General features: G+C 41.7%; 1 protein-coding gene across 1 annotated transcript; it reads left to right on the plus strand.

The window, feature by feature from the left end:
• Positions 1-30,704: 30,704 nt before the first annotated feature.
• CDYL (chromodomain Y like) lies at positions 30,705-50,065 on the plus strand. Its single transcript, XM_039256860.1, has 5 exons — positions 30,705-30,958; positions 32,198-32,370; positions 40,031-40,241; positions 48,375-48,518; positions 49,711-50,065. The coding sequence occupies exons 1-5, from the start codon at positions 30,716-30,718 to the stop codon at positions 49,867-49,869; spliced, it is 930 nt and encodes a 309-aa protein (XP_039112791.1). The 5' UTR covers positions 30,705-30,715; the 3' UTR covers positions 49,870-50,065.
• The last annotated feature ends 22,024 nt before the right edge of the window (positions 50,066-72,089 follow it).

The raw sequence follows: 72,089 nt of genomic DNA on the forward strand, positions 1-72,089 counted from the left end.
GAGTTAACAATTGGGGCCATCGCTAATTAAAGAACTTCCTCTTTTTCTCATTGTTTTTCTCATTTGTTCCATTAAGCAGGTGCATTTACACTGGGTTCTCTTCCTTCCCCCACCCAAAACACTAGGTCCACCTTGCATTCCTGGAATGAACCAATTTAGTCATCATATTTTATACTTTTTATATATGGCTGGATTTGCTTTACTAAAATTGTGTTGCAGATACAGGATCTTGTTTTATTATTGACATTGACCTATAATGTTTCCAATCTTAGTGAGATGTAAACATTTGTATGAATTATATCAATAGGTACTTATTGAGGTTCTGCTATTTGATAGATGCGTTGTGTTGCATTTGCAAAAAATGAGAAACTTACATAGCCGTTGACTGTATAAGTTAAATTCTGTTAAATTCCAGAACATTTTTATCACTCCAAAAAAGAAACCCCAGACTCTGTTAACAGTCACTTCCTTTCCACCTTCCTCCCAGATGCTGGGAACTACTGATTTACATTCTGCCTCCATCAGTTTGCCTATTCTAGACAATTCATAGAAATAAAAGCAGGTATGTGGATTTAGTGTCTGTATTTTTGCCAGCATAATGTTATCAGAGTTCATCCATGTAGCATGAATAAACACATCATCTCTTTTTATGACTGAATAATATTCCATTGTATGGACATACTATATTTTATTTATATCCTTCAGTTGATGGACATCTAGGTTACTTCCACATTTTAACTATTGTGAATAATGCTACTATGAACATTTAGATACATACTTTTGTGTGGACCTAGGTTTTCAGTTCTCCTGTGTATATACTGAGGAGTGGCATAACTGGGTGATATAGTAACTCTATGTTTAATACCAAGGAGGTGCGAAACTTTTCCAAAGCATCTGTAACATTTTACACCTCCAGTAGCAGTATAGAAGGGTCCCAATTTCTCCACTTTCGTACCAACGCTTGTTATTATAGGTGTTCTTTTTAGTATAGCCATCCCAGAAGGTATGAAGTAGTATCTCACTGTGGATTTGGTATGTGTTTCCTGAATGACTAATGATATTGAGCATCTTTTCATGTGCTTATTTATAATTTGCATATCTTTGGAGATATGTCTATTGAGATCCTTTGCCCACTTTAAAATTGGGTTTTGGTTTTTTTTTTGTCTTTTAATTGTTGAGTTGTATGAGCTCATTTTATATTCTGGATATATATTTTCTGTAATATATATATTACAAGACATTATGAGATGTGATTTACAAACATTTCCAACATTCTGTTGGTTATCTTTTCACTTTCTTGATAGCGTCCTTTTAAGTAAAAACATTGTTAATTTTGATGATGTCTAATGTATTTATTTTTTCTTAGGCTTCTTGTGCTTTTAGGGTCATAGCTAAGAAAAATCGACCTTGCCCTTTCATTTAGGCTGTTGATCCACTTTGTGTTAATTTTTATATATGGTATAGAGTACAGATCCAGCTTCATTCTTTTGCATATACCTATCCTGTTGTTCCAACACCAGTAAATGAAAAGTATTCTCTCCTACATTGAATGGTCTTGGCACCCTTGTCAGATATCAGTTAACACAGATATATGAGTTTATTTCTGGACTCTTAATTCTGTTCCAGTGATCTATATGTCTTTTCACATACTAATACCACATTGCCTTGATTTCTGTAGCTTTGTAGTAAATTTTGAAATCAGGAAGCATAATTCCCGTTATGTTCTTTTTGAAGATCATTTTGCTATTCTGGGTTTTTTGTAATTCTGTATGAATTTTAGAACCAGCTCCTCTATTCCTATTAAAAGTCAGTTGAGATTTGCATTGATCAATTTTGGGAGAACTGGCACTTTAACAATGTTAAATCTTGTAATACATGAACATGAAATGTCTTTCCATTTATTTAAATCTCTAAGTTCTTCAGTGAGCTTTTATTATTTGGTTATACTTATTTGGTTAAATTGGTTCCTACTTGTTTTATTCTCTTTGATGCTATTATAGATGTAAATTGTTTCTTTAATTTCATTTTGTTATTGCTACTTTATAAGAAATAGTTGATTTCTATACATTGATCTTATATCTTGCCACCTTGCTCAACTTATTCATAAGTTCTAATAAGTATGTGTATGTATGTGAATTCCTTAGGGTTTTCTTTATTTACAGTTTTTGTCTCTTCTGCAGATAAGTAGTTTACTTTTTCCTTTCTGATCTTTTATTTTATTTTCTTACCTAATTGTCCTGACTAGGACCTCCACTTCAGTGTTGAATAGAAGTGACTAGAGTGGACATCTTTGTCTTGTTCCTGATCTTACAGGGAAAGTTTTCACTCTTTCATTATTAAGTATGATGTTTGCTGTGGATATTTTACAGATGCCCATTATCGGAGTAGAGGAAATTCCCTTCTATTCCTAGTTGTTGTTGTTGTTTAGTGCTTTTATCTGAAAGGATATCATATTTTTTCTGTATTTTTGAAATGATCATATGGTTTTTGCCCTCTGTTTTCATGGGGGTTATTACATTGATTGGATTTTTATGTATTGACCCAACCTTGCCTTCCTGAGATAAATCCCACTTGGTCATGGTGTATAAATCAATTGTGTATGCTGCAGGATTCAGCTTGTTAATATTGTGCTGGGGATTTGTAGATCTGTATTCATAAGGACTATTGGCCTATAGTTTTCTTGTATTACCCTTGTGTGGTTTTGGTGTCAGGGTAGTGTGCCTTCATAGAATAAGTATATAGAAGTGTTTTCTCCTCTTCCATTTTTTGGAAAAATTTGTGAAGGATTGGTTTTAATTCTTCTTTATTTGTTTGGTAGACTTCACCAGTGAACCTTTTTTTTGTAGGAAGCTTTTTAATTATTCATTTAATCTCTTGTTACAGGGCTATTCAAATTTTCGGTTTCTTCTTGAGTCAGTTTCAGTAATTTATATTGTTCTAGGATTTGTCCATTTCATCTAGGTTATCTTAATTTTTTGACATACAGTTGTTCATAGTATTCCTTTATGATCCTTTTTATTTCTGTAAGGCCATTGGTGCTATTTCCCTTTTCATTCCTAATTATAGTAATTTGAATATTCTTTTTTTGCCTGGTCAGTCTAAAAGGTTTGTGGAATGTGTTGCCTTTTTCAAAGACCTAACTTCTGGTTTCTTTGATGTTTGTTCTTGTTTTTCTAGTGTATATGTCATTAATTTTTACTCTTAATTTTATTGTTTCTTACTTTCTGCTTGCTTTGGGTGTAGTACTTTTTAACTCTTAGTTTCTTAGAGTGGATCTTTGAGATCTTTTTTGATGTAAAGAGTTACCAAATTTTCTTCTGTTACTGATTTCTGATTTAATTCTGTGTGTTCATAGGTCATACCGTTTATTGAGTAGGTTGTTCAGTAGATGTCTATTAGGTCTAGCTGATTTATAGTGATACTCAGTCTCCTTGCTGATCTTCTGCCTAGTTCTGCCAGTATCCATTTTCAAAGTGGGATACTAAAGTCTTCCATGATTATTGTTGAATTGTCTATTTCTCCCTTCAGTTCTGTCAGATTTGCTTAGTTTTTGGGCTCTCCTGTTAGGTATACATAAGTTTATGATTATTATATCGTCTTGATGGTATAACACTTTTGTTATTACAAAATAGCCTTCGGGGCGGCTGGGTGGCTTAGTCGGTTAAGCGTCCGGCTTTCGCTTAGGTCATGATCTCGCGGTTTGTGGGTTCGAGCCCCGCATCGGGCTCTGTGCTGACTGCCAGCTCAGAGCCTGGAGCCTGTTTTGGTCGGTGACTCCCTCTGTCTCTGACCCTCCCCTGCTCTCACTGTCTCTCTCTCTCTCCTAGAAATAAATAAAACATTTAAAAAAAAAATAGCCTTCCCTTTCTCTAGTAACTATTTGTTTTAAGTTCTGTTTGCCTCATATGGGGTAGGTATTCCAAGTTTTTCTTGGTTATTATTCTTGTGCAATGTATCATTCCCAGTTATTAATTTGTGTCTTTTTTTTATAGCTTATTGTCAAGTTGGTTTCCGTATAACACCCAGTGCTCATCCCAGCAAGTGCCCTCCTCTATGCCCATCACCTCCCTTCCCCTCTCCCCCACCCCTATCAGCCCTCAGTTTGCTCTCAGTATTCAAGAGTCTCTCATGGTTTGCTTCCCTCCCTCTCCCCAACTAGTTTTTCCCCTTGTTCTCCCCAATGGTCCTCTGTTAAGTTTCTCCTGTTCCACCTAGAAGTGAAAACATATGGTATCTGTCCTTCTCTGCCTGACTTATTTCACTCAGCATAACACCCTCAAGTACCATCCACGTTGCTACAAATCACCAGATTTCATTCTTTCTCATTACCATGTAGTATTCCATTGTATAGATATACCACATCTTCCTGATCCATTCGTCAGTTGATGGACACTTAGGCTCTTTGCATGTTTTGGCTATTGTTGAAAGTGCTGCTATGAACATTGGGTACATGTGCCCCTATGCATCAGCACTTCTGTATCCCTTGGGTAAATTCCTAGCAGCATCATTGCTGGGTCCTAGAGGAGTTCTATTGTTAATTTGTTAAGGAACCTCCACACTGTTTTCCAGAGGGGCTGTACCAGTTTACGTTCCCACCAACAGTGTAGGAGGATGCCCGTTTCTCCACATCCTTGCTGGCATCTATAGTCTCCTTATTTGTTCATTTTAACCACTCTGACCAGCATGAGGTGGTATCTCAGTGTGGTTTTGATTTGTATTTCCCTGATGAGGAGGGATGCTGAGTATCATTTCATGTGTCTGTTGGCCATCTGGATGTCCTCTTTGGAGAAGTGTCTGCTCATGTCTTCTGCCTATTTCTTCACCAGATTATTTTTCAGGTGTGGAATTTGGTGAATTCCTTATAGATTTTGGATACTAGTCCTTTGTCTGTTATGTCATTTGCAACTATCTTTTCCCATTGCATTGGTTGCCTATTAGTTTTATTGATTGTTTCCTTTGCTGCGCAGAGGCTTTTTATCTTGAGGAGGTCCCAGTAGTTCATTTTTGCTCTTGATTCCCTTGCCTTTGGGGATGTGTCAAGTAAGGAATTGCTGTGGTTGAGGTCAAGGAGGTTGTTTCCTGCTTTCTCCTCTAGGGTTTTGATAGTTTCCTGTCTCACATTCAGGTCCTTCATCCATTTTGAGTTTATTTTTGTGCATGGTGTGAGAAAGTGATCTAGTTTCATTCTTTTGCATGTTGCTGTCCAGTTCTCCCGGCACCATCTGTTATAGAGGCTGTCATTTTTCCATTGCATACTCTTTCCTGCTTTGTGAAAGATTAATTAGCCATACATTTGTGGGTCCATTTCTGAGTTCTCTGTTCTCTTCCATTGGTCTGTGTGTGTGTGTTTTTGTGCCAATACCATACTGTCTTGATGATTACAACTTTGTAGTAGAGGCTAAAGTCTTGGAATTGTGATGCCTCCTGTTTTGGTTTTCTTCTTCAACATTACTTGGCTATTTGAGGTCTTTTGTGGTTCTGTACAAATTTTAGGATAGTTTGTTCTAGCTTTGAGAAGAATGCTGGTGCAGTTTTGATTGGGATTGCATTGAATGTGTACATTGCTTTGGGTAGTAATGATATTTTAACAATATTTATTCTTCCAATCCATAAGCATTGAATGTTTTTCCATTTATTTGTGTCTTCTTCAATTTCCCTCATAAGTTTTCTGTAGTTTTCATCATACAAATCTTTTATATCTTTGGTTAGGTTTATTCCTAGGCATTTTATGGGTTTTTGTACAGTTGTGAATGGGATCAGTTTCTTGATTCCTCTTTCTGTTGCTTCATTATTGGTTTATAAAAATGCAACTAATTTCTGTACGTTGATTTTGTACCCTTCAACTTTGCTGAATTCATGAATCAGTTCTAGTAGGCATCTGGTGGAGTCTATCAGGTTTTCCATGTAGAGTATCATGTCATATGTGAAAAGTGAAAGTTTGACTTCTTCTTTGCCAGTTCTGATGCCTTTGATTTCATTTTGTTGTCTAATGGCTGATGCTAGGACTTCCAGCACTATGTTAAACAACAGTGGTGAGAGTGGGCATCCCTGTCGTGTTCCTGATCTCAGGGGGAAAGCTCTCAGTTTTTCCCCATTGAGGATGATGTGTCACATTGATTTGTGAATACTGAACCAGCCCTGTAACCCAGGAATGAAATCCCACTTGATCATGATGGATAATTCTTTTTTATGTGCTGTTGGATTTGATTTGCAAGTATCTTGTTGAGGATTTCTGCATCTGTATTCATCAAGGATATTAGCCTGTAGTTCTCTTTTTTGGCTGGGTCTCTGTCTGGCTTGGGAATCCAAGTGATGCTGGCCTCATGGAATGAGACTGGAAGTTTTCCTTTGATTTCTATTTTTTGGAATAGCTTGAGAAAAATGGGTATTAACTCTGATTTACATGTATGATAGGATTCCCCAGAGACGCCTCTGGCCCAGGGCTCTTATTTATTGGGAGATTTTTGATAACCAATTCAGTATCTTCACTAGTTATGAGTCTGTTCAGATTTTCCATCTCTTCCTGTTTGAATTTTGTTAGGGAGTGTGTGTTTAGGAATTTGTCCATTTCTTCTAAGTTGTCTAGTTTGTTGGCATATAATTTTTCATAGTATTCCATGATAATTGCTTGTATTTCTGAGGGATTGGTTGTAATAAGTCCATTTTCATTCATGATTTTGTCTATTTGGGTGCTCTCTCTTTTCTTTTTGAGAAGCCTGGCTAGAGGTTTGTCAATTTTGTTTATTTTTTCAAAAAACTAACTCTTGGTTTCATTGATCTGTTCAGCTGTTTTTTTAAATTCTATATTATTTCTGCCCTGATTTTTATTATTTCTCTTCTCCTATGGGTTTGAGGTGCTCTTGTTGCTCTCCTTCTAGTTCCTTTTGGTGCACTGGTAGATTTTGTACTTGCGCCTTTTCTAATTTCTTGAAATAGGCCTGGAGTACAGTGTACTTTCCTCTTAGGACTGCCTTTGCCGCATCCCATAGAGTTTGGATTGTTGTATTTTCATTTTCATTTGTTTCCATGTATTTTCAAATTTCTTCTATATTTGCCTGATTGGCCCATTCATTCTTTAGTGTAGGGTATTCTTTAACCTCCATGTTTTTGGAGGTTTTCCAGAATTCTTCCTGTGGTTGATTTCAAGTTTCATAGCATTGTGATCTGAAAGTATGCATGGTATGATCTCAATTCTTTTATATTTATTGAGGGCTGCTTTATGACCCAGTATCTGATCTATCTTGGAGAATGTGCCATGCACACTTGAGAAGAAAGTGAATTCCATAGCCTCAGGATGTAGAATTCTAAATATATATGTCAAATCCATCTGGTCCAATGTGTTGTTCAGGTCCATTGTTTCTTTAGTGATTTTCTGTCTAGTTGATCTATCCATATTTGTAAGTGGAGTATTAAAGTCCCCTGCTATTAGCATATTCTCAGCAATAAGATTGTTTCTGTTTGTGATTGTTTTATGTATTTAGGTGCTTCCGAATTCAGTGCATAGACATTTATAATTGTTAGCTCTTCCTGATGGATAGACCCTATAATTATTATATAATGCCCTTTTTCATTCCTTGTTACTGCATTTACTTTAAAGTCCAGTTTGTCCAGTATAAGTATGGGTACTGCAGCTTTCTTTTGACTTCCAATAGCATGATAGGTATTTCTCCATCCCTTTACTTTCAATCTGAAGGTGTTGTCAGGTCTAAAATGAGTTTTTTGTAGATAGCAAATAGATGGATTTTGTTTTTTATCCATTCTGATACCCTGTGTCTTTTGATTGGAGCATCTAGTCCATTTACATTCAGTGTTATTATTGAAAAATATGGGTTTAGAGTCACTGTGTTCTCTGTATGATTCATGTTTGTGTGATGTCTCTGGGACCTTGTGTTCCATGCAACATTTCCCTCATAACCTCCCTTAGGATTTCTTGTAGGGCTGGTTTAGTGGTGATGAATTCTTTCAATTTTTCTCTATTTGGAAAGACTTTTATCTCTCCTTCTATTCTGAATGACAGGCTTGCTGGATAGAAGATTCATGGCTGCATATTTTTTGTCTTCATCACATTGAAGATTTCCTGCCATTCCTTTCTGGCCTGCCAAGTTTCAGTAGATAGGTCTGTAACTACTCTGATAGGTCTTCCTTTGTATTTTAGGGCCCTTTTATCCCTAGCTGCTTTCAGAATTCTCTTTATCCTTATATTTTGCCAGTTTCACTATGGTATTTCATGCAGAAGATCAATTCAAGTTAACATCTGAGGGGAGTTCTCTGTGCCTCTTGGATTTCAATGTCTGTTTCCATCCCCAGATTGGGGAAGTTCTCAGCTATAATTTGTTCAAGTACCCCTTCAGGTCCTTTTTCTGTCTCTTCTTTTTCTGGAATTCATAGGGATTATAATACGGATATTATTCCATTTGATTGCTTCACTCAGTTCTTGATTTGGCTCCTGGGTCAATTTATCTCTCTTTTTCTTGGCTTCTTCTTTTTCTATAATTATGTCTTCTAAATCACCTATTCCCTTCTCTGCCTCTTCAATTCGTGCAGTGGCCACCTCCATTTTATTATGCACCTCATTTATAGCATTTTTTTTAAGGTCCATATCTTTGTAGAAATAGCTTCTCTGATATCTTCCATGCCTTTTTCAAGCCCAGCGATTAATTTTATGACTTTTGTTCTAAATTCTTGTTCAGTTATGTTGCTTATGTCTGTTTTAAGCAATTCTTTAGCTATCATTTCTTCCTGGAATTTCTTTAGAGGAGAGTTCTTCTGTTTCATCATTTTGGCTAGCTTTCTGTCTCTTGTCAGTTTTAAAAGCTTGTTATGCGCTCTGCACCTGCGAGTACTGCTATATTAAAAGAAGCTCATTGCCCACAGCCTGTCCATTCAGGAAGTGTTCTTTTAATGGTGTCCCTTGGTCTCTTTTATTGTGCCTTTAGTTATTTTTTTTCCCTACTGGTAGTGATATTTGGGACTCCACCATGTATACGTTGGCTTGTTTCTTGAAGTAGCCCTGAAAAGGAAAATAGACAGACAGACACACAAAACAAAAGCATGCAAACTCACAGACAAATCAAACAAGCAAACCGAAAGGGGAAAAAAAGACAAAGAACAGTCTAAAAGCATAAAACCAGAAATTCCAGCTACAAATAACAAGCAGGGTGGAGGCAATACTGATGGAAGAGCATATACAAAGAGAGAAATGACAGGGGGTGGGGAGAAAGCAAAATTAAACATTGACCAGGCAGAGAGACTAAACGGCTTAATTCAGAGAGAGAAAGAGGAGAATATGGTAGGAGGCCAAGAGAAAGAAACGAAGATAATGTTATCCAAAAAACTGTATAGTCTGATTATTCCAGACGACAGAGGTGTAAGAATATGCATCAAGAGAATGGATTATATGTGACTGTTTAAGCAAATCAATGACCAGAGTGCCCAGTCCGGTGGAGGAGAGAGATAAGAATCAGACCAGGGAAAATGTATCTAAATAGCAAGAATTGATCTACAGTTAATCACGGCAATACATCAATCTTGGTCTTGCCCCAGGCTCTGATTAAAAGAAAAAAAAAAAGAGAAAGAAAGAAAGAAAGAAAGGAAGGAAGGAGGGAGGGAGGGAGGGAGGGAGGGAGGGAGGGAGGAAGGAAGGAAGGAAGGAAGGAAGGAAGGAAGGAAGGAANAGGGAGGGAGGGAGGGAGGGAGGGAGGAAGGAAGGAAGGAAGGAAGGAAGGAAGGAAGGAAGGAAGGAAGGAAGGAAGGAAGGAAGGAAGGAAAGAGCGAGCAGCTCTCCAGCGCAAATGGGCACGGTTTGATGTAGGCAGGTGTCACCTCCACTGCGGTCCATGGGTCACTCGCTGAGGCCCCACTTTGGTGGTTGTGGGGAGAAAAATGGCAGCACCCTAGCTTCTCAAACCAAGCATTGCAAATCACTCTTTTGGGTCCGATCTCCGCATGCTGCAGGCGTAGCCAAGGTGGGCCATGTTCTATGTCCCAAGCCCCACCTCGTTTCCAGATCTTAGTCCGTACTCTTTAATGATACCACCCAAAATGTAGTCCCTCAGTCCAGGACACTTCCTAGCCAGAGACAGAGTAGGGGGAGTAAGGGAGCAGTTCCTCCTGGGGCTGCCTGGGACCGGGGCACCCAACCCAAAGAAAGTGCCACAGATAGTGATAGGATCTCTCTCCGAATGTCCTGCAGTTAGAGATGGGATGATAGGATCCCTCTCCGTCCCAGGCCGAGGTTTTTCTCTTCTCCAGGGACAGTTCTGTGAGCAGTTTCAACCACTCTTTCTCTTTCCCTCGTCTCTCCATGGCCCTCCGCAGAAGGGCCTCCCTCCCCTCTGTGCCTCCAGGTCCTGGCCCACTTTTATCTTCCCCAGTTCGCAATTACGTATCTATGAGGCTGTCTTCTTAGTGGACTCTGTCACTTTTCCTCCCAGACTCTTGTTGTTCAGCATTCTATGGCTTCAGCCCTTCTTTGTTTGAGAGATGCAGGCGGGCAAAAAATACGGAGCTCCCTACCTCTCTGCCATCCTGCCTCCAAAGAGAAAAAGCTGTCCTTGTGTCTTCATATATAAAGTGTTTCTTAATAGACAGCAGTGAGTTGAACCAGGTCTTTTTATTTCTTCTGCCAACCTCCGCCTTTTAAATTGAGTGTTTGTAATTACTGATAGCACACACCTTTTTTTCTCCTTGTTACTCCATTGCTGCCTTTCAGTTTTCCTATTAAATGGGTATTGTCTAATGTACTGTTTTAATTCCCTTATTGCTTTTTACTATATTTTTTAACCTTTTTTCTTAGTTGTTGCCCAGAAGATTACAGTTTACAGTTTAATCTTTGAAAATGTTAAGTTCAATAGTATATAAAACTTTACTCTTAACATTATTTTCTCTTCTCTCCTTTGTGCTATTATTGTCATACAAAATCCATCGTTTTATTCTGTATGCCCATCAACAGACATAATTATTGCTTTATATACTTGTCTTTTAAGTTAGATAAGAGAAAGAGAATTGTGAACTAAAATACATTTACCCTGTCTTTTATAATTACCTTTCTAGTTACCATTGCCATTGTCTTTTATTTCTTTGTGTGGTTTTTAGTTATTCTCTGGTGTTTTTAGCCTGAAAGACTCCCTTTATTTAATACTTATTGTAAAATAGGTCAGCTAGCCACTGAATTTCTGTTTTTGTGTATCTGGGAATGTCTTAGTTTCTCCTTCATTAGCAAGCATTAGTTATGCTACATATAGAATTCTTGGTTGACAGTGTTTTTCAGTGCTTTAAATATTTCATCCCACTACCTTCTGACCTCCATAATTTCCACTGAGAAATAAGGTGTTGATCTTATCAAGAGATAAGATCTTATCTTTGATTTTTAATTTTTTTACATATTATTTTAGAGCAATAGCATGAGTGGGGAAGAGGGGTGGGGGAGGAGAGATGGGGGGAATGAGGGAGGGAGAAAGAGAATGGGAGGGAGGCAGAGAATGAATATGAATCTTAAGCAGGGACTACAGGGCTTGATCCCACAACCCTGGGATCATGACCTGAGCCAAAATCAAGATTCAGACATTTAAACAACTGAGCCACCCAGGTGCCCCTATCTTATCAAAAGTCTTTGAATACAACATGTTTGTTCTTTCTTCCTACTTTCAGGATTCTCTTTCTCTTTCAACATTTGATTATGATTTGTCTAGATGAGGATCTCTTTACATTTATTTTATTTGGAATTTTTTGAGCCTCTTCAGTATACAGATTAATGTTTTCTATCAAATTTTGGAAGTTTTTGGACATTATTTCCTCAAATAATTTTTTCAGCCTCTGTCCTTTCCTTTTGAGACTCCCATAATGTGTGTGTTAGTACACTTAATGATGTCCCAGAGGCCTCTGAGGTTCTGTTCTTTTTCTTCATTGTTTCTTTCCCCTCAGACTAGATAATTTCGCTGACATATCTTCAGGTTTGATAATTATTTCTTCTGTCAATCCAAGTCTGCTATTGAGCTGCTCTGGTGATTTTTATTTTCTTCATTTCAGTTATTGTACTTTTCAACTCAAGGATTTCTGTTTTTTTAAAATAGTCTGTCTTTATTGATACTGTTTGGTGAGGTTTTCCTCATACTTCTCCTTTCGATCCTTTGACACTATTTCCTTTAGTTCTTGAACATATTTCAAATAGCTGATTAATGTCGTTGTTAAGTCCAGTATCTGGGCTTTCTCAATGACAGTTTCTGTTGATTGTTTTTTTCCCCTGTGGTATATGTCATGCTTTCTTGTATCTTAGCATGTCTTGTGATTTGTTTGAAAACAAGACTTTAAAAATAATATGGCAACTCTGAAAATCAGATTCTTCCTTTCTCCAGGCTTTATTATTATTTCTAGTTTTAACATTTGACTCTTTTTTATAATTTTTGTGTCTTTGCTGGAATGCCCCATTTGTTCATGCAAATTGTCTACCTTTTGCAGTGGATTCTTTTACGTGTATCTTAGTTATTTTAATGTCCCCATATGATAGTACCATAATCTGGGTAATTTCTGAGTCTGTTTCTGTTGACTGCTTTGTTTCTTAACTATAAGTTGTATTTTTTCTTGATCTTTGTATATTTTATAATTTTTTATTGAATGCTGGACATCTTGTAAGAACAGGAGAAACTGAGATAAATAATATGTATGCCTAGAAATGAGCATGGCTTTTCTCAGGCAGCTTAGTGTGGTGGATTGAGTCATTCTGGTCAAGAGTTGACCTGGGTTTGGGTTTTGCTTTGCTGTGGTTGCTGGAAGGTTTTTCTCAGTGTGCTTCTATAAACTTTCAGCTCTCTCTGTTTGCCTGATTCATAGAGGACTTCTCTTTCCATGCTTTTGCTTTTAGAGGAAGACACCTGTTGATTTTTTTTTTAATATTTTTATTTATTTCTAGGAGAGAGAGAGAGAGACAGCATGATCAGGGGAGGATCAGAGAGAGAGGGAGACACAGACTCTGAAACAGCCTCCAGGCTCTGAGCTGGCAGTCAGTACAGAGCCCGACGCAGGGCTCGAACCCACGAACCACGAGATCATGACCTAAGCAAAAGTCAGATGCTTAACCGACTAAGCCACCCAGGTGCCCCGACACCTGTTGATTTTTTCTCAGTTCTTTCTAGGCTATTGTAGGAAGGTGGAGTGGGGGCAGGACAGTTCGTTTATTTGGAGTAGAAGTTTCGTTCTGCTCTACATGTATCTAACCAAGATTGTATCTTCCTTTATTATCTAGATTTATAATTAATGGCCATGCACTGTTAAAGTGAAATAGAGAAATTAGATTGTAATTAATTCATTATCTTACTAAAGCATTAGTTGCAGAAACTAATTGGTCCTAAAAGTAAAGGTAAATGTTATGAAGAAAAGTGTTAAAAGAATTCCGTCCTCTGTCAAATAAGAATCATTTTTGCAGGAAATAAAATTGTTGTAGATGTGATAAATAATAAGATTCCAATGCTGGAGAATTAAACCTTGTAGATAGTTATTCTTCTTCTATTTTGTTGTTGTTATCATCAGTCCTTCTTTATTTTTGGTACTAAAGAGGAAGGTGAGTCTCATTATTTCTGTTCCTTTTTTGGTACTTTAAGGTGACATTATGGTGTACAAATTTCAAGTAGTTATTTTCTTTCCAATATTGGTCTTATTTTCAAAGCTGTTAATGAGGAAATAAAATATACTGAATTTGAAGTATCACCTGTCTTATTGGATTTCTTTTAGAACTTACCCTGACATGCTTAGTTAGAATAATAGGATTTATATTGCTAGTAATTTTTCATTTTTTGTTTTGGTTTGTTATAGTAAAACTAAACCTAATAGTTTGAATTTGCATTTGTAATTAAAGATTGATCATGCTTGAATAAAGTTTTCCATTAACTTCTTCAAATAATACACTTCAATTTTAAGGATTTCAGTTTCCTCAGTGTTCTTTGATTCTAAAATGTTGGTTGCTGATAGCTTTGTAACCTTGTTATTGCCATATATGTTAAGACCTGGGTAAAGATGGATGCTTATATTTCCATTGGTCTATTAAGGACTTCATTGCTTTTCTAGATTTAGGAATCCAAATCACCTTAGAGATTAATGCTCTCTGAGGAGCTCAGCACAACTCAAAATGAAGATTAAAACTGACAGAGAGTTCTACATATAATGCTGTAGAATACTGACCTTTATACCACAAAACTTTAAACGTGGACAAGGATGCTCAATTTTCTCTAGTTATAACTCTGAACTGACTGTAGATGCTTTCATAGCTTACAGTGACATTGCTTATTGCAGTGTTTCTGTTCTAAAAAGCAAAAATTCCTAAATTCTTTTTATTTTTCTGTCAAAATTGTTATTCAGCAAATCCTAAATGACTTAATAGAAAGGCTAGTGCTCAGAATCAGAGATGCAAGCTTGATGACACCTTGATCCTACCCTAGGGAAGCATGTGACCTGTATATGTACATTAAAACCACAAGATTGGCTAGTAGAAAACAGTTTCTGGCCATTAAAGGAGAAATGAATGATATATTTTATGAGGGTTTTGTCTCTAAACTAAGCCTCAGAATTAGCTATGAATCCTTGCACAATTTATCATTGAATATATTAACCCCTCTTCAGCATTGTCTTCTGTGGTTTCTGATCTCAGGGGGAAAAAATTAGCACTGAAGTGGAAGTAATCCCCAATCAGTTCATGATTTGGATCTTCTCCAAGAGTTTGATTTTAATTACTAATTAAACACATTCTAGCTAATTTAAGAAAAAAATATAATTTCAAAAAAGCAAACATGAAATTATCAAATAATCCACTTTCTTTATCAGCAGATGCAGATATTTCTATATAATCCACAGAATTACTAATTCCACCTCTAAGTGGACTGTCCAAAAATTAAAAGTAGGATCTCATATATTTGTGCATTGTTCATAGCAGCATTATTCACAGTAGCCGAAAGTTTGGAAACAACTAAAAAATACCCTTTGATGGGTGAATGGATAAGCAAAATGTAGCTTTGGGGCACCTGGCTGGCTCAGTCGGTGGAGCATATGACTCTTGATCTCAGGGCTATGAGTTTGAGTCCCATGTTGGGTGTAGAGATTACTTTAAAAAATGAAAATCTTTTTTAAAATGTGGCTTATGCATACAATAGAGTGTTATTCAGCCTTATAAATGATGTTCTAACACATGTTACAGTATGGATGAACCTTGAAGACATGATGCTCAGTGAAATAAGCCAGGCACAAAGGACAGATTCATAGGATTCCACTTATGAGGTATCTGGAATAGTCACATTCATTGACACAAAAACTAGAATGATGGTTGTTGGGGAATGAAGAGTTTTTGTTTAATGAGTTCAGAGTTTTGGTTTGGGAAAGTGGAAAGAGTTCTGGAGATGGATAGTAGTGATGGTTGCACAGTGTCAATATACTTAATGCCCTTAAAAATGGTTAAAATGATAAATTTTGAATATATCCACAGTAAAAAATTACATTCTAAATTTGATTAGCTACTATTTTATTTAAGATTTTTACAAAAGACGAAGAGTGATAAAGCAAAATGAAGATCAGGCTATTTCTGAGGTATTAGAACGCTCCTTCCCCATGCCTGGCTAGGTACTAATGTATAGTTCAGAGGTTTGTTTTTATTGGGAGTTCCTCCTCTCTTCTTATGACAGGCAGGTGGTAGGAGTGGAAGGGAGTTGAGGGTAAGCCTCTGGCCTGCTACATCGGGGGCTCCACGTGGGGCTCCGTTGTGTCTGTCTGCACGAGCCCCAGAGAGACGGTGTGGCATGCACACAGACCAAACCAACTCGGGGACCAGGCTGACCTGATGCCGCTGGACTGTAGTTTTCTGAAGCACAAAACCCACAGGTGCCCCGCGGAGGCAGAGCTGCTTCTAGCTGTCACTGGTGAGCCCTGTGAGCAGTTGGCAACACTGCAGCAGAGCCTTCCATGGCAGCACCGGTGGCCCCAACAGCCCCGGGCAGCACTCAGGGTAAAAGCAGGAGAAGTTAACATGAACAGGCAAAGCCAGTGTTTTCACCAAATGATAGGTCAGTTCTTAGATCATGTCCGTGGTTGTTGGGGTTTTTTCTTTTTCTTTCCATGATCATACTAGCATCCATCCCACCACTGTTCCTCTGAAAAGTGAGGGCCGTCAGTCCTGTTTTAGACAGAGTCAGTAGATAATGGAAGTTCCAGCTTTGAGGTAGACAGAAGTATACATTTCAAGATGGGTGTATGGTAAGCACAGTGAGGAAGCGGTGACCCACGCACATGGGGTACCTCTTCCCAAGCGTTCTCTCTGCAGGATGAAGAATTTACTAGTGGTGACAGTACTAGCTCATCTTTTGACCCACATAACTGGACTCACAGTGTGCTTACTGGCTTAGAATACGTTTTCTGGCCCTTGGAAGGTCTATCACATTCCTGTTCCCCTAGGCTGAATGTGTAAGTGTTCCAGGCAGGTGGCTGAGCTGTTGACCCCCTCTAGTTCTTCTGCATTGCCTCCAACATTAAATCCATTTCCTTTTTAACTCCTCATTTTTAACTTGATAAAACTCTTAAAAGACCGATTTCCTCCTCTTCTTTTCCATCTTGGTTTTATGATGGCAAACCTTCTTCAGAGTCGTTTAAATTTATATCCGGCCATCTCCATTTGTTAGCTAATGGCTTGATAACCTGATATGTCATATACTTTTGTTTTTTTTTTTTTTTTTACCAGTTATCTTCAACACTAATTTATTGAGCACTAGTAACATGTAGTAATATGCAAAAGTATTTGAGCCAGTTAAAATCTAGCTCTGTAAAGTGATAAACAACATTACTGGAAATGTTTCTTGTCTTCTTGAAGACATTAAGACATTCATTGTCACTAACCACTCGTTTCCATCATTTACCTTCTGCCCTGTAGCTTTCCACGTGTGTCTTTCTGCATGGTGCATCAAGCGGGCCTGAGCGTGAACTGAGCTTTGCGCTTCCTCACTGCTCAGTGACCTAAGCAAGACAGTTAAGCTCTCTGGATCTTGGGTTTTCATCTTGTAACGGGGGGATTTAGTGCGATGCCCGATACTGCACTCCACGAGTATGAATGAGCCTGTGGGCGTTAGTTGTGGTCCCTCTGCCTCCATTTATTTCTCTGACCTCTGCTTACCTCATCTGAGAGACTATTGTGATTGATCGCCGGATCTCCCCTCTTAATTTTGGTGAAGACGAAGAAAAAGTTAGAAAACAGTTGTCAATGAACGGAAAATCCATTCTGAGGGAAGGTGATTAATCAGAATGTGGATGTTTTCGCTTTTCATAAATGGTATTAACTGGAAAATTATATATACAAGTAATACAAGAATCAACCATTAGACTGTTTGAGGCTCCTGAACGGTAAAATTGTGAACGTGTTTCCTGAAATGCAATCTTTAAAGAGGAAAGCAATGTGATCTTGTCAATACTGACCAGCACTGAAAACTCCCTGTTGGCTTCCAGATACTGAGTTTTTACTGTCTCCTTTGACTTGTTCACTGAACTCATTACTGAAGAAAAACCAGTCGTGCTGAATATCTTCGAGTACTTCAAGTCTCTCTACATTCCTAATGCCTTTCTTAACCTGTTTTAGCATCTCCCTATATTCTTTCCCGTGTGCTTCCCTTCTTGTAAGTATTGCATATTCTTTTCCTTTTTTTTTTCATTTCCTTATTTGTTTCAGTTATTTGAACTTTAATGACCCTTCCACCAAGTTGGAGGAAGTATTACTGCTAGTCTAGTCCCCATCTTCTGACCTAGGCTTTTCCCTTTGGGTTACCCTGAATTTTCTGTTTCAGGCCACAAGAATGCTACATCAGTAGAGGACACCAAGCCCATTTTCCCTACAGCTGTGGTCTTCCGCCCTCAGCGTGCACCAGCATCGCATGGGAAAGGTGCCACTGCTCCACTCCTGGACCCCTCCCCCCACCAGGGAGCTGGGAATGTGGGCCCAAGGAGCATTTTTTTAAAGACCTCCTATGATGCTACTGAACAGTCAGGTTGAGAACCCCTGCAAAATATTGTAATTCCCACATCACCTACTATATTGTCCTATATCTCCTGGTTCATAATTCTTTGGTTTAATTGGGCTGATCTTCCATAGGTTTTAGGAAATTATCATTGACTCAAGTTTATTTAAAGTTACATAGTCTTATCAATTACTACTTTTTATCTCAAAATAGTCATTTTTCTTTTTAAGTCTCCTCATTGCTTCTTCATACCTAGTATTTTTAGGTTGGTTCTTTCTGAAAGTTAATTATTTCACAGGATGATTTTAATTGAAGAAACCACCACTCATGTCTTTTTTCTGTTGACTTTCAAAATGCTTCCTAATTTTGTGTAGTCTGTTTTTTAACTAATTCATTTAACAGTTTTTCATCATCTTCCTCGAGTATATTTCTAGCATTCACGAGTTATTTAGTGGTTTCAGGGAAGTAATTTGTATGCTTCATGGACTAAAATGGCTTTAACTTTTTTATTTTTTATTTTTCTTTGAGAGACAGACCATGAGCAGGGGAGGGGTAGAGAAAGAGGGAGACACAGAATCTGAAGCAGGTTCCAGGCTCTGAGCTGTCAGCACAGTGCCTGATGCAGGGCTTGAACTCGCACACCAGGAAATCAGGACCTGGCTGAAGTCAGACACTCAGCTGAGCCACCCAGGCGCCCCTAAAATGGCTTTTATACAGCCTCCATTCTTAAGTATTTTTCTGCCCTTTAAAGAATGAGTAGTTTGGAGTATGTTTTTCTGAGTGCTAATACTGTACCAGTAGCCAGTAGTTACAAAGTTTTGGAGCCCGCTCAGCCAGCGAGCAGGGCTCCAGCCCACGGTAAATAACCGGGATGCAACTGGTCACGCCTGGAACTGGGAAGAGAGCACCTGATTCATTCTTCGGAGAGAATGTCAGAGATGGAAGAGAGACCCTACTTATGGCAAACCTTAATTATTCACCTGTTAAGATTTTTAGTTAAGTTGGGTTTGTTTGGGCTTCTTTTGGTTCCTGTTTTATAGGGAAAATACTTGAATGAAGAGATTTGAGGAAAGCTATTGTGGCCATAGAGTTGGCCATGGCCAGCATGCAGTAGCAAAACTAGAAGCCAGAGGGGCAGTAAGGCAGATGGAGTAGTCAAGATCTAGAATAATCACTGTGAAAATCAGGTGAATCAAGAGAACAATGCAGAGGCCAGGCCAAGGAGGGTTAATAAACTAGATATGAGTGTACAGGGTGATGGTGCATCTGTCCCTTCCCACTGTCAACTGATAGAGGACATGATCCCCAAGGGCCTGTGACCTGGGGGTCTCTAGCCATAGTCACAACAGTGATCAGTGTCCTGCCATGCACGTTGGCAGTGGGCCAGGGAGGAGAGACCTTGAAGACGCTGTTGAGAAAACAGAAGACATGCAGACCAGATTTATCCATTTATCAGATGCTGCCCAAGGGTCACATGTCATGCTGGGGCCCAGGTACAGAGGCGGCCTCCTCCTCAGGGGAGTCAGCTCCTTACAACCCAATGTGACAAGTGCCAGAGGGCACCACAAGAGATACCAACTCCAGCTTGGGGCCATCAGGGAGACCCCTTGTGAGGGCAGTGCCCAGAAACACTGCTCAGGCCCTTGGACAGGATGGGTGCTACCCAAGCAGCGCTCAGACTTCCCCAGTGCAGCCTACAGTAAGAAGGTAACATAGACCCAGCATGGACAGCATTTGCTACAGCAGCTGGAATAGGAAAGAGCTTGTCTCAGACTTTAGGATTTGGGAGTGACTGGCAGTTTTGCCCAGCCTGGGCAAGTGGCTAATCTGGTAGCACATTGCTGTGGTTTCCAGCACATTTATGGAAAGTGTGGTGCTGGTCACCAGGGATAGTCTGGCCTTCTCTCCCATTTGCTGTGCTACTTGTATCACCTTGGGGCTCCAGAGGCCAAGCCAGCAGAACATAATGACTAGAATTTGTGGTCGGGCCCGGGGTCAGGGGGTGTCCAGTGAATCCACAACATAACTGAGCACTGGGAATGGACAGGACAGGGAAGATGTGCCTGTGCAACAGACATTATTCTTAATGATAGCAGTTCTAATATTTCAATTTGATTACATCCAATGTGTATGATGAAGAGGCCCGGTGTCTTCAGTGACTCTTTACTGGGTTTGTCTTAATACAGTGTACAAAAATAAAGCCCCCCCCCCAAGCACAGCATTTGGGGGTCTCTGTGGTGATGTAAAAATGAGCTTGCATGTCATGTCTGAATCCCAAAGCCAGAGGAGCAGGTGGTGCCCGAGCACATCTTACTGCAGTGGGGGACCTGACGCATGCACTAATACTCAGAGACCTTCCTGGAAGAATCTAGGTGGTCTGGGAGTCATGGGGCAACAAGTGTTGACAGATTCTAAAGACCATGTGTGCCCTCCTGCAGGGTGCCAGGCAGGGACTAGAGTCCCCCTGCCTGATGTGCAGCAAGAAAGATGTGGCTGTGGCCAGTGATGTGGTCCGCAGGGGAGGGGCAGAGCTCTTCTGGTACTTGGAGGTTGGCTGGAATTGGAGTTGAGGCACCATTGCCCTTAAACACAGGTCTGCTGGGGAGGATTCTGTGGTGGGTGTTGCTGTTTGAAACAATGGGGTGTAATTAGCCTGAAAGTGAGCATGAAGCTCTAAAGACAGATTTGTGGGGAGAGAGAGAGATTTGGGAGCAACCTGCCGTGGAGAACAGAAGAAGGACCAGGCAGGGAAAGCAGAGCCCGCTTCAGCGCCTTAAAAACACAGACGTGCAGCACTTGGCTGTCTTCAGTTAGAGAATGTTCCTTTAGCTTGGGAAGCCGCAGGGGCCTTTGCCGTGGAAGTCCTTTCTGTTGGGGTGGGGATGGCAGTGTCCAGGCACTTTGCAGTGGCATTTGGGTGGAGCCCCTGCCTGGCAAGTTCCTCCTGGAGGGGCTGGGCTGATGAATACCAAAGCTCTATCTGAATGTGGCGATTGATTGTAATCATTTCCATCCTAATTCCCCCCTGAGCAGTTTCTGGTTGCTTTATGCATGGCCTCTTGAAGCTAATCATTTTTAGTTAGATGGTTTTATTTTTAGGGCCAGGTCTAAAACGTGGCTGTGAATAAATTCTTTCTTGATCTTGGACAAAAAGAATGACTTTGATACTGAGCAACGGAAAGAAAACCTGCAGCCAGTTCTGCTATAATGCGACATATGCATCCCTAAAAATTACCACACTGTGCAAAATCATGCACTAAACACCACCAGGCTTATGTGGGAAATGGAATAGGAAACTTTGTCATTGTCATATTTAAAAATAAGGTAAGACTCAATAAAGGTGGCATTACAATTTGACATATTAAATGGTTAAGAAAACCATAAATACTGCAATAAACATGGCACTTTATCATGAAAAAGGCATGCAGTTTGCTGGTAGAAGTGGGTGCGGGAAGGGTTACAGCACGTTGGTTGTTGTAAAGCAGTGAAGAGGGATCTGAAATCACACAGAAAGCAGGGGTGGCTATTGGAGGTGTGTGTGTTGTGTATTCCTGCCCAGCCAGAGTCCTGAATGCAGTTGTGCATTCACCAGCTTTCTCCAGACAAAATTGGGCATGAACATTACACAGAATCTGCAGTGTGCTCAAAACTGTTCCTAATCTACCCATTCTGTTGAAGCAAAACATTATAGCACCACTGACCATATTTTATTGTCTTCCATGAAGACAACTAAGAATAAGCATACATAGTCTTAAATCCAGAGATCCCTACAGACAGGGGCCTGTATTTGAAGGAGTTGGAGCAGAGACTTTTATAATTATTTATAAAGAATTGATTCATTTAACACGTTATGGGGAAAAAAGGGATATAATGTTTCAAACCTCCCTTTCACATTCTTTTGAAATGTTTTCTATTAATAAATTCAGTTTGCAGATTATATAATCTGAATAAAGTGGTAGGCTTCTGTATGGTTAAATAGGGTTAGGTTCAGTAGGTGTGGGGGACAGTGTTTTGAAGTGTTAAACTCTGTAAAGGAGTTCTGTAGACACTGGGGCACCTGGGTAGCTCAGTCAGTTGACCCTTTATTTCCGCTCAGGTCATGTTCATGGTTCATGGATTGAGCCCCACATCAGGCTCCGCACTGACAGCACAGAGTCCCAGTGTGGGATATTGGGGCCTGAAGCCTGCTTCAGATTCTGTCTTCCTCTCTTTCTGCCTCCCCCCAACTCAGTCCGAGCTGTCAGCACAGAGCCCGATGTGGGACTTAAACTCACAAACCACGAGATCATGACCTGAGCCAAAGTTGGACGCCCAACCAACTGAGCCCAGGTGCCCAAATTTATCAACTTTTGATTAAATAACCATAAACTAAAGTATACTTAAAGAAATACCAATAAATCTTTTAGCTATTTAAAAACATCCCAGAAATTTTTGTCTGGATTTTGGTTGCTGTAGTCTGTTTTCAAGTAGTTTTTATGCTGATATCAATATGTTGTAAAAATTTACAAAATACCAAGAATATAAAAATTACCCATATTTCTGTCACTGAGAAAGAGCCATTATTGACATTTTTATGTATTTATGTTCTTAGTAAACTCACATGTAAGCATTGTTGATTATACTCTTAATACCTTTTGATATCTTTCATTTTCATTCTGTGCTGTATAATTTTGGTCATAACAAAGTAATATAACACAAGCTTGAGAACAGATCTGCAGACACAACGCAACTTTCACATGTCCCCTGTGGTTTTAATTAGACTTACGTTAACAGCTTGGCATATGTAACATATAATGTAAATAGTAGCTGCTGTGATGCACTTACTGACCTGTCTGTTAACAGTCTATGCATCCTGATAATGGCTGCTTTCTGTGTGTCAGGTGCATGTATTCCATTGGTCATTTAACCATTTCCTTACTATTACATTTAGGGCTCTTTACAGTTTCTCCATTTTAAAAATAAATTATGTGAATACCTTTTATATGTGAAAAGATGCCCTCATCTAATTTCTTTTCTTTTTGTTAGAGTGGAATTCTAAAAGCGGAATTACAGGGACAGAGGTTTATGGACACATTAGAAGGGCATCTGTATATGAATGTGTGTTCTTCACCAGCCCTGATTTAACTGCCGTATTTTAAAAAGGTTTCCTAATTTATAGGTAGAAAAATTTGTTTCCTTTTTTATTTGGGAGATCAGTTTTTCATGTTTTGGTGTTTTTATTCCATTGTATGCATTTTTCTGTGCTCATGGTGTGTGTATGTGTCTGTGTTTCAGTTTGAGTTAAGACATAAAGTGTTCTAAGAAAATTAACCACTAGGTTTTTGATTACCACTTACTGAATGATCTTTACCAACTTCTGTTTATTTGTAATACACATATTGTCATCCTAAGAGCTAGTCTTAGGTTAATTCTAGTTGGTCATTTTCCCCTACACTAGAACCGTGTCCTTAATAATTATGAATATACAACTAGCAAAGCACATCTCACTCATTATTCTCTTCCAAGATTTCTTAGCTTGTCTTCCAGCCAAATCTTAGTCACCAGGGTTGTGATTAGAAGTCTATTAGAATTGAAATTGAGAAAGATATGTAGCTTTGCAGTATTTAATGTTAATAAAATGAGACCATGGTGTCACAAGAAATAAGTAAAATTGGTGTGTGGTTTTGTTGCGTGCTGTCAGTGTCAGGTTGTGGCATCAAAGTTAAATTATCTTCATCACAAAGTGAATTTGGTAGATTTCCTTCTTTTCTCAGAACTTTGAAACAGTTTTCTTCTGTACCCATAAGCTTCTACCTTGCCTAGCCCCAAATAACTTTACTTTTATCTTTTCTTGGTTATTTTTTCTCTTTGCTCCTGTTGTATCTGATCTCAGTCTTGAGAATTCATATTTTTCCAGTAAGGTGTCAATTTCTTGAAGACACTCTAATGTATTTATGTAGTGTATACAAAGTGGTTTTTATTACCTTCTGGTTAGGTTGATGTGAAAGCAAGGGAGAGTGTGAATGAGTGAGTGAGTGAGTGAGTGAGAGAGTGATTAGGCCAATTACTATCTCCTATTTTTAGTTAATTAAACTTAATATATAGCCTGTGCAGGTTCACTTTTACCCACATATTTATCAGTTCTGGTGCTCTTCATTCTTTTGTATATATCCAAGCTTCTTTCTGCTAGCATTTTGCCTAAAGAACTTCCTTTAGTATTTCTTATACTGCAGGTCGCCTGGCTACAAATTTTCGCAGCTTTTGTCTGGAAAAGTTTTTATTTCTCCAGTGTTTCTGAAAGACAAATACGGTCCGTGTGTGCTATAAGCTTTTTATTTCTTACTTCATGCACTTTAAAGATGCCATCCCTTTTCTGCTGTCTTCTCTACTTTCAAAGATAAATACACAGTTGTTACATTGTTCTGTCTGTTAGGTCTTTTTTCTCTCTGTCTGCTTTGAAGATTTTCTATTTATCACTAGCATTTGCAGATTAATTATGATGTGCCTTACTGTGGTTTTCTTTCTGTTTATCTTGATTGGTATTTGTTAAGCTTCTTGGGACTGTAAGCTTCTGGTTTTCATCAAATATGGAAAACTTTGAGCCATTATTTCTGCAAATGTTTTTACACACATGCACACACCCTTTCTTGGACTCAAATTACACATATGCTAGATGGTCTGATATACCATAGGAGACTCGGGCTCTACTGTTCTTTTCTTTTTCTCTTTTTGCTTCATTTCTGATAGAATCTATTGGTCCTCAAGTTCTCTGATCTTTTTTTCCCTCTGATCTTATCTTATGCAGGGTCTAATAAACATATCCAATGAAATTCATATGTTTGTGTTCCTTCAAAAAATTTTTATGCTTATTTTTGAGAGAGACAGAGTGTGAGCTGGAGAGAGGCAGAGAGACACACACACACATACAGAATCCGAAGCAGGCTCCAGGCTCTGAGCTGTCAGCACAGAGTCTGATGCGGGACTCGAACATGACCTGAGCCAAAGTCAGACACCTAACTGACTGAGCCATCCAGGCACCCATATTTTTTTTAATTCTTGAGCACACTGAGGTTATTTATAAGTTTTGGAAATGTCCTTCTCTCTTATTTCATCATCTCTTATTTTTCGATCTCTTTCTATTAACTGATTTAGTCTTGATCATGGGTCCAATTTTTCTACTTCTTAGCATGTCTACTAATTTTTTTGGCTGTTAAACACTAGGACTTCTACATTTTGGGGCGCTGGATTTTATTGTCCACTTTTCAAAGTGTTAGGTTTGTTCTGACAGCCGGTTGTCACTTGCAAATCTGTTTGATCTTTTCAGGGCTTATCTTTAAGTGTTGTTAGTGCAGTTCTAGAGTATCCTTTATCCTGGAGCTAGAATACTTCCACCATTAATATGCACCTGCTCCAGGGTCTCGACCCAGTGTCCTCCACACTCTGGCTGGTGATTACACCCAGCCCTATGTATTCTCTGGCAGTTACAGGTTTTATACGTAGCTTTTTCCTCAAAAGTTGTTGGTCTGCCAAGGCTTGTGGAGTTTCACTTCAAGCACACTCAGATTGGTGTTCAGCAAGGACTCCAGAGAATCCCTCAGCAGTTTTGGAACTTTCTGTGTAGCTCCCTTCTTTTCAGTACCCTGCCCCAGACATCAAAGCCTTCTGGGCTCCTCCGGATTTTAGCACTTCTGCTGAGTCACACGCAGTATCCCGGCACCTACCGTGTGGAAATAGCCTCCAGACAGAAAGCCTGGGATGTCGGGAACGCGGTCCTGCGCTGCCTGTTGTCCAGCTTCTGAAATAGTTGTTTGGTAGATTTTGTTCAGTTTTCTTCTCGCTGGCAAGTAATGAAGCGCAGCTACTGTTTCTCACTTGTGTAAAGAGACATGCTTTTTGAAGCAGTGCGTTCCAACAGGTTAACAAATACATGTTTGAGGGTGTGCTTTTTACTCTCAAGCATGTTAAAAGAAAACCGTTTATTAGAAGAGGCACTAAATGGGTTTTTCCCTGGCTGGCTTTTATGCCAATAAATCCTAGGAAGGCATTTAGTAGTCTCTGAATCCAAATCCTTGAGGAACTGTCCACTCACTGAGAATGTTTGCTCTACTATTCCATCAGAGCTGTTGGTCTAGGGAGTCAACGGTGAATTTTCACACAGTTTACGTTTGGAGGATATTTTTTCCTGAATCTTAATGTTTACCTTTTAGATTGGTCATTAATAGTTGATTTTTCCTCCAAACCATTGCACCTGCTGTTCCCAGATTGGCTGTGTGACACTGGGCAGGCCACTTACCTTCTCATCCCTGAGTGGAGGGCACTGGACTGGTGGCACTTGAAGGTCCTTTACCTTCATTTATTCAGTAAATATGGAGTGTTCCAAGCTCTGGGGCTACATTAGTGAATGAGACACACAGGGGCCCTGCTCTCACAGAGCTTAGTGGAGTACTATGACAATATATACACTAACTAAAAAATCAAATGAGGAAGAAATACCTATGGTGAGGAGAGGAAAACAAGCCTGGGTGATGTGAATGGCGGTGGGAGGGCCCCCATTAGAGGGGTGCTCCACAAAGGCCTGTCTGGAGAGGTGACATTTGAGCTGCCGTTCAGATGAGCAGAAGGAACCAGCCATTTAAAGCTCTAGGGCAAGGACATTGTAGGCTTAGAGAAAAGCAAGTACAAAGGACCTGGCCAGTGAAAGAACACCATGGCTGGGTTGTCATGAGTGAGGGACTAATGGTCATAAATGACAGGTGGGTGTGAGGTGGGGGTCAGGATCTAGCTCAGTGCTGGCAGCCTGTGATTCTGAGATGCTGTCCCGCTGTGAACACTTCTCTACCCAAATAGGGCACAGTTAGATGTCACATGGTCCTGTAGGTAGATAACAAGGGGTCCCAGGAGTCCTACTGAGGTGGGTGTGGTAGTTGAGGCCCTAGCAAGATCACAGGGTCTGAAATCAGCAGGGACTGTAATGATACCAGTGAGCCAATGCAGTTTTAACAGGATGATGAAGGCCAAGTTCAACAATCCTGGTCAGCATGAGCCAACATGAATCCATTTCCTCATTTGCAGAACAACGGATAGCTCCATAGTACCTATTGCCTCAAAGAAAAGAAAATGGGCTTTTTGTGAAGCTCACATATAAAGGCTGCATAGACCCCATAGCCTAGAAATCCTGCTTCTGTGGAAAGAAGCCACCAGGAAATCTACCTGTAGAGGTAAGGAATGTGTGCCTTTTAAATAGGGAAAGAAAAGAGACAGAGAACAGTTCAGGGGTGGAGGGGACTGATCCAAAGTCAGCAGGCTTTGTCCTGGTGGAAGGCAGCTACCCACCCTTCAACAGGCCTTCCCCAGTGTTGCTGGGTCTTTCTTGCTGGGTTCTGATACAGCACCAATTAATTCAGCTCAGAGTTAGTAACTCACAAAGATCCAGACAGCTCTCACCTGTTGTTACTAGCACACTGGCATGTGTAGTCTACAAGAACGCCCTCCTCCTGGGCAGGCTGGAGCCTCCACTCATTTCAATTTTGTCAGATCACCCTTCACCCCTGAGGCAGGTGGTCTCCAGCTTGCCCCTGTGCACAGCACTGCTTCTCATGTGCTCCCTCTTTAGGCAAGGAAAGCACTGTCAGACATCAAGAGCCCTCTCACCTGCAGCTGTAGCTCTGTGTTCTTGAAAACAGCATTTTAACAAATGGATGTTTTTTACTTAACAACTTTGATCTGTCTTTCATTGTATCCTGCAGTCTGGCTTACTTGCCCTTTTTGCTCTAAGGACACAACTTGCCAGAGTTTATTAATGGCTTCCCATCTCCCCTCCATTGCCTCTTCTCCCTTCTCCTCACCTCTCTGAGGCATATGCCACTGTTGACACATCCTCATGGCCACAGCATCCTCTCCTTCCTCAGAGGGAAGCCTCGTACAGCCTCTGGCTTCCCCGCTGCCTCCTGGTTCCACATGTGGCTGCCCACCAGGTTCACTCCTCACTCTTCCCTTTGGAGCTCCTGCTTTCTGATCCAACCATCATCTCTGGGCACCAGTTCCCTAGTACTCATCTCCACTCTGACTTTTCCTGCCTCTGCTTCTGGACTCCGGAACATCTGCACCCAAATATTAACTGTGGATAAAACCAAATTTCTCACCTGTCCTCATCTCCCAGCTACGTCAGACTCCCCTGTGGGTGCCCCATCTACACACCCAGGCTTAATGGTTCAGTCATCTGTGGTCCATTTCCCTGTTACTCAGAAGTTATCTGGTCATGTGGCCTCTAGCTGCAGTGGAGTGTCTAGAGGATGGAGGAGACATGGAGGCAGCAAGTGTAGACCCAGTGAGGCCGTGATGGGTGTGAGGAGGGAGGGCAGTGCTGAGAAGAGCAGATTAGAGGGGTATCTGAGAGCACAAGAGATTGAAGAAGGTGTTTAAACACAGATTGAGGGGGGTGCACCTTGGTGGCTCAGTCGGTTAAGCGTCCGACTTTGGCTCAGGTCATGATCTCATGGTTTGTGGGTTTGAGCCCCGCGTCGGCCTCTGTGCTGACAGCTAGCTCAGAGCCTGGAGCCTGTTTCAGGTTCTGTATCTCCCTCTCTCTCTGACCCTCCCCTGTTCATGCTGTGTCTGTCTGTCTGTCTGTCTGACTGTCTCTCTCTCAGAAATAAAACATAAAAAAAAAAAAGAAGAAAAAAACCACAGATGGGGAAGATTCTGATAGAAGAGAGATTGAAAGTTAAAGAGAAAGGATCCTTACTAGCTTCCTCAGAAGGATTCAGCAACACCTGGTGCTGCTGCTAACAATAGCTAATCAAATGATCTTTCAGTTGGAGATCCTCACCAGCATTGGAGTGACAGAGGCCAAGGTTATGTGTTGCAGCATTGTTTGTAATAACAAACAACCACTGAATTATTTGTGTTTATTGCAGTGTAGATAGGTAAAAATGGATTATAGAACATCTATTCAGTGGACTGCTATGGAGCCTTAGAAAAGAACAAAACTATGACCTGATAAGACAAGTTCTAAGATACTGTCAAGTGAATAAGCAAGATATTTGTCTACTAAACTACCAGTTGTGACTTATAAAGCAGAGTGGAAATATTTATGTTCTTATTTTCCTGTGTATATATCAAGACACAGTGGAAGGACACTGGGAAGCCAAACTCGGTAGCTAACCAGAGTGAGGGGGAGGGGTTCCTGGGCAAATGGAGAGCATGAGTGGCAGGAGACCTTTTACCATATATGTTTTTACAGCTGTAGATTCTTTTTTTTTTTTTAACAAATAGTTTATTGTCAAATTATTTTCCACATAACACTCAGTGCTCATCCCCAAAGTGCCCTCCACCATGCCCATCCCCCCTCCCTCCCACATCCATCAGTCCTCAGTTTTTGTCAGCATTCAAGAGTCTCTCATGGTTTGCCTCTCTCCTTTTCCCCCACCATTTCCGCCCTTCTTCTCCCCCTTGTTCCTCCGTCAAGTTCCTCCTAAGCTTCCTATACATGCAAACATATGATATTTGTCCTTCTCTGCCTGACTTATTTCGCTCTACAGCTGTAGATTCTTGAACTATGTGCATGTATTATAACCTCTTCCAAATTTTCAAAAAAATTATTTTTTTAAAAAAACCTCCAAAGTATTTCAACCAATTGAATGAAACGAAAGCCCTGTTGTTTTTACAAAGGGAGATTATTTGACTTCTCTAAATGTCCATTCATGAGTCTTTTCTGATAGTCCTGGCTTATTTTCTTTCATTGTGGAGGAAGGATTTCTGACCTATAATTCATGTTCTTCTCCTCAGAGAACTTCTTCCAATGCTAATTTTATTAGTAAACCTTGATGATCCAGTTTTCCTACATTTCTTCCCCTTTCTCCATGCCCCACCCGCCCAAAAAAAAAAGCTCTACACATTCCTTACCAGGTGAGATAATATTCAGGAAATTCATATGGGTCATTATTTACCTTTAATACTTGAATTCTTACCCTGACATAACATGATAATTCTATGAAAGCATTAACTGGAACTCTTTTCCTTTGTTATAAGAAATATTAGGTTCAGGAGACCATATCTTTAAGACACAGAAACCAGGTTAATGTTGAGGAACTGACACAGGAGGAAAAAATAGCAAAACAGTTTATGTGGCAGGAAAGAGAATTGTCTTGGAATTCTGCTTAGAAGTCTATTTGAAAATGTAGAACTGGGACCAGTGGGCAGATAGTCACCTCCCAGGGCATCAGAAGAAAGAACTGAGAGTTTCAAGTGCCCCACAAGGGGGCGGTGGTCTGCAGTGGTGGCCACAGCAATGCTTGGTAGACCAGTAGAAGTGGGTGGTTGCCTCCAGTATGTGTACAATTCCATCTTCCATTCAGAAAAAAGAAATTTCTACAGAATGGCAGGTGGCATTGGCTGGAATAATAAGATACTTTCTTTTTTCGTGCCAACTCCTTAAGCCTGGAAGACATACTCTTCATGAGACCCCATTCTCTTTTAATCCCATTCTTCAGTAGTCTCAAATTCTGTAGCTTCTTTTCAGCAAGTACCTTTCCATCTTTATTTTTTAGGCAAGATAAGAGGGTGATTTCCTTATCAGACTTGGAAGGAGAAAAAATGCCTTTCAAAGTAGATTTTTTTTAACAGCCTTGCTTTGTGCATTAAATCGTGGGTTCATAATGAGCACTTTTGCCCAATTTAGAGACAACACTGGGGGAGAGAGTCAGTAGCTGGACATCACAGACCACTGTGATTTCAAACTCTTGGCAGGTACATCTCCGTTTATGGACGCACTAACAGCCAATGGAACAACCAACATACAGACATCTGTTACAGGAGTGACAGCCGGGAAAAGGAAATTTATTGACGACAGAAGAGACCAGCCTTTTGACAAGCGGTTGCGTTTCAGTGTGAGGCAAACAGAAAGTGCCTACAGATACAGAGATATTGTCGTCAGGAAGCAGGATGGCTTCACCCACATCTTGTTGTCAACAAAATCATCAGAGAATAACTCACTAAACCCAGAGGTGAGAGACGTTCCTTGGGCTGCTTTGTGCTTCTTGTTTTTCCACGCCCTTGTTTCCCGGGCCGGGCTTGGTGGCATCGGTGCTCTTTGTGCCCTTCCTAACTCTCCTTCTGGGCCATCATGCAGCCCCTCCAGAAGGTAGGAAGCAGAGGTGAGGTGGAGTGGTCTTCCCCGGGGCTACACTGTGCCTTTGGCGCAACAAGTCGAGTGCATCTGTGCCTGTGCGTGTCCGCCTCCTTCTCCAGGGGGCACAGGCCTCCCAGGCCACCCCCTCCCCCCAGCCTCGCATACAAAACTCTGTGTGCGCATGCTCATCTTTAGCTTGTCTTCAGACTCTTCGAAGGGCTCTTAGTTCAGACAAGATTAAAATGGCCCTGGGCCCCCAGTGCCATCATTCCTGTGAGTCTTTAGCATTGTGGTGGAACTTCGTTCCCATCGTCTGTTGTCTGTAGTACCTGGTAAAGTTGTCTTTCAAGGATCCAGGGGAGAAACTGCTGCTTGCATGCAGAGAGGTTCAAAACCGAACTCGAAAGTATCTAAAATGCAGTATTTTGGAAATTTATGTCCTCTTAGTTGTTTGTTTTCCACTTGTGAGCCAGCTAGATGAGGCTTTTTCCAGGCAAGAAAACCAAACTCCACAAAGCTTATAAGTCTGGCCAGGGTCACATGACAAACCGGTTCAGGGCTGGTCCCCAATATATTTTTAGACCGCAGAGTCCCTTCATTGGTTATTTGCGCGTGTTTCATAGAGATCATTTTCAATGGTTTTGTGCCCATCTCAAACGACTTATGCTTAATATATGTGAGCACCAAACTACTGGAGTTTCTGCCCCAAGTGTGGTAGGCTGGTGTTTAAAAAAAAAAAAAGGGCAAGGAACCCTAATTTCTTTCAACTGGTTGAATATGCCACCTGCTGTCCAAACTGTAGAAATGCCAAGTGGATATCCTGTGTAACTTGCCTCATTTACTGAGAGTCACAGTGATCAGAATATTAAGGTAATTTCGATTTACATGTCTTTCTAATCATACTCTGTTCATAATTAGTTATGTAAGTTTCTCTGTCCCCAACATTCCCAGTCTCAGGTTATAGGAAATAAGAAGGTTGTGAATTATTTTAAATTGTGGTAGATACAGGGAACAGTATCAGCCTTATACTGTACTTTCTCCAGGTCCAGATTATCCAGTAGTGGATTCTGTGTCAGAAATACTCTTAGCCACTTTAACTTCTGGTGACTTCCAGGTAATGAAAGAAGTCCAGAGTGCCCTGAGCACGGCTGCTGCCGACGATAGCAAGCTGGTGCTGCTCAGCGCGGTGGGCAGTGTCTTCTGCTGCGGTCTCGACTTTATTTATTTTATACGGCGTTTAACAGATGACAGAAAAAGAGAAAGCACTAAAATGGCGGAAGCTATCAGGTATGCATAAGTGGTGTTTTTTAACGATTGGTTTGAGTGTCTCGCTCCTCATGTACCAATCCCTGGTAGAACAGGCTCCAACAAGCCTTGTGAGTAACATGCGTGTCTCCCTCCACTAAGAGACACTGGTATCAAAATTAATTAAATCATCTGTCTTTTCTGTGGGCCTGGCATAAATTACTGCTTGCCTTGAGCAAATAACTGATTTCAAGGCTGGCTCAAACCCAGTGAGTGCACAGGGAATGTTCTAATGATTAGCGTATACAATAGCATATAGCCAGAGTTTCCATTATTTGTACTATGAGCATGTTCTGTCTTCAGCCTTTAAATAAAGATGCATTCTCTTTCACATAATAACTTAACATTTGCTTGACTTTGAAATAAGTTAGCTAGCCTTTAAGACAAGCTAGTTCCATAACATCACATGAAAAGTTTGTTTTAGTACAAGTAGTACACATTCTTGTTCAAGTTCATCCTGAGTTCCAGCTACCCACTCTACTTGATCATATAGAGTGAAAAGTTAGAGTTCCTTTTCTCTCAGATGCTCCCCTCCCCCAGGAACCCACCTTCATTTATGTCTCCCCAGCCTTTCTGTCAACACTGTCAAATATGCATTCCATACATATTATAGATAATACAGATTTATTTTTAGTTCTGTTAAATAAATGGAATTATACTGTATTGTTTTGCAACTTTTTTTTTTTCCATTTAGCAGTATGACTTTAGATATTTCCATCTCTTCCATTTGGGAATTTTCCCCTACTGTCTCCTAACATTACAAAAAAGCTTCCCTAGGATCACCTAATTCTGTTAAGCATATCCAGGTACATATTCTGTTTCCATTTCCCTCACTTCTCATGCTAACCACGGGAAGTGTAATCAAATGTATCTATTTATTTAGAAATTAATCTTAAAGTGAATGAAACCCAGTCACCAACCCAGTCACCAACCAAGAAGACCATTGGACTGTCCTACCCACCTCACTAAAGTGACCTATCCTGAATGACCCCTAAGAACCCTTTGCATATGCATTTGCCTTGATGATGTACAAGTAGATGGGAAGTTAGATGAACAGATGTGCAAAGTAAACTTGGTTGGATCCTAAAACCTGCAGATACATGGTTGAGTTGAGCTTCTCTGGGTGATTATTGGGCTCCTCGTGGCTGAGACCCTATGCCACAACCTTGGGGGCCCAGGGCTTCCTGGTCCCCCAGACCATCCTAGAGGTGCACGTCGGGATCAGTGGGAGTGCTTTCTTCTGTCTTGGTGGGTGTGGGGTGGGGCAGGGCAGCTGGCCGACTTCCCAAGATGGCTCTGATGGGTGCTGCCCTAATTGGCCCATCAGGGGAGCCCTGGAACCCTATATATTAGGGTTTCAGCATGTTGACTTGGCCTTTTATAACATTTTTAATAATTTCCAAAATTGATCAGTTTTCTCACTGTGTACAGATGCATGCATGCATACAAGAGGCTCCTTTTTGAACATTACTATTTCTTAGGCTATCATGGTAGTTGTTTTTCCAATAATAGTTTGAAATTTTACAATCTGTTTTAATTAAGTATTGTCTCTGGTCAAAATAATTTCAAACTTGTATCCTGGATAGGACCATCATGTTACTCAGTGTCAAATTAAACTGCTTGATCAATACACATAATTCCATGACAGACTGTCAGTGCTTCCAAGACAACTTGTAGATTTCCTGACGATGAACCCATCCCAGCCTTCAGGATGAATTACTGGGGTTTAATTTTCATTTTTTAAATACAAGCTACTATGCCTCAGGCAGTAACTTTGTAGATTCTCTGTAAACGCACACTGCCTTTACACATAATACTGATTTGGGGAGCTCTGCTGTAATAAGAAAATCAGACTTGTCAGCCAGTGCCTTCTGCATTCTGGCTCATTTCTCCCTGTAGATGCTCCCTGAGCTCCACTTCTTTGTTTTGTTTTGTTTTGTTTTGTTTTTTAAGTTTATTTATTTTGAGAGAGAGAGTAAAAAAACATAAGTGGGGTAGGGACAGAGAGGGAGAGAAAGAGTTCCAAGCAGGCTCCACACTATGAGCATTGAGCCCAACTCGGGGCTCAAACTCTTGAACCATATAACCATGACCTGAGCAGAGATCAAGAGTCAGATGCTTAACCAACTGAGCCACCCAGGCACCCCATGAACTCCACTTCTAAATCTCAAGCGTCTCAACCCTAATCTGGCCACTTCTCCCATGACTGAGGTTTGCACTGTTGGGATTAGAAAATGCAGAGGAAAGATGAATCAAGAGATCACATTTGTGGAATCTTTCGATCACTTCAGGTGTTTGTTTCTGTCAGTTGCCCACTCCCATTTCTTCTCCAGGCCCTCCCCCTCCCCCGACAAAAACCTTTTCTACACAAAGGCCAAATCCTGCTTTAGGGAAACCCACTTGGTTCTTCTTTAAATGAATATATTTTTGTCAATGTGAATTTTCCTTCATGTACTCTGGCAGGATCCAAAAATAATTAGTTATACCAGATTCACTTAACCTTTGCTCTTGCTCATTTGCATTTAAATTAATTTTTATATGTATAAGATTGGCTTTACACATAAAGCTGTATATTTGTTACTTCTGTATGTCTGGTCTTGAATTCCTTAAAACTTTGGGGCAAAGTACATCACTATAGCAAGTTTCCCCTATAAGAAATGGGACAAGGAAAGATTAGGTTTGAACATCAGATCATCGGGTATCTACTACAGCTAATTCCATTCTCAGGACTGCCGGTTATAACCAGTTTGCAGATCCATTGCAATAAAAATATTCAGCACATTAGTGATAAAAACAATTATTGTGAGTCAGTTTATAACATTAGGCTTCTGCTACTAGAACTGATCCAAGAATTCAGCCAAGTTGCAGGGTACAAAGTCAACGTACAGAAATCGGTTGCATTTTTATACACCAACAATGAAGCAACAGAAAGAGAAATCAAGAAACTGATCCCATTCACAATTGCACAAAAAACCATAAAATACCTCAGAATAAACCTAACCAAGGATACAAGAGATCTGTATGGTGAAAACTATAGAAAACTTATGAAGGAAATTGAAGAAGACACAAAGAAATGGAAAAACATTCCATGCTCATGGATAGGAAGAATAAATATAGTTAAGATGTCATTACTACCTAAAGCACTCTACACATTCAATGCAATTCCAATCAAAATTGCACCAGCATACTTCTCAAAACTAGAACAAACTATCCAAAAATTTGTATGGAACCACAAAAGACCCCGAATAGCCAAAGTAATACTGAAAAATAAAACCAAAACGGGAGGTATCACCATCCCAGACTTCAGCCTCTACTACAAAGCTGTCATCCTCAAGACAGTATGGTATTGGCACAAAAACAGACACATAGACCAATGGAACAGAATTGAGAACTCAGAAGTGGACCCAAAAGTATACAGCCAACTGATCTTTGACAAAGCAGGAAAGAATATCCAATGGAAAAAAGACAGCCTTTTTAACAGATGGTGTTGGGAGAACTGGACAGCAACATGCAGAAGAATGAAACTAGATCATTTTCTCACACCATGCACAAAAATCAACTCAAAATGGATAAAGGACCTGAACGTGAGACAGGAAACTATCAACACCCTAGAGGAGAAAGCAGGAAACAACCTCCTTGACCTCCACCGCAGCAACTTCTTACTTGACACATCCCCAAAAGCAAGGGAATCAAGAGCAAAAATAAACTGTTGGGACCTCATCAAGATTAAAAGCTTCTGCACAGCCAAGGAAACAACCCAGAAAATTAATAGGCAACCAACGGAATGGGAAAAGATAGTTGCAAATGACATATCAGATAAAGGGTTAATATCCAGAATCTATAAGGAACTCACCAAACTACACGCCCGAAAAACAAACAACCCAGTGAAGAAATGGGCAGAAGACATGAACAGACACTTCTCCAAAGAGGACATCCAGATGGCCAACAGACACATGAAACGATGCTCAGCATCCCTCCTCATCAGGGAAATACAAATCAAAACCACACTGAGATACCACCTCACGCCAGTCAGAGTGGCTAAAATGAGCAAATCAGAGAACTCTAGATGCTGGCGAGGATGTGGAGAAACGGGCACCCTCCTACACTGTTGGTGGGAATGTAAACTGGTACAGCCCCTCTGGAAAACAGTGTGGAGGTTCCTCAGGAAACTAACAATAGAACTCCCTTATGACCCAGCAATAGCACTGCTAGGAATTTACCCAAGGGATACAGAAATGCTGAGGCATAGGAGCACATGTACCCCAATGTTCATAGCAGCACTCTCCACAATAGCTAAAACATGGAAAGAGCCTAAGTGTCCATCAACAGATGAATGGATCAAGAAGATGTGGTTTATCTATACCATGGAATACTACATGGCAATGAGAAACAATGAAATCTGGCCATGTGTAGCAACATGGATGGACCTTGAGGGTGTTATGCTGAGCGAAATAAGTCAGGCAGAGAAGGACAAATATCATATGTTTGCACGTATAGGAGGATTAGGAGGAACTTGACGGAGGAACAAGGGGGAGAAGAAGGGCGGAAATGGTGGGGGAAAGGGAGAGAGGCAAACCATGAGAGACTCTTGAATGCTGACAAAAACTGAGGACTGATGGATGGGGGCGGGGGGATGGGCATGGTGAGGACACTTGTGGGGATGAGCACTGAGTGTTACATGGAAACTAATTTAACAATAAACTATTTGTTAAAAAAAAAAATAACATTAGGCTTCTGGAGTCTGTGGGAACTACTAGCTGCTGCTTAGTGTCTGAAGGACCAGGAGCTGCCTGGCCCCAGAAGGCAGGCATCTTCCTCCACCAGAGTGAGAGGGGCAGAAATGTGGGGAGACAACAAAGCCGACCAACAAACCTCCCCCAGAACCTGACCTCTCCCCCCATTTCAGTCCTATCCAGACATTCACAGTGAAGGGAGAGCTCCCTTGAAAAATGACCATGAACTTGTTGTTGAAACTTGAGATTTCCTGAATGCTTCATTTTCCATTTTCCCCAAACAATTCCTAGACTATTGTTCTTAGGTGGTTATCTGACTTTTTTTGGTGGTATCTGTGAAATAATAAATGTTCTTCAAAAAAGTGGGTAGAAGTTTGCTCTTGTTTAATCATAAGGTTTTTTTTAATTCATTTTATGACAAATACAATCTCTTTCCTTCCCTGCTATACCCAACCTTTATAGCTCAATTCACAGATAATTCACAAGAAGCTGAAATTTAAGTTGAGTATATAGCATTGAGCACATTTTGAAGATTCATGTGTTTTGATATTAAGTTCCAAAATATACATGCTTTCCTCCCCCCTCAGAAGCAGCGGAGGGGCCCTCCTTGAATGCTGGCTCCTGAGAGCTTGGTACCTGGGCAGCCCCTGCCTTCCTGTCTCTGGCTTGATGTGTGGCTTACTGTGCAGCCCCACATGGCCAAGACTTTGTGGCTCTGTGAAGTTTCTACTAAACAGGAAAGCATTTCTAGGAAGTTTGTTGTTGTTCTAAACAGATTTCTCTGTGGACCCTGCTCGTTGCTGACACGTCAGAGCTCACAGCTCAGAATGGTCATCTGTGTCCTCTGAAAGGAGAAGATGGTCTTCACTCGAGTGTGCCAGTTAATTCATACCCCTCCCAGAAGCAGCCACCGGTTTTAGATTAAGTTGTCATTCCAGGCAAAAATAAAAAATAATTGGGAGCCGGGGGGGGAGGGGGGGGGATCAGTTCCAAACAATTTCTCCAGATTTTGATTTTGCAATATCTATTTTAGAAGCATTTTTTTTCTTTTATACAAACATATAACGTGAGAAGGAACGCGGCTATGTCGAGAAATTGATTCCGTGGACCATTCCTCTGTAGTCACTTTCTTGTTGCAATATTGGTCATTTCTTTCATGTTACTCTGCCATCCCATCCATGGTTTCCAGATGTTAGCACTGGAACAGTTCCTACTAGGCCCCTGTTCACATGAGGCAGATGAAAGCCAGGCCACTCCAGGGCACCCGGGGACATGTTTTGAAAATGTCTGCTCTACATTGTGGAGACCCTTTCGAGAGTCATCAATAACTAAGCACAGAAGACATATTTCCATCATGTCATTGACCCCACATCCTCAAAAGGTGGCCCAAGTGAAGTAGCTTCATGTAAATTGTCTACATTATTCCAACAACCTATTTAAAAGGTTGTCTGGCTCTCTTTGTATCATTAAAACCCAGTGTGATCTTTCTAACAATGCCTCAGGCTCTCATTTAGAAAGTCTTACAGCAGCTCATTCATTTGAATGGGTCAATTCTCACTCAACGTGAAGATCCCACAAGCTTTAGGGGCCTTAGGGCTGGGCTGAGGTCTGCACTGGCTACAGGGTGCCTTCGAGAACAGTCCCTGGAGCTGAGTGTGCAAGCTGCCAGACTCGCCAGACTCTGCCGCATCCACTCTCCTGTTCACACGCACGTCCCAAACCTCCCTCACCTGCCCTCCTCCAAAAACTACATGACCTCATGTGTCAATATCTGGGGAGATGGGAGACCATCTAAGTCAGCATTTTCAGAGACAATCTGAATAGATTTGCTCTACCTTTTAAGTTACCAAATCATGGAGAGCAACCAAATTGTTCTTTCTTGTACTGAAGACGGGGGTCAGGTATAGAATTCTGTAATTTTGATCTAGAACTCTGACAGCCCTAAAGGAATCACCTTCCATTTATGTTGGTACATATTTGCCCTTCTCTTTAGCATGTGAAATCATAGCAAGCAGCGACCTCTGAATGTAAAATTAGATTCTAGCAGTAGGAAGAAGATGCACATTCCCAGTATGGTGCGGCACCAGCCTACCCTCAATTGAAGAGCTGCCTACTTTTCCAGTCTGATCCTAAAACAGATCCAGAAGTAGCACTGGCTCAGTTTTGTCAAAATCCACATCCTCTGTGAAGGCTGCCCGACCACTAGTTCTGCTCTCCTTTGAGACCCTGCTGTAATTGCAGTCTCCACAGGGGAACACAGAGGTGTGCAGGCATGTCTCTGTGGTGCTTGATGTTCTTCCTTGGGTCTCCTGTCTTAAACCAGCCTGGAAGTTTCTTATCTCTATGCCCCTACACCAAGTCGTTCCATCTAATTCTATGTAAACTCAGGAAATATTTATTTCCAAGTAGTCAGTGAGTTGTCTGGAATCACATACCAAGTCCAGACTCAGACCACATAGGTTCTAACCCCAACCCCCTAGTCTTCTTTCAACACCGCATAGTCTTGGTGTGCCCCATGTCAGGTTTTCTTTGGGAGAGCTTCTAGATTGGTCATCTGAAGCCCACAGTGTTTATTGGGCTCCTCATGTCTTAAAGGGAAGAAAGGTTGAAGATGGATTGGACCTAGAGCCAGCTGCAAATCCAAGAGCAGCCTCTGGCTGAACTTCACCCATGATCTTCACATAGGTCCTGTAACAACAGCCACTCTCACATAGTGTCGAGGGTATTGTGAAACCTTTACAACACTCTATATATAAGTCTATGGCTTGCTTCTAGGAGAAGGCCTTCAACGAGCCTCAGTCAACTTGTACTGATTTCCACAGAGTTTATATCTTGATATATTGAATTCTGTAACAGTAGACTTGAATACACAATGTTGTGAGTAATTTCCCATTTATTCTTCATTTTAGAAACTTCGTGAATACTTTCATTCAGTTTAAGAAGCCTATTATTGTAGCAGTAAATGGCCCAGCCATTGGACTAGGAGCCTCCATATTGCCTCTTTGTGATGTGGTTTGGGCCAATGAAAAGGCTTGGTTTCAAACACCCTATACTACCTTCGGACAGAGTCCAGATGGCTGTTCCACCGTTATGTTTCCCAAGATTATGGGAGGAGCATCTGTGAGTACCTCTGTTTTTAAAAATTTTTCTAGAAAACTTCCTAAAGAAATCTAGTTTGGTTATTGTTTTTCTCAATATATACAGGGTGTCATTCTGTGGAGACTTTCCATCAAATACACTCATAGTTCAATTCTGTTCATTAACTCATATTCTTAATTCATGAACTCATAGGAGGTTTTAATGTTTTGGTTCATAGAACATTTATGGACACTGTGTTGCATCATTTCCTAGAGAAGGGCCTTATTTGGTGAGGAATCTCTCTCTCTGCATAATTGACACTGATATCCACTATTAGTAAATACCCAATTTGTAACCCAAACAATAGTGTGCAGTCGAAAGGTTCTTAACCCAAAAACCTGAAATCTGCACTTAAAAAAATTTTTTTTAAAGTTTTCTTTTGAGAGAGGGAGAGGGAGAGAAAGACAAAATATGAGTGGGAGAGGGGCAGAGAAAAGAGGGAGACACAGAATCCGAAGCAGGCTCCAGGCTCCGAGTTGTCAGCACAGAGCGCAACACAGGGCTCAAACCCACAAACTGTGAGACCATGACCTGACCCAGGGTCAGATGCTCAACCGACTGAGCCACTCTAAAATCTGCATGTTTAAGGGAAAGCAAATGAAAGGAGCAAAGCTGTTTAGGATAAGAGAAGTCTTCCCATATGATTGTGAAGTGTTTTTTTTTTTTTAATTTTTAATTCATCCATAATAAGAGTTTGTGTTTGTAGCTTTTGATTCTTCAAGCAGCTACACGCATTGCATTTCTTATTCCTGGAAGTGGGGCGCAAGGTGGTGTCACGGTTTGGGATCTCCACAGCAGCCATGGAGGTGGAGCCTAGTGTGGTGGAGAAATAGTAGTCCGTACCTGTGGGCAGGATGGCAGTGGTTGGAGGGCTGGACAGAGGGATGCTTGGAACACCATGGGGAGTCCTGGGGCATGTATGACCTGTCCTAGTTGACCCACAGCGGGCCAAAATGGCTGGTTCCTTTATGTCCATCGTCACTGAGTGTGGGCTGCCCAGGAAGAACGCTGTGAGCATGGACAGGGCGGCTCTGCAGCAGAGGGAGTCCCTGAAGGAGCTGATGGCCCACGGCACTCCCAACAGCTAGGACAAGACCTCCCTTGGACAGACCTTGGCAGCACATCCCTGTGTCCACCACAGTCCACTCCTTGTCCCTTGGGATCTACCTCTTTATACACATTTGGGTGGAGGGAGAGGCACTTGTCTCAGGGGAGTTGCAGAGGAGAAGGATTAGCCATTGAAAACTGTTTCAGGCAAGAACCACCTGGATGATGGGGTGCCTGGGTGGCTCAGTCGGTTGGGCATCCAACTTCGGCTCAGGTCATGATCTCACAGCTCATGGGTTCGAGCCCCACATTGGGCTCTGTGCTGACACCTCAGAGCCTGGAACCTGCTTCAGATTCTGTGTCTCCCTCTCTCTCTCATCCTCCCCTGCTTATGCTGTCTCTCTCTGTCTCTCAAAAATAAATAAAAACATTTTAAAAAAATAAAAAAAAAAACCCACCTGGATGTTAAAGTTAGAGGTAAAGGCATGATGAGAAAATGGATATTTGTATCCCCTTGTTTATGGTGGGAAAAACAGTAACTTTACGGTAGGGAAGCCTGACAGGCACCCTGAGTGACACTGAGTGGCACTGACCTGCTCACCGAGAGTGGCATGGCATCGCTCCACCAGGGTGCTGACAGATGGGAGTCCGATACAGAGAAAGCACCAGGCAGGGCCTGACTGTGGCCAGTTCACTGGTGCCCAGCAGGGTCCCCCCAAAGTGCCGTGTGCTGAGAGAACTCACCAGAACACCAAGGCGCTGCCCCACACTGGAGGGGACAGAGGGGCCTGACTGCTCTGTGCAGCGTGAGATCTTGGACACAGTTCTGGGTCAGAGGAAGGACTTTCATGGGAATACCAGCAAACTTTGCTGAGACTTCGTAGTTCGGTTCATAGTACCATGTTGATGGTAATTTTCTGTTTTTGATCATTGTAAGAGGTCATATAAGATGTTAATATTAGAGCTGATTGAGGGGTTTTCAGGAACTCTGTACGCAGCTATATAATCTTCCCAGAAGTCTAAACCTATTCCCCAAGCAGAAAGCTTAAAGGAAAGAAGAAGAGGCTTAGTGGGACCCACACGGCCCTCACTGCCACATCTGGTCTCAGAGCCCACCCCCATCCTTTTCATCTCCTTTCCTGTTCTAGTCCCAAACCACCCACAGCTGCCACTTTCACAGGCCTCGGTGGCCACGCTGGTGGTGGGACATGGGTCCTCCACCCCTGTGAGGCCCAAGTTGCTGCACTTGCACATTCGTGGCTGTGGCTGTGGCTGGGTGGGGGAGGACCTAGGGGCTCCCAGCAGGCACCAGGTGCCCAGGTAGCAGTCATACCCTAAAGTTCATTGGGACCCTTGCTGTGGCCACTGGCTAGGCGTGCCCCTTCCATATCCAGCAGAGTCCAGTTTCGAGGGCCAGAGGCACAGTGGCTCTCAGATCATTGGTGGGGAAAGGCAGACGCACCTGCTTCCTTTGTTACCCAGCCCAGGGATTCTTCCTCTTGGGGACCTGGCACCGTGCCAAGCTCTTTGAGGCACTATGGACACTAACTCAGAGGAAGGTGCCCATCTTCAAAGACACACCTTCAAGCTGGTACTCTGCCTGTACCTCACACCATCCCGTGGTGTGAGCCGCCCATCAGCGGCAGCTTCTGGAGGTGACAAACATGACATGGCCAGAGGACCCCATGGTCATGGGCCTGCTCCTGCACCCTCTTTGCTAGGAGGGAGTTCTGGCTGGCACACCCCATGGTAGACCAGGCACTTTATGCGCCTCAGAGAGCAGGGCTCATGAGGACCTCGGGCAGGAAAGCAGACCCAGATCAGAGTAAGCATGTATTCCTGTGTCAGCAGTCAGCATGCCACCAAGTAGCATCGGTGTCTTGCTGGAGGCCAGCTGTTCAGCAGCAGCAACCAAATCACCTCGATACATCAGACCCCGTGCCCTTGAGCTCCACCTCTGCCCCCACAAACACTCCATGCACAGTCTGTCATGCCAAGACTGGTCTCACAGAGCTGTATGCTTCCTCCCTGCAATGGGTGTTCTCTGCTGGACACTGACGTGACACAGCCAGTGCACCTCTCCCTATTCATCCACATGCCAGAGCCCCTTGTCCCCATTCTTCCAGGCCCCTGACCAGCCAGCCAGCCAGGCCACTGGCTACCCCCCTCAGTCACTGTGTGTTCTAACCTTGATCCACCTCTCCTTCGACACCAGGTGGTTGACAGGCACATCTCCTATTTGTCAGTGTTTTCCTTCATCATTATCTTGGCCAGCTATGTCTGGGTGAGGTGTTGGTGGACTTGCTGTCCGTTTCAGTTTGCACACCCGTACACTTGGCCAGCCCACCCACAAACCATGCTTGCTCGTGGGGAGTCCCCCATATGGCTGTAGGTGTGAGCTGAGGCAGGCACTGGTGGCAGGTGACATGGGGGTCTTGGCTCTCCTGTGCCCTCTGGTGTTTGTGCCTGGTCCCAGGTGTGTGCCTTATGGCTAGCCTTACACCTAGTGGGCCTGAGGGAACTCAGTTCCCGATGGACCTTCCTGATATATGGTTATTTGGTGTCCCAGGGCTGGGTCTGCCTCAGCCAGCATTCAGTAAACACTCTAGAATTGTTTTGTTTAAAAAAAAAAAAAAAGCATCCTTCTCTTCTGTGACCAGCACAGCTGCACTCTCGAGCCCCAGGGGCCTGCACTGTGACCACATCTCTGGTATGTGCCGCAGGCTCCTTGAGCCATCTTGTCCCACCGTGTCCAATAGCCATGGCGCTTCGACATCTCAGCTGCCCTTAGCCTGGGCCACCACTTCCTCCACACTTCTGAGAGCCATCCCAGGAGCAAGGTCACACCGTTTCCTGGGGCACTTGCCAGGGCGTTGAATCTTGTATCTCGGGAGAGCTCCCAAATCAGTAAGACCCGTGTCCCGCTCTGTGTTCTGGCTCTAAGTCCAGGACCCTTAGGATTCAGCTCCATGTGTCTTCTTGCAGCTCCTCTGAGGGAGGAAGCAAGTTACAGGCCTCATGGCCAGGAGAGGAGAGAGGGCAGGACTTAAGGGAAGCAATACCATCTTGCAGAGCCACACAGAGCAGGGGAACCTGACAAAATGAATGCTTGCTCTTGGTCAGGGCATTTCTGCTCCCTGGACAGGTCTTGAATGCATCACTTTTTACTTGTGATCTACTGGTGCCACATGCACAGTGGTTCTCGGCCCAGAAGGTATGCCTCATATCCCCCCCCCCACCCACCTTGGGGAACATGCCACAATGTCTAGAGACTTGATTGTCACAGCTAAGGCAGTGCTACTAAGGTGGAGGGCTGGGTGCTGCTCAGTGTCCCGCAAATCACAGGAAAGCCTCCTCCCCACAGAGCTGTCTGCCCTGAATGTCTTCAGTGCCCAGGCTGAGAAACCTGCCTGTGAAGCAAGGGCAGAGTTTAAGATCTGTTCAAAAAGTGCAGAACATTTGACTAAAACCTCTTTCCAGAAAGTAGTAAATGCTGCTGGGGTGAGTCAGGCTGTGATGGCTCTCATTGAAAGTGACCACCCAGGGGCACCTGGGTGGTTCAGTTGGTTAAGTGTCCAAGCTTTGATTGCACCACAGGTCACAGTCTCACGGTTCATTGGGCTCTGCACTGGGCATGGAGCCTGTTTGGAGTCTTTCTCTCTCTCCCTCTACTGCTCATGCTCCCTCTGTATATAAGAAAGAAAGATAGAAAGGAGGGAGGGAAGGGGAAAGGAAAGGAGAAAGGAAGAAAGAAGGTAACCACCTAGATGCCAAGTCCCTTTCTTGAGCTTTTGGTGTGTGCGAGCTTCCAGCAGCCTGAGGCAAGGCTACAACAGGTTTGGTTTTTTGCACAGGGTATGGTGCAAAACTCTGCACACAGGATAAGCCAGAAAGGATCATGTTCTCCGGATGAAAAGAGCATGCAGCCAAAGCAAGCTGTGAGAGCTGTCCTTTCCTGTAGGCACGGACTGACATCTGTGGGGCTAAGCTGCAGTCACAAGCTGTGCTGAGATTAGCTGAGGACTGTATTCTTCCACAGCTTAACCCGCCCTGTCCCCAGGAAACATGCCTGCCTGGTGCCAGGTACCCATCAGTCCTGTGGCTTGGGTGCTGTGAGTGACACCCCTCAGACCCTCACTGAGGAGGACACAGAGCTGGTGATAAAGCTGGCAGCTCTCACTCCTGAGGAGGCAGTGCTGGAAAAATGCCCAGTGAATGGCTAACTTCCTCACCCCGAGTTTACCAGGGAGGCTGCTGCTCTGGGGAGTTTAGACTCTGACCTAGGGGAGTGAGGGGCAGAGCTGCCGCCTCCTTGAAGCTCACAGCTCCCCAACCCCTCCCACCCCAGCCAGTCGAGTTTTCTCACCACACCTCTTAATGAGGTTTTTTGGCTGAAAGAAAAGGGGTCCTTATTTCACTTTTCTCCAGTTAAACTATAACTTTTTTATAAAGATTTTGAGTTATCTCTACACCCAACATGGAACTCAAACTCACAACCCTGAGATCAAGAGTCAGCGTGCTCTACCAACTCAGCCAGCCAGGTGCCCTTATACTATAACTTTTTAAAAAACAATTGGCCATCTTGGAACAAAATGGCAGCCGAGAAATTTCCAGTGACCTTGCAAATCTTTGTCTTGGGTAGAAGTGAGAAACCTCTCATGTTAAAACTATGGGAAACTGAGCATCTGAGAACAATGAGAACATGCTCCTTCACATTGAGTGTATTTAATCTTACGGTGTTCATTGACTGTAATTTAAACCAACTGACTGCTGTGCTTACATGAACATTAACAACCTCGAGTCAGTGTGACATCCATGCTCTTGGGAAAAGTCAAATGCCCTCTGTTGTCCTGCACCTCCAGCCATCTGAAATTGAGAAGACTAAGTAGGGATAGACTTTCCAGGGACAGCAGCCATGGAGTCAGCCTGGCTCTGAAAAGAGGAAACGGTGGCAATGACAGCTCACCGAGTGGCAGGGGACTGTTCTGGTGGCTCAGCTGGCTGGCACAGACCTGCAGCAACAGAGGAAATAGGGATATCACTCCAGGGGGTAAAGTGTAATATTACGAGAAGTGGCAGGATGGGCAGTGGGCTTGCTCTTCCCCACGCACTTCCCCACTTTTGACAGGCATACATTCACATCCACTAGGTGAGCTAAGACCCTGTGGTTCAACCTGGTCTTGAAGACGTATTTCACACTTCACTTAAGTGATATAGTCGTGGTGTTATCTTCACTGTGTGTTGAGAGTAAAAGCACAAACGAGGAAAACCACAAATCACTTCCCACCAAGCCATTCCATCGGCACTCCTGTCGCCCTTTCTCAGTGCATTTGGCTCTGTCTTCAGAAGAACTATCTTAACAGCTGACAGTAAGGTTAACTCGGGTTTCTAAATGCATTGTTTCTTTTAGACCTTCTTTTCACTGAGAAGAGGTGCTCAGTACAGGGGTTTTCTAGAACATCCCCAAACTCTTCAGACATTCATGACTTTGTCTAAGACTCCGCACAAGTAACAGGTCTGCCTTGGATCCGTTGTAGTCCTTGTGGGGACCCTGTTCTCCACCCTGTTTTCTGTTCTCTGCCTTTGTGGAAAGGGCAGTGAGTCAACCAGACAGTAGCTTTGCCAACTCTTATTTGTGTGCCCTCCACGCTGTGCATTTCACATGCAGTAAACATCTCAATGCATTTACAAGAGGCATAGAGGTACTGATGACCTGGAGGAACACTTAAATAACTTTAAGTCCTTTTCATAACAGTATTTTACCTCTTTTGGGAAAGGAAGGTAACCTCCCAAGAGGGTGCTTTACCTGAGTCCCAGTAGATTATGGTCATGTCTTCATCGTGACCATCAGTCTTCGGGAAGGTTAGCAGTGCAAGATCAACTGCAGACAGGAAGTTGTCACATCAGAATAGTGTGAACTTTCTTCGTCAGGTTTTCTCCCTATTTTGATATCTCTGAGCCTGTCATTTGGGATAAAAATCTGTGCACATGGTGTTGAGACCTTGAAAGTGATACAGAATCCAGGACAAAGTTAAAATCAATTTCATATATACACATACACCCACATATACAAATATACTTTTTTTTTCCTCTTAACAAATACAAATGTTAATTCCCTCCATCAAGTCAGGGGAAGTAATGATAGTCAGGCCCTCCTAAGCAGACTACAGCATTTTGGATGCATTCAGGTCCTGGATAGTTTCTTACTTTAATGTCCAAGTGGTAAAATGTGGCCTTCTGAGTTTTACTCCAAGAGACACACTGCACGTGGAACACTGTGTATGTGGAGAAGAAGCCACCATTGGCCTTTCACATATGTAGCAAATACTGGGTAGTGATTCTGTGACTGGGGTAGATCCCTGACCCAGCACATCACCTAACTTTGTTTATGCCTCCATTTCCCAGGACACTGTATTAAGTGACTTCACGTGTGGGAATGGCTGCCACTGGGAAGGAGGAAACAGTGGGAGGGACACATGCCAGTAACTTCAGTTACCAACAAATAGACCTTCTCTAAGTGAGATTTCTTGGTTGTGCCCACGTGATTCTGTATTACGTCATAAAAGAAGCCTTTTACTTGTGTGTATGTGTGTGAATTACCAGTCAGTATGTGATTTCTCCGCTGCATAGTGGATTGTGCCTTGTCGGGTTTATTCTCTGCGCACAGGCTGCAAATGGAACCCCGGAGGGCGCAGTGAGTCCCCTCCAGGGCCCACACCCATTCAGATGCCCACCCTCGGTGTAAATTCTTTTATTTTTTATTTTTTATTTTTTTTTTATTTATTTCTAGGAGAAAGAGACAGCGTGAGCAGGGGAGGGTCAGAGAGAGAGGGAGACACAGACCCTGAAACAGGCTCCAGGCTCTGAGCTGGCAGTCAGCACAGGGCCCGACGTGGGGCTCAAACCCACGAACCGCGAGATCATGACCCAAGCGAAAGTCGGACGCTTAACCGACTAAGCCACCCAGGCGCCCCTCGGTGTAAATTCTTTTAGACGAACTTTTAGGTTGGGTCTTCTCTGCCTGCCTCCCTCTCACATCTCATGAGTCTCAACTCCTCTTCATTCCAGGCAAATGAAATGTTGCTCAGTGGACGGAAGCTGACGGCGCAGGAGGCGTGCGGCAAAGGCCTGGTCTCCCAGGTGTTCTGGCCTGGGACCTTCACCCAAGAAGTCATGGTTCGCATCAAGGAGCTTGCCTCCTGTAATCCAGTTGTACGTGGAACTCGTTCTCTTACATATGTACTTCTTTTTTTTTATCATGACTTTTCCCTCCAGAGAGCTCACACACGTAATGGTGTCTCCTGAGTCCCACACGTGCCCCAGGCATGACCCCCTGCACGCGAAATGCTGGCGGAACTATAATTGGTGCCACTGCTCCAGACCCACTTGCCTGCCTCCTCCCCGTCGCAGATGCCTAAGAACAGAAGCAGTCAGCATCAGTCAGGGACTTACGTCACAGTGTCCTATGAAACCTTACAGAAACCATTCATATGGATCTTTCCTGTCTCTGAAGCCCTTTCCTTTTTTTTTTTTTTTTTTTTTAATGTTTTGTTTTGAGAGAGAACAAGTAGGGGAGGGGCAGAGAGATAGGGATACAGAGGAGCTAATGCGGGCTCTGCCCTGACAGCACAGAGCCTTATGTGGGGCTCAAACTCCTGAACTGTGAGATCATGACTTGAGCCAAAGTCGATGCTCAACTGACTGAGCCACCCACGTGCCCTCTCCAAAGCCCTTTCCTATACCATGTTTCCTTCCCAACCGTTCGCAGTGGATGTAAGCTTTTGTTTAATAAATATGCTGGATAGGGGCACCTAGCTGGCTCAGTCAGTACAGTATGTGACTCTTGATCTCAGGGTTGTGAGTTCAAGGCCCACATTGAGCATGGAGCCTAACATAGGGAAAAAAATTCAATCTTGGATAATATTCAATCTTATAACAATTGCATTTAGCAAATTATAAAGCAAAACGTTATTTAATATTAGCAGATGTGACTCCCATCTAGGCTCTCCCTGACATGAACAGCCCTCACTATTAAGATTAAACTTTGGTTAGAAAACCCCCTCAGCGGATATTTGTAGAGTTTTTGCGGAGCATCATGAGAACTGGTGTCCAGCTTGGGCCGCACCAGCCTGCAGCAGCAGCGTGGGCCAGGCCAGGCTGCTGTCGGTGGGGAGGGGGCCGGGCGCGGGTAGCACAGCTCTCCTGAATTTGAGCATTTGCCTGATACCTAGTGTGAATAGACTTCAGAGGTACCTCAGGCCCAGTGTGTGTTGTAAAAAAATGTCTGGTAGCCTTTTTGATAGGTGATTGCTCAAGTTTGCTAACTGCCTCCGTAAATTTGGGGACAGAGCCAGTGCCTGTGGACACACACCCTTGCTGACTCGCTGCCTGTTGTTCGGTCCAGGTGCTGGAAGAGTCCAAAGCCCTTGTGCGCTGTAACATGAAGATGGAATTGGAGCAGGCCAACGAGAGGGAGTGTGAAGTGCTGAAGAAAATCTGGGGCTCGGCTCAAGGGATGGACTCCATGCTGAAGTACCTGCAGAGGAAGATCGATGAGTTCTGATGGCCAGGTGCCTGCTGGTGACACTGGAATCCTCGAGCAGGACATCTGCGGCGCCAGGTTGCCCTCCTCCATCCTCACAGCCTAAAACAAGTTCACTCTTAGCTCACGCTTGGAAGTAGGACTTGAAACATCCAAGCTATTTATTATCAAGGAGTTTTTAAGTACTGTAACTTTAAAATAAATAACTACAAAGCTCCTTTGTCCAAACGTCATTATTTTATACTTAATATACACACAAGTATAAAAGTATAATGGTGAGCTCTAGACTGCTCTTCGAAGCTCTAATTTTTGTTATCTTTAGCTAGTACTGTATAAAAAAGAAACAAAGCGTGTTTTGCTGGTTTCAGGTGGCAGAAAAGTCTGGAATAATGTTTGTTCCCTTATTTTTTCTTTCTAGAACACAGAATCTAAAGGGTATTAGCCAGCCTCCTCTCTCCTGCCCCAAATAGAGATGAAAGATCTGAGATGTGCCTTTGTCTCCAAAAAGGTACATACACCTCAGAGATGGAATGTCCTGAATCAAAAGTAAAACTTACCTTGTAGGATAAGTACTTCTGATGAAAAACCCGCTGAAGAACATACCCCCAAACTGAAGTACACTTAGGATTCGTGCAGAAATCAACTGATTTTTCCTTTTTAATGTATCCAGTTCTTACCCAGTTAACATGAAGAAACCACTCTCTCTCCAGAAGAAAGCTTGTTTTGCAGTATTAGTGAGTCACTGAATAGCTTAAGTATGAATATCTAAGTTATAAGTTAGTCTTAGTGGATTTTAAAGAGTTTCTCTGACCCTTTTGAAAAATAACTACATAAGTGCTTCTTGTTGCTGGGTGAGAAATACTACTTTATATACAGTTTTGGTTTTCTATTTGCAGATATGATTGATGTATTACACCAAAAAAAAGTATTTTTATGTTTATAAAGTGTAATTTTTAGGTTCACGTAGAATATATTTTATTTAATAAGTTAAAATTCTTTTGGCACACTATTAAATGCAGAAACTCCTTTGAAAAAAAAAAAAAAAGAACTACCTTATATTCAATGTTTAATGTCCCAGGTCTCTGCTTTCACGTCTACGCAATATGCGGAGTAGAGTATGGTGTCCAAGAGTGCCCTGTGTAAATAGACATTCACATTCCTTTCAGGAGTGGGGACTGATTCCTGATTACAGACGCCTATTATTAGTTAGGCTTCTGAGCTTGCAATCCTATTGAATGTATGAAGAATGAAATAAAATCAAAACCTTATTTTTGTACAGTTTGGAAGTTTATACTTAGAACCGACCACCTCCTGGCCACGTGGAGAGCTGTACAGCGTGTAAATCTGCCTTTACCTTGGATTGGTGGGTGCAGTATTTTTGCATCTATGGGACCTACTTTTTCGTTCAGTAGTTTGAACTATATATAATAAACTGTACAATCTGTAAAGTTTTTATAGAATAAATATTCAGCTGTGAAAACTGGTTAAATAAAACTAATATTTCTTAACACATTGGAAATGTTTGTCTAATTCTTCACTCTTGAAGTTCCTCATGGGACTTTTTTTTCCATGAAATAGGCATGTGGGCATTGCACTCTTGTGCAGTTTAAAGAATAAGGAACTCTGTAACTGTACTCGGAAGGAGCTAGAATCTGACCAGTACCATCCTGAATCCCGTCCGCTTGACCCTTCCCCAGGTGACCTTTTCCTGAACTGTGTGTCAGCCTTCTCCTTGCTTCTCTTTCAAAGATGCATAAAGGTACAAAGATACAGAAGATGTAAGGGCAGGGAGCAGTAAAACCAATGGTGGAGAATTAAGAGGGCCTAGATGTGGTAAAGACCCAAAACCAGACTGAATTTCAAAGATGCGTATTCCTAAACATATTACCCAGCTCTGCCTATTTCTGAACTTCACACTGTTATCACACATAAGCTTCAGTGATTTAGTATTAAGAGTTGTTTTTTTAATCTGTGTATATAGAGTTGTAACTTAATCCTTTGCCCAGACCTACAATGTAGGTATTTCCATTCCTGTTTCATAGATTTGAGAACCTAAAGTATGAAGTACTTGCCGTAGGGGCAGGACCAGCCTTCCCTCACTGGTGGCAGAACCAGTATTGCGGCAGCAACACCATACTGTCTGTTCCCTAAGTTGAGAGCTGGGGAGCTAACTCAGTTTGGTTCTCAGATTAGGGATCTGACTATGTCATCCTGGATTCTGCATTCTCCAGGCCACGCTGGCCACATTCCCTGCTCTCTGAGGCAAAACTTTCATGTTCCAGCTTTCAGCTCATGCATCGAGCCTAACCAGGAGGAAGAACTGACAATCTTAAATCCTTCTAGTCTTGCCCACTGTTGGGGAAGGTGACCGGAAATGCTGTCTAAATTGGTTCAACTTCAGAGAATTTGACAGGATCTAGCAATTCTATTTATAAGGATTCATCATAAGAAATGAGTTCTTGCAGCACATACGAGGAGAAAGATGCACAGGCAATTAAATTCATCTCTGTGGAGAGCTGGAAATGGCATACACGTTCATCAGTAGGTTTGGGTTAAATAATTATGCCACACCACACAGTGGAATACACCGCCGTTATAAGAATAAAAAACTTCTAGGGGTTCCTGGGTGGTTCAGTCGGTTAAGCGTCCAACTTCGGCTCAAGTCATGATCTCACCACTCATGGGTTCGAGCCCCGCGTCAGGCTGTGTGCTGACAGCTCCGAGTCAAGCCTGCTTCAGATTCTGTCTCTCTCTCTCTCTCTCTCTGTCCCTCCCCCACTCGCACTCTATCTCTCTCAAAAATGAATAAATGTTAAAAATTTTGAAAAAAAAAGAATAAAATACTTCAAACCCTCAGGTGAAAAAAGCATGTTATAGAACAACTTATGTCAAAACCACCTGTCGTATGCTTCTAAGAGGAAAAGGATGTGCACAAGAACTAGGCTGTCTTCTGCTTATCAGGTCCTTCCCTCTAGTGCTTCCCCACTCTTGAGTTTAAACACTGCTCAGCCCCTGGCAAGTAGAGGTGGAGAGCTGGACAGAGAGGGGCACCCCCATGCACTTAGGCCCCCAACCAGGGCCATATCCTTCTTGGGCTTGGTCCCTCAGCTGTGGTAGTTGTGAAATAGCACACACCAGGCACTGTTGCAGAACACTTGTGTGTTAGATCATGCACTTTTGGGGGGAACTCTCATTTCCAGAGAATATTTATTATGTAGTATATATTAATATATAATCACTATAAAATGAGAGCTCTCAAAAAAAAAAAAAAATCTTGTGGTAGGCTGACTTCGTTTCTGACCACTCTGGCAAGAAAACCAGTGAAGACCAAAGAAATCAAAAGAGCCCTGAATTTTGAGGATCTTTGAAGGAAATCATGCCCATGATGTCAGAGGAGGGGTTCCCAGAGAGTTACTGGCTAGGCTGCTCCTACTGCCCTTTGGCCTCATTGCTCGGTCGGGAGTGAATGGGGGTAACCCAAGTATCTGGACAAAGCAAGAGCCCAGAGAGCTGGGGCCCAACCTCCATGCCCAACTGTCTCCTTCAGCCACAGCACAGAGGCTCTAACCCACTCCTACATTACTTACTTACACTGATATGAACAAACGTTATTCTCCAAAGGAAGGAAAATGTTTAGTGGCACTTCTCAAATAAAGATCCCACACATCTTAGGGGCAGCCCAGGGGTGTGGGGCTCTGTCACTGCTCAAGACAGTTCAGTCTGCTTCCCCCAAAGCCACAGAGCCCATCTGGTGGTCTTTCTGTTACTGACCTCTCTATAGGCCATATAACCATAACCAACCTTCCCCAGCCCATGACTTTCCTGCCCTAGAGTGCACTCTAGTGACCTGCAGAACATGCCAGGGAGGCCTGGCCTTCACAGGAAGAGACTCAGCATAGGTGAAAGTCCTCCAAGGAGCCTTAGAACTGGAGAGTGGGAGAGGATCTGTGATGTTGCATGCATCAGTTTCTACATGAGGAAACAGAACTAGAGGAGTCAGGAGACCTTCCCATCATCAAACAGCCTGGAAATACTGCCTGTAGGAGGCCTGGCATCCAGGAGTAGCTAGTGTTCTTCACAAAACTCCACTGCCATCTGTGTCTGCCTTCCCAACACCTTAACTTGCCAAAATCAGGTTGAGATGAACACTGGCTACAGGGAGTGTATAGTGGCAGTTATCAAACTTTGTTGCACATTAGAATGATCTAAAAGTTTTGAAAATTCGTAACAGTTTGGCTGTACATGAAAATAAATCACAATCTCTGAGCTGGGATCCATGCATCTGGGGTGTTTGACCCAGGTAGCGTGGCTTGTCTGTACCTGGGGGTGACGATGGGTAGGACAGTGGCCTGGAGAATTCAATGCATCCCAACATCTCATGGGCCCAGGTTCCGTGAGTGGAAGTGGGGCAGTAGGGCAGAGTGGGTGGTTTGAGCTGCTTGGCAGCTTGGGACTTAGGGCTTTTTCAAGTGGAGGCTGGCCCTACCTAGGGAGTTTTTATGGCCTACAAACTAGTTCTACATCTGGAGGAGCTGGACCAGTCCACAAAACCCTCAATACTAGCATCTAGAAATAAATATCTCACTGCTCAGCAACAGAGGAAGGACTGACTATATCCAGGAAACTCCTCACTGTTCTCTAGAGAACATTACTGACAGTGTCTCTGAAGACACTATGTAAATGGCATTAGATGTTAGAACATTGCTTTAAAGGGTACTTTTTTGGTAAGGTAGAAAACTTCAGTTAAAAGCCAACTTTATGATCTTAGAGCCGTATTGTGCCCTTAGATGACTAATAAGTTGTTTAAAGGAAGCATTTTTAAAGATAAAAACTAAGGTCTAATGAGTTTCAACATTAATTCCTATTTTCCTAATTTTACATTGTATTCTAAAATGCAATATATATCTTTATCAATATCCATACAGGCTATGCATATAAAATCACCCATGTGAATCACCTTGGATAAAACAGCAAGACATAATATTACAAGGAAATAGAACACTTGAATAAAATTATAAACCATAGAGGTAATTAGACATTGTGGGGATCATTTCATAATGTATAAAAATATTGAATCAGCGATATACACCTGAAAATAATAGGATATTGCATGTAAATTGTTCTTCAATTTAAAAATGTAGACCTAATACACTCACATCTATAGAACCCTCCACCCACAGCAGAATATACATTCTTCTCAAAGGCACATGGAGCATTTTCCAGAATAGACCATAATTTAGGCAATAAAACAAGTCTCAATGAATTTAAAAGGATTCAAATCATACAAAGTGTGTCCTTAAATAATGGAAAGGAGCTAGATATCAATAACAAAGAAATTTAGGAAATTGAAAAGTATGTGGAAATTAGACCTCACATTCTTAAAATCTTTACAAAAGAAATTAGAAAAGATCTAGAGATGGATGAAACTAAAAACACAATGTAACAAAACATAAATTATTCATAACAAAATACCTACATTTAAAAAATAGAAAAGTAAATAGGTGCCAAGTCAATAAAATAAACTTCTACCTTAAGAAACTAGAAAAAGAAGAGCAAACTAAACACATAGCAAGCAGAATGAGGGAAATAAAAATGATTAAAGCAGATATATATAAAATGGAGAAAATAAAAGCAATAGAAAAAATCAAGATAAATTCTTTGAAAAACTTAATGAGACTGACCAAGGGAAAAAGAATACTCAAATTACTAAAACCAGTAGTGAAAGAGGAGACAGTACTACCAACCTTATAGAAATAAAAAGAATTATAAGGGAATATTATGAACAATTGTATACTCACAAATTGGGTAAGCTACATGAGATGACTAATTCCTAGAAAGATGAAAACTACTGAAGCTGACTTCACAAGAAATATACACACCAATAACAAGTAAGGAGATTGATTCAGTAACCAAGAAAAGCACAGAACCAGATGGCTTCACCGATTAATTCTATCAAATGTTTAAAAAGTAATCATTACCAATCTTTCACAAATGCTTGCAAAAAATAGAATAGGAAGGAATACTTTCTAACTTATCCTATGAGGTCAGTTTTAATACCAAAATCACACAAAGACATCACAAGATAACTATAGATCAATATTCCTTAATAATATAGATGCAAAATTTCTCAGCAAATAATCTGGCACCATATAAAGATTATACACCATGCTGAATGGAATTTATCCTGGGAATGCAAGGTTGGTTTGACATGTAAAAATCAATCAAGGTAATATATTGATAAAATAAAGGATAAAATTACACAATCATCTAAATAAATACAGGAAAGCATTTTAAAAACCCAACAGCCATCACAATAAAAACAAACTAGATGGAAGGGAATTTCCTCAACTTGATAAAGGGCATCTATAAAAAACCCACAGTTAGCAGCATATTTAATGATGCAACTGAAAGCTTGTACCCTAAAATCAGGAACAAGGCAAAGATGTTTGCCTTTGCCTTTTCTATTCAATACTGTACTGAAAGTCCTATCCAGAACAGTTAGACAAGAAAAAGAAATAAAAGACATCCAGATGGTAGAGGAAGAAATAAAACCATCTATTTGCAAAATAATATGTAGAAAATACTAAGGAATCCAAACGCGCACGCGCACACACACGCACACACACACACAAAACCTATTGGAACTAATACATTCAGTAAGGTTACAGGATATGAGATAAATATACAAAAAGCAGTTGTATTTCTATACACTAGCAATAAATCTGAAAATAAAATTAAGAAAATACTTTCAGGGGCACCTGAATGGCTCAGTTGATTAAGTGTCTGACTGAAGTCATGATCTCACAGTCATAAGATCAAGTCTGGTGTCAGGCTCCAGACTGCTTGAGATTCTTGGAAGGCAGGAAGGCAGAAAGGAAAGGGAAGGGAAGGGAAGGGAAGGGAAGGGAAGGGAAGGGAAGGGAAGGGAAGGATTGGATTTCATTTACAATAGAATACAAAACAATAAAATACTTAGGAATAAATTAACCGAAGAAGTGCAAGAGTTTTGCACTGGAAACTACAAAACACTGCTGAAAGAAATTAAAGAAGACCTGAATAAATAGAAAGACATTCATGAACTGGAAGATTTACCTTGTTAAACTGGAAAAACTAAGTTTATCTACATATTCACTGAAAGCTCTATAAGAATTTCAACCTCTTTTTTTGCAGAAATAGAGAAGATTGCCCTAAACTTATATAGAAATGCAAGGGACCCAGAATAGCAATTCAATCTTGAAAGTGAAGATATGGTCAGAGGGCTCACACTTCCCAATTTTAAAACTTACTACAAAGCTACAGTAATTGAGACAGTGTAGTATTGGCCTAAGGATACACAAATAGATCATTTGTGTATAGATCATTAAATAGAATTGAGAGCCCAGAAATAAATTCATACATCCATAATCAATTGATTTTCAACAAGGGTACCAAGACCATTCAATGGATAAAGAATAGTCTTTCCAACAAATGATTCTGGAACAAGTGGATATCCACATGCTAAAGAATCAAGTTGATCTCACCATATACAAAAATTAACTCAAAATGGATCAAACTTTACATGTAAGACCTAAAAGTATAAAACTTAGAAAAAAACATGGGTGTAACTTCATGATCTTGGATTAGGCAATAATTTTTTTAGATATGACACTAAAAGCACAGGCAACCAAAGAAAAACAATAAATTGGGGGAAAAAAGAAAAAAAACAATAAATTGGATAATTAAAATTTTTTTTTCACTTTTGTACTCCAAAACACTATCAGAAAGTGAAAAGACAACTGATAGAATGGAGAAAGTATTGACAACTTATATATATGATAAGGGTCTAGTGTTCAGAAAATATACAAAAATTCTTGCAAGTTAACAATAAAAAGACAACGCAATTTTAAAAGGGGGAGGGGATTGAATAGGAATTTTCCCAAAGACATATAAATGGCCAATAAGCACATGAAAAGATATTCAGTATAATTAATCATTATGGAAATAAAAATCAAAACTACAATGAAATACAACTTTACAAGACTAAGATGGCTCTAATGGAAAATAACAAATATTGATGAAAATATGGAAAAATTGGAATCCTCCTACACTGCTAGTCGAAATGTAAGTTGGTACAGCCACAATGCAGAACAGCTTGGCTGTCCCACAAAAAGTTAAACTTAGAGTTACTATGTAACTCCACAATTAAATCTACTCCTAGTTATATACCCAAGAGAACTGAAAACAAGTTCTCAACTAAATAGTGTACACAAATGTTCATAGCATCATTCATAATAGTGAGAAAGTGGAAACAACCCAAATGTTCATCAACTGATGAAAGAATAAACAAATTTTGGTATATTCAAATAATGAACTGTTATTTGGCAATAAAAAAAGAATGAAGTATTGATACATGCTACAATGTGATTGAACCTTGAAAACATTATGCTAAGTGGAAGAACGAAGCCAAAAACAAAAGGCTACATATTGTATGATTCCATTTATATGGAATGTCCAGAATAGACAAATCTATAGAAATAGAAAGTAGATTAGGGTTGCCAGGGAATAGAAGAGGGGGAGGGGAGACAGAATGCGAAGTGACTGCTAACAAGTACAGAGTTTTCTTTGGGGTTGATGAAAATGTTCTGGAATTAGTGGTGATGTTTGCACAACTTCAGGAATCTACTAAAAACCATTGACTGGCATACTTTAAAATGGTTAATTTTAAGATATTTGAATTATGTCTCAATTTTTTAAAGAGTATGTATGTATCCTCTAAATTAGCACAGGGAGAAAATGGAAAAACACTTAATCGATCCAAAATATGCAAGAGAGGAATGAAAAAGGATGAATAATAAACAGAGTTGACATGATGGATTTTGCTTAAAATATTAATAAAAGGATTAAATGAAAATGGACTAAATGTGTTAAAAGATCTAGATACACACATATGCTGGTTACAAAAAAACCCCACATATCTAAAACTGCAAAGCTCAAAATAAAGACGTAGAAAATATATACTGTGCAAATACCAAACAACAAAACCCTGCCATAACCATGTTTATTGAAGCAAAAAGCATGTCAGAAAAAAGTATTAATTCATAATGACAGCAGATTGAGTTCTACTGAAAGATAAAACAATTACAAATTTGTGTGCTCTACTTAACTTATCCTCAAAATACATAAAGCAAAAATTGACAGCTCTACTACCAAAAAAAAAAGATGAGCACAAAACCATTACGGGAGATTTTGGCACTCCCCAGTAACTGATAGAATCTGATCCTCTTACCCCTTCAATGAGAATGTGGGGTTTAATAATCATGTACCTGATTTTGAATTACTCTATTTTGACAAGTTCCTGAGTGTGAGTATGGCAGGTGGCTTCTAAATTGGCCCCCAATGAACCCCAGTAATATGTTGGGGGCCTTTCCAACATATTACTTTGGGGCTCAGCATAACTGATTCTTTCTCCTTTAACTCTGGAGCTAGTGCTCAGATGGTTAGAACACTGTGCTAATGAGGCACTGGTTCTGCAGTGGGGACCCGTTTGCCAGCCTCTGATCCCTTGCCAAAGACGTTGGCCGGCTGCCTGGCAGCAATTGTTGATCACCAGAGGGAACAAGAGAGCAGCTGGAATGGACCCGGGCCACCTCGGGCTCCCAGAGAAGACTGCACACCCCCGCGGGTAGCAGGTCAACACGTTCGTGACCCTCCAAAGCACCCCTTCCTAGACCAGAGGCACCATTTTAATAAAAGGAAAAACAATCTGTTGATTTTTACACTTTGCTGTAAATTTGTGCTCGTAGCAATCTGTTTGTTGTGACAGTTACCACTGGGATTTTTTCCCCCCTTTATTACTAGAAAGCTTTATTATCTGGAGCTTTAAAGCCTCCTGCAGTGAGAAACTATTGCATCAACACACAGTTCAGAGAAAAGAGAATGACCTGTGACTCTTGTTCTCTAAAGATGGGGGATCATCACTACAACACCAGCCCTCAGCTCCAGAGACTCAGCTGAGCCTCATTACCTGGCTGTTCTAACACCAATACCCTCCCCCAGCCCAATTCTCCATTTACAGTTTTCCCAGGAAGGAGGAGGGAAGGATATTCAGTCAGCTATGAGGAGAAGGGGTCTCCTGTTGTGGGCCTGCAGATTCTGAAGTTCAAGTCACCAGCTCTACTGACTGCATTGTGTGATAGTCATGGGGATGAGGTAGACATGGGATTAAGAGCCTTTCCTACCCTGTACTGCTGGCAAATCATCTCCTCAGCTCAGACTTTCACGGAATCCTGGAATCTACAAAGCAGTGACCAGGACACTTAGAAGAACAAGGGCTCCTGCCAAGCAGGCAATGTGGAGACAGAAATGCTCCTAGTTGAGTGATTAAACTATAACTTGAGGGGTGCCTAGTTGGCCCAGTCAGTTAAGCATCTGACTTGATTTTTGTTCAGGTCATGATCTCACAGTATTTTGAGAGATCAAATCCTACAAACAGGCTCTGCACTGACAGTGCAGACCCTGCTTGGGATTCTCTCCCCTCTCTCTCCCAAAAATAAATAAATACAGGTGCCTGGGTGGCTCAGTCGGTTAAGCATCCGACTTCGGCTCAGGTCATGATCTCATGGTTCATGGGTTCAAGCCCCACGTCAGGCTCTGTGCTGACAACTAGCTCAGAGCCTGGAGCCTGTTTCAGATTCAGTGTCTCCCTCTCTCTCTGACCCTCACCTGCTCACATGTCTCTCTCTCAGAAATAAATTTTTAAAATAAATTAAATAAATAAATAAACTTTAACATATAACGTGAAACACTTCATTGCCAACTATGTGTGTGCACAAATGTGTGTGTGCATGTATGCAAATGTGTGTGGGTTTGCTTTGGATGTTTTTTTAACAGCTTCATCAAGGGATAATTGAAATACAAAAAAGTGCATATATTTAAAGTGTCCAACTTGATAAGTTCTGACATATGTATACACCTATAACATCATCACCATGATCAAGACTGTAAACATCTCCATCACCCCAGTTTCCTCACCCTCTTGGTACCACTCCTCCACCACCTTCTCCCCAAGCCGCCTCTGATTTGCTTTTTGTCACAACTAAGTAGATTTGTGGGGCATCTGGGTGGCTCAGTAGGTTAAATGTCTGACTTCAGCTGAGGTCTTGATCTCACATTTCATGGGTTCGAACCCTGTGTGGGGCTCTGTGCTCTTAGCACAAAGCCTGCTTTGGATTCTCTGTCTCCTTCTTTTTCTGCTCTTCCCCTACTTGCGCTCTCGCTCTCTCTCTCTCAAAAATAATAAACATTAAAAAACAAAAACAAATAAGATTTGTCACTACTTACAATACTAGTTCTGAGCCCAGCAGGCAAATACTTTGCTTTTGTAGGTGAACTTTTGATTGTGTGTTTAAAATTCTGAATTCCCAGAGAATGAAACACAGACACGTGACAGGCTGGTATGGGACCAACTTGGGGTCTTGCTCTAAGCATAGCTTCAGCTTTGCCTGTGTGCCCCAGAGCCCCCATTCTTTTGATCCCCCTCACCCATTTCTCTACCCCCCAATGCTTGCTTCTGGCATCCTCCAATCTGTGTCTATGGGTTCAGTTTTTTTAGAGCCCACGTATCAGTGAGGTCATACTATATTTGTCTTTCTCCAATTTCATTTTTAAAATTTATGTAAAGTTTATTTATTTAGTTTGAGTGAGAGAGAGAGAGTGCATGCACACAAACAGAGAAAGGGCAGAGAGAGAAGAGAAGAGAGAGAGAATCCCAAGCAGGCTCTGCACTGTCAGCGGACAACCTGACATGGGGCTTGAACTCACAAAATGTGAGATCATAACCTGAGCCAAAATCAAGAGTCAGATGCTTAACTAATTGAGACAACCAGGAATCCCTTTTATTTATTTCACTTAGCATGATGCCCTCCAATTCCATCCATGTTGTCACAAATAGCAGGATTTCCTTCTCTTTTATGGCTGAATAATGTTCATATTATTTCATGTATATAATTTGTATACATTATATATTCATAGATTTTCATAGATATATATATATACATCTATATACATTTTCTTTATTTATTCATTGATGGACACTTAGGTTGTTTCCATGTCTTGGCTGTGGTGCACGTATCTCTTCAAGAAAGTGATTTTATTTCCTTCAGATAAATACCCAGAAGTGGAATTACTGGATCTCTGTTTAATATTTTTTTATAAAGTAGGGCTTAAGTTAAAATTTTTTAACATGTATTTATTTTTGAGAGACAGCGCATGAGCAAGGAAGGGGCAGAAACAGAGGAAGACACAGAATCCGAAGCAGGCTTCAGGCTCTGAGCTGTCAGCACAGAGCCGGATCTGGGGCTGAAACTCACAGACTGGGAGATCATGACCTGAGCCCAAGTCGGACGCTTAACCGACTGAGCCACCCAGGAGCCCCGCTATGTTTAATTGTTTAAATAACCTCAGTGCCATTTTCCACAGTGGCTGCACTAATTGACATTCCTACCAGCAATGCAAGTGCTCTCTTTTCTTTGGATCCTCCACAACACTTGTTATTTCTTACCTTTTTTATTATAGCCATCTTAACAGGTGTGAGGTGGTATCACATTGAGATTTTAATTTGCATTTCCTGATGATGAGTGATGTTGAGCACTTTCTCCTGTACCTGTTGCCATTTGGATGTCTTCTTTGGAAAAATGTCTATTCAGGCCCTTTGCTCATTTTTAAATTGTATTGTTGTTGTTGTTATTTGCTATTGAGTTGTAGGAGTTCCCTATATATTTTAGATATTAGTCTCTGAACAGATGTGTGGTCTGTAAATATTTTCTCCCATTCTAAATGTGGCCTTTTCATTTTTTTTGTTTTTGTTTTTGTTTTTCTGTGTAGAAACCTTTTAGTTGTAGAGGCACTTGGGTGGCTCAGTTGATTAAGCATCTGACTCTTGATTCCATCTCAGGTCATGATATCTCTTCATGAGTTCGAGCCCCACCTTGGGCTCTATGCTGACATTTCAGCATGGAGCCTGCTTGGAATTCTGTCTCTCCCTCTCTCTACCCCTCCCCTACACATGCATGTGTGCTCTCTCTCTCTCTCCCAAAATAAATAAATAAACTTTAAAAAATTATTTGCATCAATAGGAGAGTGAAAAGGTCATCAATAGGGAAATAAATCCATAATATATAACAGAGACACAGTGCTCATGTCCAGAATATTTAAGAATTCCTACAAATAAGAAAAAGGCTGATAACCCAATCGAAGAAAAGAACGTAAGAAATGAGCAATTAGAAATGGATGATGGTAACAGTTGTATTTCTATACACCAATAAGCAGCGTAAAGAGAAGTCAAGGAATCAATCCCATTTACAATTGCACCAAAAACCATAAAATACCTAGGAATAAACCTAGGAGTGAAAATCTATACACTAAAAACTACAGAAAGCTAATGGAAGAAATTGAAGAAGACACAAAAAATGGAAAAACATTCCATGCTCAGGGATTGGAAGAACAATACTGTTAAAATGTCAATACTATGCAAAGCAATCTACATATTCAATGCACTCCCTATCAAAATAACACCAGCATTCTTCACAGAGCTAGAACAAACAATTTGCAAGGAACCAGAAAAACCCCAAATAGTTAAAGAAAAACAAAAACAAAAACCAATGAAAAAGAAAACCAAAGCTGGAGGCATCACAATCCCAGACTCCAAGCTGTATTACAAAACTGTAATTATCAAGACAGTACGGTACTGGCACAAGAACAGACACATAGATCAATGGACCAGAAGAGAGAACCCTGAAATGGTCCCACAAGCATATGGCCAACTAATTTTTGACAAATCAGGAAAGAATATCCAATGGAATAAAGACTGTCTCTTCAGCAAATGGTGTTGAGAAAATTGGACAGCGACATGCAGAAGAACAAGGCTTCTTAACCATTTTCTTACACCATACACAAAAATAAACTCAAAATAGATGAAAGACCTAAACATAAGACAGGAAGCCATCCAAATCCTGGAGGAGAAAGCAGACAACAACCTCTTTGAGCTCACAGCAACTTCTTACTTGACACGTCTCTGGAGGCAAGGAAAACAAAAGCCAAAATGAACTATTGGGGACCTCATTGAGATAAAAACCTTCAGTGCAGAGACGGAAACAATCAGTAAAACTAACAGGCAACTGACAGAATGGGAGAAGATATTTGCAAATGATATATCTGATAAATAATTAGTATCCAAAATCTATAAAGAACTTACCAAACTCAATACCTAAAAAAAAAAATCCAGTGAAGAAATGGGCAAAAGCCATGAATAGGCACGTTTCCAAAGAAGACATCCAAATGGCTAACAGACACATGAAAAATGCTCAACATCACTCATCATCAGGGAAATACAAATCAGAACCACAATGAGATACCACCTCACACTTGTCAGAATGGTTAAAATTAACAACTGAGGCAACAACAAATGTTGGCAAGGATGCAGAGAAAGAGGTTCTCTTTTGCACTGCTGGTAGGAATGCAAACTGGTGCAGCCACTCTGGAAAACAGTTCCTCAAAAAATTAAAAATAGAACTACCCTATGACCCAGCAATTGCACTATTAGGTATTTACCCAAGGGATACAGGTGTGCTGTTTTGAAGGGACACATGCACCCCTATGTTTATATCAGCACTATCAACAATAGCCAAAGTATGGAAAGAGCCCAAATGTCCATCGATGGATGAATGGATAAAGAAGATGTGGTATGTATATATGGATATATGCATATATATATATATGGAAATATGGAGATATATATGTATATATGCAATGGAGTATTAGTCAGCAGTCAAAAAGAATGAAACCTAACCATTTGCAACTACGTGAATGGAACTAGAGGGTATTATGCTAAGCAAAATTAGTCAGCCAGAGAAAAGACAAATACCGTATGACTTCACTCATATGAGGACTTTAAGATACAAAACAGATGAACATAAGGGGAGGGAAGCAAAAATAATATAAAAACAGGGAGGGGGACAAAACGTAAGAGACTCTTAAATATGGAGAACAAACAGAGGGTTACTGGAGCGGTTGTGGGAGGAGGGTGGGCTAAATGAGTAAGGGGCATTAAGGAATCTACTCCTGAAATCATTGTTGCACTATATGCTAACTTGGATGTAAATTTAAAAATAAATTAAATAAAAACATAAGAAGAAAGAAAGAAAGAAAGAAAGAAAGAAAGAAAGAAAGAAAGAAAGAAAGAAAGAAAGAAAGAGTGTGGTGTATATACACAATGGAGTGTTACTCAGCAATCAAAAAGAATGAAATCTTGCCATTTTCAACAATGTGGATGGAACTAGAGGGTATTGTGCTAAGCGAAATTAGAGAAAGACAAATATCATATGATTTCTCTCATAAGTGGAATTTAAGATACAAAGCAGATGAACATAAGGGAAGGGAAATAAAAATAATATAAAAACAGAGAGGGAGGCAAACCATAAGAGACTCTTAAACACACAGAACAAACTGAGGGTTGCTGGTCGGTGTTGGGTCAGGGGAAGGTCTAAAGGGGTGAGAGGCATTAAGGACATTTGTTGGGATGAGTACTGGGTATTATATGTTAGTGACAAATCACTGGCTTCTATTCCTGAAATTATTATTATACTATATGTTAACTAACTTGGATTTAAATTTAAAAATAAATAAATAATAAAAAATTTTTAAGAAAAATTTTAAAAATGGACGGTAGTGATGGCTGCACAACACTGTGAATATACTAATACCATAGGATGGTATGCTTTAAAATGGTAAATTTCATGTTATATATACATCACCATAATAAAAGGTAGTATGATTGACTGATTGATTGATTGAGTAAAGAAATGAACAGATGCTTCACCCAAAAAAGGAAGGAAGAAGGACATCCAAATGTCCAAGAAGCATAGGGGGACCTTGGTGGCTCAATCAATTGAGCATCCAACTCTTGATTTTGGTTCAGGTCATGACCCCAGGATTGTGGGATCTAGCCCCATGTACTCCTCTATGCTCAACATGGAGCCTGCTTGAGATTCTGTCTCTCCCTCTGCTCCTTCCCAATTCATGTGTGCACATTCTCCCCCTCTCTCTAAGATAATAATAAAAAACAAATAAAAACAAAAAGCATATAAAAATAACTTTATGAGCTATCTGACAAACTTAGCCAATAATAAGAAACCAGTACACAACTACCAGAGTGATCAACATGGAAAAGACCGTTAATACCAAGTGTTGAGTAGAATATGAAGTAACTGAAACATGCATCCACTCATCCCCACTCATTCCACAGTGGGAATATAAAATAGCACAACCACCTTGGGAAACTATGGGAGTAACCACTAAAGCTGAACATACCCCGTTATCCAAAAATTCTACTCCCAGGCATAGACTCCAAAGAAATGTGTACATATTGTCACCAATGATGTGTGTTAGAATGTTCCTAGCAGCAATATTCATAATAGCACCAAATGTGCATCAACAGGAGAATGGATAAACATACCTTAATATATCTATAACAGGAATTCTTACAGAAGTGAAAATAGACTAACAGGTGGATTGCTATTCATAGTCGATGAATCCCACCGACATAATGTTGAGCAAAAGAAGCCAGATGCAAAGAGTGTATACTACATGATTCCATTCACCTGAAGTTCAGAAGCAGGTAAAACTAACCTATGGCATTAGAAGTCAGTATAGCAATTACCTTAGTGCTTGGAGGTGGGTTCTTGGCAGGGTAGATGAATCTGGTAATTCTCTCTCTCTCTTAAATAGTTTTTTAAATCTTTTTTTTTTAATGTTATTCGAGAGAGAAAGAGCTCACAAGCAGAGGAGATGGGCAGAGGTGTGTGAAAGAGAGAATTCTAATCCATGCTCAGCACAGACCTCATTGTGGGGCTTGATCCCATGACCCTGGGATGATGACCAGAGCCGAAATTAAGAGTTGGATGCTCAACGAACTAAGCCCAGGCACCCCAGGTAATATTCTATCTCTTGATCTGGGGGCTAGTGATACAGATATGTTCACTTTGTAATAATTCACTGGGCTATATTCTTAGGATTGGTGACTTTTTATGTATATTATACATATATACATATATGTAATATGTATATTATACTTCCATTTTTTAAAGTTTTTTTAAAAAGCTCCTACTGATAAAGAAGCATTATATTTTCTTTAAGCAAATTCTAATTATCATCCACACTTGATCTTCATGCCCCCATATAAAATAATAAAAAGCTGGAAAGCTTTTAGTAGACTGGTTGCCATGTAATAACTATATTTATGCATACATTCTTTGTGACCATTAAAAAAGAGCACAATGGTTTCTGGAATTAATGGATAAAGGGGAAGGGTTAATTTCTAAATCCAAAAATTCAATGACGGGTAAAATTGGGAAATGTCAAATGGGGAAAAGTGGACTGGCTATATTTTCTCTGGCATCTTTACTTATATATATACTTTATTTATGGAATGCAGGTATTCATTCAGTTAAAGAGATTAGAAGCTTGGTAGAGAAGATAGGAAAGATACTTTTTAGGGTGGGTGGGCTCCTTTCTCAGAGCCAGAACTGATCCCATATGGACCCACATACTGAGCATACCCTAAAGCCGGCCTTGGGCAGGGCATGGGCTGAATACGAGCCAGGCACCTTGAGGTATCTTTCCTTTGCTGGGCCAGATGACCCAGGAGATATTCTATTCTTTTCTCCTCAGTTCCACATAGCAACTACTACTTAACAGAAATTATGCTAAGCCTTAGGGATTTAAAAAGTTAATTAGATACGGCTCTTATTTTGAAGAGCAAGAAGCTATATAGGCAGATTACAATTCAAGGTGATGATATGAATGTTATAAATGATACCATCCATAGATTATGACCCTGAATAAGTTGCTTAACATCTCTGTGTTTCAGTTTCCTCATCTGTGAACTGGGGGATAAAGATAGCACCCACCTCATAGGGTTGTTGTAAGGATGAAGTGAGATCACACATGTAGAGCAGTTAGCCAGGTGCCAAACACATGGTATTTGCTCAGTGCATGACTTTGCTCCATGACTGTGATGATGATATCATGACCAGGCCATGGTTATAATGATGATAAGGGCACCTAGGATGTGATGGAAGCATCACGACCTAGCCTGAAAATTCAGGGGCACCTTCCTAAAGCATGAATAGTTTGAGAGGGTATGGCGGGAAGGGAGAATGGCAGACGGATGGGATGGCCCAGAAAATCTCAGAACATGAGATGGCGTGGTGAGTGGGAGCAGTCTGCAGCGTTGAGGAGGGGCTGGAGTGAGGAGCACACAGGGGAAGAGAAGGGTCTGGAATGGTATCTGAGAGAGGCTTGTGGTCCAAACTAGTGAGCTAGCATTTCATCCTGTGACAGGGAACCACAGGTAAGAATTTGAAAAATACCTTTCAAGGAAAATAGCAGGAGTTGGTGTTTGAATGGTTAGGTTTGAAGGAAAGAAGAGTTTCTGGTTTACAAAAGGGGAACGGATGCCCCCGGGAATGGAGAACTTCAGCGGAAAACCAGGTAAGGTCGGGGGGAGGGACACGCGCCCTGTTTCAAACAGGTTGAGTTTGAGGTGCCCGCGGAGCATCTATAGCAGGTGCTGGAGCGCCTATCTGGGGCTCAGGGACACTGGACAGGTGTGAGCACACGGCCGGTGCCAGGACGGCAGGACATCCCAGGGGATGTCCTGGGAATATGTGTGCAAGGTTGGGGGACTGTCCACTCAGAGCACCAGCGCCTCAGGGCGAACAGAGGAAGAGGAACTGCATATGGGCTTTGGGCTTCAGAGGGACACATGGACACTGGGGACCCATAGCGGGTGGAGTCCAGGGGAGGGCAGACAAGGTCAGGACCATAAAGAGCCTGGCATCAGTCAGCTTGGCCAGCCATAACAAGTACCGCACACTTGGTACTTAAATAACAGACATTGACTTCTCACAGTTTTGGAGGCTGGAAGCCTGAGATCAAGGTGACAGCAGCAATGGTGTCTCCTGAGGCCTCTTTCCTTGGTTTGCAGATGCCACCTCTCCCTGTGTCCTCACCTACTCTTCCCTCTGTGTGTCCATGTCTTGATCTCCTCTTTTTAAAAAAAAAAATAGTGTTTATTTATGAGAGAGAGAGAGAGAGAGAGGGAAGGGCAGTGAGAGAGGGAAGCACAGAATCCAAAGCAGGCTCCAGGCTCTGAGTTGTCAGCACAGAGCCCGATGTGGGACTCGAACCCATGAACCGTGAGATCATGACCTGAGCTGAAGTTGGACACTTAACTGACTGAGCCACCCAGGTGACCCTTTTGGTTTTGTTTTTCTGTGTAGAAGTTTTTTAGTTGTAAAATTTAAAAAATATTTTCATCATCACACCTGGGTTACTCAGTCGATCAAGTGTCTGACTCTTGATCCCGGCTCAGGTCATAACTCTCCGTGAGTTCGAGCCCCACCTCGGACTCTGTGCTGACATTCCAGCACAGAGCCTGCTTGGAATTCTGTCTCTCCCTCTCTCTACACTGCCCTCCCCCCCCCCCCGCCCGCCCGCCACATGTGCGTGTGTGTTCTCTCTTTCCCAAAATAAATTATAAAAACTTTTTAAAAATTTGTTTCTTTTCATCACTGAGAGAGTGACAAAGTCACCCAGGCACCCCTGATGTCCTCTTCTTATAAGGACACCAGAACGCTGGACCAGGGCCCACCCCTACGACTACATTTTATCTTGACAACCTCTTCACCTCTGTGTCTCTGAACAATCCTGATCTGAGGGACTCGGGGTTAGGTTTCCAGCAGATGAAGTTTAAGGGCCACAGCTCAGCCCAGAGCAGGCCCACTGTGTTGGTGAGAGAGACGTGGTGGATGAGCTCACAAGAGCCCTGGAAAGGGGGGGCGGGGTATCAGGCCACAGAGACTGAGTGCAGTGAGCAGCAGGGGATGGGGCAGCCTGGGGCTGGAGGGGCAGCAGCTGGAGGGGCCACCAGAGCGGAGGCTCAGCAGATGCTTGAGCGTGAGGAAGGCTGAAGAGAAGCATCCACAGAGGGTGGGGGGCACAGAGGGCCCCTCACTGGGTGTGGAGCGGTGGGAGCACTCCAGCTGCGAACATGTGTCCACCTCGGGGCCAGGCCAGCCCACTGTGAGCACCCTGAGTCACATCCCCCTGAGAGGAGGGCATGGGGTCCACTCAGACCTTCAAACCCTGAGTCATCTTGACTCTTGCCCCCTCAGGAATGGTGACTTGTCCCAGATGACCAAAAGAAAAGCTGGTCACCTGGGGAGCACCCCAGGAAACTTTGCCCAGTGATCTGACAGAACACACATTTTTTTATTTTGTGAATGAGAAGGTTGTATTCTCCTTAGACTCAAGATATTTTCTAAATTAAAAAAAATTCTTATGCATTTATGATGAGCACGAGTAATGTATAGAATTGTTGAATCACTTGTATTGTACACCTGAAACTAACATAACACTGTATGTTAACTATGCTGGAATTAAAATTAGAAACAATAAAATGTTTAAAAGTTTTTTCTTGGGGGCACCTGGGTGTCTCAGTCAGTTAAGTGTCCAACTCTTGGTTGCACCTCAGGTCATGATCTCATCATTTGTGAGTTCGAGCCCCAAACTGGGCTCTGTGCTAACAGTGTTGAGCCTACCTGGGATTCCCTCACTCCCTCTCTCTCTGCTCCTCCCTCTCCCATTGCACTTGCTCTCTCTCTCTCTTTCTGAAAAAATAATTTTTTTAAATAAAGAAATTTTTCTTTCTACTTACATGAGATTGCTGGAGTCGTCAGAACCACAGAGACAGAAAGTAGAATGGGAGCTGCCAGGGGCTGGGGGAAGGGGCAGAATGAGGAGTCAGTGTTCAATGGGTACTGAGTTTCATCTCAGGAAGAGGGGAAATTCTGGAGACTGACGGCAGTGGTTTTTGCACAGCAGTGTGAATGCACTTAATCCCATTCAACTGTACACTCAAAAATAGTTAAGATAGTAAGTTTTTTTTAATTTAAATCCAAGTTAGTTAACATATAGTGTAATAATGATTTCAGGAATAGAATTTAGTGGTTCATCACTTGCATGTAACACCCAACGCTTATCCCAACAAGTGCCCTCCTTAATGCCCACCGCCCATTTTCCAAACCGCCCACCTTACCCACCTCCCATCAACCCTCAGTTTGTTCTCTGTATTTAAGAGTCTCTTATGGTTTGCCTCCCTCTCTGTTTTCATAAGATGGTAAGTTTTGTGTATATTTTACCACAATTTAAATAAATAAATAAGATTTTAAAAAACATTTTCCATACAATTTTATTCCTCTTTGATGTGGATATTTAAATATTGGTAGCATAATGTCTCTAATGCTCTTGATTAGCAAAAGGTTGTGTTTTCTATAGCATCAGGCAGGAGAGTTGCTGGGCACTGAGTCGACCAGGAACAAGTGCCAGCCTTTCCAAAGCATGAAAGGAGAGTTAAGGAGTTTGTACATCAGCAAACCCTCCTTTTCCACAAGCAGTGGAAGCAGCGACCGTCACTCACTGGGCACCAATTATGTGTTTGTATAATTTGCATTTTTTTGTGCTTTGCTTTTCCATGAATGGCATCTTGTGCATAGGACAGACCGCTGGGTGTCAAGGAGTGACACAACTTGGGTGCCACCGCTCCCTCTGAGGCACAGGCCAGTCCCCTGAAGAAGCTGGAAAGACTTTCCCTGCAGCCCCTTTGTGTCTGGGGTCTCCTTCCAGTCCGGGAAGCCAATCTGCGTTCCTCCCATGTCCCGGCTGCAGAGGGCCAAGTGCCTTGCAAGTCTGAAGACAAACGCAACAACAAACCTGCTGTGGCTGGCCCCCGGAATTCCAGAAAATTCTGAATGAAAACAGCAGTTGCAAAATGCAATGGGTTTACAAATTGCAGCTGATTATTCACTGGCTGTCGAGTTTGGCAGGAAAATCAGCTGCTCGAGGACCCGAAAGCAGCAGAGGAGCAGTGGGGAGGCGCCCGGGCCGCTGGCTCCCAGCCCATCCCCCCCGCACAACCTCGGACCCAATTTGGCTGAGACTGAGGACGGTCAAGCCGAAGCCACAGCACGAAGCGACGACTGAGGGCAGCCTGGTGTCTGCTGGTTTTGAATCTGAGTTATCCTGGGACTTGGGAAAGCTGTCCCATACTCCGAGCCAGTTACAGCTTCCGGCCCCGGGGTCCTGGGAAGCCCAGGCTGTTTTACAGGCACACCAGAAATGTCTGCGTTATTTCTCAAACGGGTCAG

Source organism: Hyaena hyaena, unplaced genomic scaffold (assembly GCF_003009895.1).
Source record: "Hyaena hyaena isolate Hyena2069 unplaced genomic scaffold, ASM300989v1 scaffold_588, whole genome shotgun sequence".
Lineage (NCBI taxonomy): Eukaryota > Metazoa > Chordata > Mammalia > Carnivora > Hyaenidae > Hyaena > Hyaena hyaena.

Bases quoted from the DNA above. Each gene is read 5' to 3' on its own strand.
- CDYL (XM_039256860.1), top strand. From the start codon at position 30,716: ATGGACGCACTAACAGCCAATGGAACAACCAACATACAGACATCTGTT. The intron at 32,371-40,030 runs GTATGCATAAGT...TCTTCATTTTAG, and splicing joins AAAATGGCGGAAGCTATCAG to AAACTTCGTGAATACTTTCA. The intron at 48,519-49,710 runs GTACGTGGAACT...TGTTCGGTCCAG, and splicing joins TTGCCTCCTGTAATCCAGTT to GTGCTGGAAGAGTCCAAAGC.